At 36.1% G+C, this 72,089-nt stretch overlaps 1 protein-coding gene across 50 annotated transcripts; it reads right to left on the bottom strand.

Annotated features, from left to right (window-relative positions):
* Positions 1 to 36,171: 36,171 nt before the first annotated feature.
* pax2a (paired box 2a) lies at positions 36,172 to 69,587 on the bottom strand. 50 transcript variants are annotated; one of them, XM_073919219.1, is made up of 13 exons: positions 69,026 to 69,587; positions 67,201 to 67,366; positions 66,929 to 66,949; positions 66,325 to 66,522; positions 62,129 to 62,214; positions 61,861 to 61,980; positions 60,964 to 61,008; positions 54,391 to 54,566; positions 52,393 to 52,513; positions 43,149 to 43,358; positions 41,076 to 41,177; positions 38,389 to 38,475; positions 36,172 to 38,089 (listed from the first exon to the last, which is right to left on the bottom strand). In XM_073919219.1, the coding sequence occupies exons 1-13, from the start codon at positions 69,066 to 69,068 to the stop codon at positions 38,013 to 38,015; spliced, it is 1,452 nt and encodes a 483-aa protein (XP_073775320.1). In that variant the 5' UTR covers positions 69,069 to 69,587; the 3' UTR covers positions 36,172 to 38,012. The 50 variants fall into 50 exon arrangements, with proteins under 50 accessions (XP_073775320.1, XP_021336170.1, XP_073775317.1 ...); XM_021480495.3 differs by having other exon boundaries at positions 61,861 to 62,031; positions 67,201 to 67,378; positions 69,026 to 69,113; XM_073919216.1 differs by having other exon boundaries at positions 67,201 to 67,378; positions 69,026 to 69,113.
* Between the last annotated feature and the right edge of the window lie 2,502 nt (positions 69,588 to 72,089).

The following is a 72,089-nucleotide window of genomic DNA, read 5'->3' as shown; positions in this document are numbered from 1 at the left end:
GCGCGCGTGCGTGCGTGCGTGCGCGCGTGCGTGCGTGTGTGTGTGTGCGTACGTGTGTGTGCGTACGTGTGTGTGCGTGCGTGCGTGCGTGTGTGTGTGTGTGTGTGTGTGTGTGTGTGTAAACAGTATAGGTTTATATGCCCAGCATAAATGAGTACGCAGAGCTGTCATTTAAATAAAAAAAAATATATAAAGCATGCTATGCAATAACATATTCATGTATTAGGTTAGTCAGTACCATAGTCAAATCTGGAACTAATTTAACAAAATATGTTAAATTAAAATATAAATAATAGTATATTGTCCAAAAATTAGAACACCCAAGTTTACATGTTGAGGGAAATATTAAATAAGATTTTATTAAAGAGGAAAATCAAGAGAAACATAAAAAAGATTTGAAACTTTGTTGGAATTTTGTAGTTTGTAGTTTTGGGATATCTCATTTGAATTATAATTTATTATCTTTTGATTACTAATGATCTTAGGTGACCAAAATCTTATCTTTATAAATATAGCTGTTTAATAAAACAGTTGTGTTTAAATGCACAAAAATATATTGTCTATATTCACTAAAAATATTATTTATATTTATGCTGTGCACTGTCTATACTTCTGTATATACAGTATGCACTGTACAATACAATCTCACAGCAATTCGTAACTTTTTGATTTAGTGACTAATTTGTATTATTTGTATGATCTTATTTGTACAATGTAGTACGATTTGCTTATCTCTCAATGATGGTGGGTTTAGGGTACCATTTTCATGGGTACTTTTCAATTTCAAACTCCAGTGTACCATTTTCATTTTCATTTTCATTTTCAAACTCGTATGACTGAATTTGTACGAATTAGCCACTAAACTGACAAAACGTAAAACACTTACGTTTTCTTGTGAAATTAGGCTGGTACTGTATGTATATACATATTTTGATTGCTTCTATTCTCCTTCTGTCTAAGTTGCTTTAGGTGTAAGTGTTGTCCGAACGATTAAACATAAGTGTTTATTTATTTTATTTCATGCATATTTACATAATAATAATAATTCGTTACATTTATATAGCGCTTTTCTGGGCACTCAAAGCGCTTTACACAATGGGGGGGGGGGGATCTCCTCATCCACCACCAGTGTGCAGCATCCACCTGGATGACGCAACGGCAGCCATTTTGCGCCAGACCGCACACCACACACCAGCTGATTGGTGGAGAGGAGACAGAGTGATGATATGCCAATCATGATATGGGGAGGGTTAGGAGGCCATGATGGACAGAGGCCAGTGGGCAGATTTGGCCAGGATGCCGGGGTTAAACCCCTACTCTTTTTCGAAGGACATCCTGGGATTTTTAACGACCACAGAGAGTCGGGACCTCGGTTTAACGTCTCATCCGAAAGACGGCGCTCACTGAGCAGTATAGAGTCCCCGTCACTATACTGGGGCATTAGGACCCACACAGACCGCAGGTTGGGCGCCCCCTGCTGGCCTCACTAACACCACTTCCGACAGCAACCTAGCTTTCCCAAGTGGTCTCCCATCCAGGTACTGACCGGGCGCAGCCCTGCTTAGCTTCAGTGGGTGACCATGTGAGAGTTGCAGAGAGCTAGCTGCCGGCTAATCTATGTTTCATTAATTATACATTACCTTCAATTTGAAAAGTCTAAAACCTAAGTCTACATCTTTTTCTATTCATTTCATTTTCACCTTCTAAAAAAGTCTTCTCTATTTGTGTAAAAAAGACAGACTATAAATTGGTCTTATAGTACTAGGGCTACACGGTATTGGAAAAATCTGATATTTTTTATTTTTCTAAATATTGTGATATGATATGTGATGCGTTTCACTAGATAGTTTGAATAACACTATTTGACTGTTTTCTCTAACATCCAGGTGCATCTCAATGCAAAGAAATACCTTTCTTTTTTTCTCGTGTCTAGTTGGAATACCTCTAATTCTAAATCAAGTAAAAATTGTTTTGTTTTCACCTTCAGAAATGAGAAATGAGTCAAAATTTTTTCTTTTTTCCTTAAAACAAGCTAAAATATCTGTCAATGTGGTAAGTAAAATAATCCTTTTTAGCTTTGAAATGCATATTTTTAGACTAGAAATTAGACAAAACTCATTATGTAAAAAAAAATCCATTTCAATAATTAAATACAATGTTTTTTTACGCCTCCATAACAATTTTTGGCACCTAAATGTTTTAAACTGTCTTGAAATGCTCAGTCACAGACCTTAAAAACAAATGCAAATGATAAACTTTATTTATAAACCACATTCACACTCAACATTGCAAGTCTTGCTATGTGACTATTCCAGATGCGCACATTGCAATATCGATGCTGAAACGATATATTGTGCAGCCCTATATAGTACAAACATATATATTTTTTTGTTATTTTGTTTGTAAAATAACAAAGGTTTCATGTTATCAGACATCTTTAGTTTTTTTATTGCTTTTAACTTCAAGAAGCGATAAGAATATTAATATTTGGTGGAATAAACCTAATTTTCAATTACAAAAATTAAAAGCATTTTCTTGCTCAAAATGACAATATTTGTACTTTAAATATTTTTACTTTATATATATATATATATATATATATATAAATATTAACTGGTTTCTCAATTGTTGTTGTTGTGTGTGTGCGCGCGCGCGTGCGTGCGTGCGTGCGCGCGTGCGTGCGTGTGTGTGTGTGCGTACGTGTGTGTGTGTGCGTGCGTGTGTGTGTGTGTGTGTGTGTGTGTGTGTGTAAACAGTATAGGTTTATATGCCCAGCATAAATGAGTACGCAGAGCTGTCATTTAAATAAAAAAAAATATATAAAGCATGCTATGCAATAACATATTCATGTATTAGGTTAGTCAGTACCATAGTCAAATCTGGAACTAATTTAACAAAATATGTTAAATTAAAATATAAATAATAGTATATTGTCCAAAAATTAGAACACCCAAGTTTACATGTTGAGGGAAATATTAAATAAGATTTTATTAAAGAGGAAAATCAAGAGAAACATAAAAAAGATTTGAAACTTTGTTGGAATTTTGTAGTTTGTAGTTTTGGGATATCTCATTTGAATTATAATTTATTATCTTTTGATTACTAATGATCTTAGGTGACCAAAATCTTATCTTTATAAATATAGCTGTTTAATAAAACAGTTGTGTTTAAATGCACAAAAATATATTGTCTATATTCACTAAAAATATTATTTATATTTATGCTGTGCACTGTCTATACTTCTGTATATACAGTATGCACTGTACAATACAATCTCACAGCAATTCGTAACTTTTTGATTTAGTGACTAATTTGTATTATTTGTATGATCTTATTTGTACAATGTAGTACGATTTGCTTATCTCTCAATGATGGTGGGTTTAGGGTACCATTTTCATGGGTACTTTTCAATTTCAAACTCCAGTGTACCATTTTCATTTTCATTTTCATTTTCAAACTCGTATGACTGAATTTGTACGAATTAGCCACTAAACTGACAAAACGTAAAACACTTACGTTTTCTTGTGAAATTAGGCTGGTACTGTATGTATATACATATTTTGATTGCTTCTATTCTCCTTCTGTCTAAGTTGCTTTAGGTGTAAGTGTTGTCCGAACGATTAAACATAAGTGTTTATTTATTTTATTTCATGCATATTTACATAATAATAATAATTCGTTACATTTATATAGCGCTTTTCTGGGCACTCAAAGCGCTTTACACAATGGGGGGGGGGGGATCTCCTCATCCACCACCAGTGTGCAGCATCCACCTGGATGACGCAACGGCAGCCATTTTGCGCCAGACCGCACACCACACACCAGCTGATTGGTGGAGAGGAGACAGAGTGATGATATGCCAATCATGATATGGGGAGGGTTAGGAGGCCATGATGGACAGAGGCCAGTGGGCAGATTTGGCCAGGATGCCGGGGTTAAACCCCTACTCTTTTTCGAAGGACATCCTGGGATTTTTAACGACCACAGAGAGTCGGGACCTCGGTTTAACGTCTCATCCGAAAGACGGCGCTCACTGAGCAGTATAGAGTCCCCGTCACTATACTGGGGCATTAGGACCCACACAGACCGCAGGTTGGGCGCCCCCTGCTGGCCTCACTAACACCACTTCCGACAGCAACCTAGCTTTCCCAAGTGGTCTCCCATCCAGGTACTGACCGGGCGCAGCCCTGCTTAGCTTCAGTGGGTGACCATGTGAGAGTTGCAGAGAGCTAGCTGCCGGCTAATCTATGTTTCATTAATTATACATTACCTTCAATTTGAAAAGTCTAAAACCTAAGTCTACATCTTTTTCTATTCATTTCATTTTCACCTTCTAAAAAGAGCAGCATTTGGTCATTTGACGACATTGTAGTGGACACTGTTTATGACTCCCTGTCCGCTGTCTCTCTCATTCATTCCCCCATTCATTTTCAAATTAACCTCCTAATAGACCTCATCTGTCCACGGAGAGCCTATTAACTAAAGATCTGTTTTCATCTGCTGGACAACTTAGGACAGGAGAGACCCCTGCCACGCAGACCTCCACTCCAATGCAACGTGTGGCGTCAGAAACAAAAATCAAATAAAAAAAAGAGCTAATAAAAGGATTTCATTACATATAGTTAATTACCTCCCAGGCCCGGGCCAAACCTTTCCTGGCGAAAGAATTAGAGAAGCTTAATTGCTTTATCACCCGGGCCTGTGATTTCCAGCAATCAGGCGGCTTTCATTTAATTCGGCTGCCAGGGGACAATGGGGTGCGCTTTGCTCTCTACCTGCCCTGGAGCACAGGTGCACGTGGGGTGGAGAGGGGTGAGCCCCAAACTGGCAAATTTAGTGTCTGTGAATTAATGAAAATCAACAGCGGCGTCTGATGGCTGCCCCTGAGGTGCGTGTTAGTGGAGGACGCTGGGCTTGAGAAGGAGTTGACTAGTCAAAGCCTGGTTTGGTAATAGTGGTGAGAAAGCTGGGATGAAAAAAAAATTGAAAAAAGAATACTGGTTGCCTGAGGATGAACTGAGGAACCAGGGGGATTGAATGGGTAATGATATTTGAACAATTAACACAGACTGTATGAGGAGCAAGAAAGCTGACAGTCTTTCTATGATTAAACGACATATATTAATTAGAGACATGTTGCTTCTTTATATGAAAAGGATTGTCATGTCATGTCTGTGAATCTGTGAATATGTTTTACATTGAGGTCTGATGGGAAATGGGTTTGTACTCTGAGAAGATTTTAATGTCTCTGTTACTGTCACTTGGAAATGGTTTGACAGTTACAAGATTTTTTTTTTGGGGGGGGGGGACAAAAATGGTCACAAATTATGCCGAATTTACTGTTTAACCGAAGCCTTAGCCTTACTTGCTAGTAGTGCTATTGGGTTGCAGGTGTTAGGGAGTGGTTTTTGTTTTATTGTTGCTGTTTTTTTTTTTTTATATCTGTTCATTTCCTACACATTACTAGCTCAAAAAACAAAACAAAAAAAAAATAGAATAAAAACAGGTCCCTGTGTTCGATTAGCTCCGACGGCTTTGTCGATTTAACTTGCTTACTTGAATGATCAACTAGCAATAAAGCTTGTCAAAGTAAACTTACTGTAATTTATTTTTCCTCTTTTTTTCGGGGTAGTCGATTACACCATGTCCAAACTCTACACAATGCAACGCTGCAACATGCAATAAAAGAAACTTTTCCATGTTAAATTAATTATTAGTGTAGTAGTTAAATGCGTCAACAAAATGCAATCATGCTCACGCTTCATCACACTGAAGTGCGATCTGCTCAGTACGACCCAAGTTCGGTTTCTAGCTCAAGTCCTTTGTCAATCCTTTCTTTGCTTCCCATTCGTTTCTGTCTCCCGCTATACTGTACTGTCAAATAAAGGTGAAAAAACTCTAAATATATAGGGCCCTATCATATACCTGGCGCAATAAGGTGCCAGACATGTTTGCCCCGACGTGTTGCTATTTTCAGTCCAGCGCAACCCTAATTTTCCCGTTTCTCACCATGTTGTTTAAATAGCAAATCCATTTCACCACTTTGTGGACTCATGGGTGTTCCGGTCTAGAAAAGAGAAAGAGGTGTGTTAAGGAGCATTGTTGGTATAGTAATGCTAGTTAAGGCCCATTGTTGGCATAGTAATGCTAGTTAAGGTGCATTGCTGGCATAGTAATACTAGTTAGCTGTAGGCCTATGTATTAGGGGGAGATAAAGAAATAATACTTTGTCAATATTGCTACACTAGTAATGCTAGTTAGCTGCATGTATTAGGGAGAGATAAAGAAATAATACTTTTAATATTGTTATGCTAGTAATGCTATTTAACTTGCGATATTATAGAGAGATAATACTGTCAACATTGCTACACTTTTAATGTTAGCTGTATATATTAGAAAGAGATAAAGAAATAATACTTTGTCGATATTGTTATGTTAGTAATACTAGTTAGCTGTATATAATATAGAGAGATAATAATGTCAACATTGCTACACTTTTAATGTTAGCTGTATATATTAGAAAGAGATCAAGAAATAATACTTTGTCAATATTGTTATGTTAGTAATGCTAGTTAGCTGTATATAATATAGAGAGATAATACTGTCAACATTGCTACACTAGTAATGCTAGTTAGCTGCATGCATTAGGTAGATATAAAGAAATATTACTTTGTCAACATTGTTATGCTAGTAATGCTTGTTAGCTGTATATATTATAGAGAGATAATTCTGTCAACATTGTTACACTAGTATTGTTAGTTGACTTTAGCCTGTGTATTAGGGAGAGATAAAGAAATAAAACTGGCAACACTGCTACACTAGTAATGCTAGTTAGCTTTATGTATTAGGGAGATATAAAGAAGCAATACTTTGTAAACATTGTTATTCTAGTAATGCTAGTTATCTGTATGTATTAGGGAGATATAAAGATATAATACTGTCAACATTGTTATGCTAGTAATGCTAGTTAGCTGTAGACATGAGAGAGATAATACTGTCAACATGGCCTTACTAGTAATGCTAGTCAGCTGCATGTATTAGGGAGAGATAAAAAAATACTTTGTCAACATTATTATGCTAGTAATGATAGTTAGTTGGAGGTATTATGGAGAGATAACACATTATTAGCATTGCTACTCTAGTAATTCTATTCAGTTGAAGGTATTAGTGAGAGATGATGCTGTGTGAGCATTATTAGCTACGATTGGTAGTCAGTTTCAAGTAGGATTAGGGAGTGATTTGTTGATTTGTTTGCTACATACTAATAAAGCTATTAAATTGCAGGTATTGATGATTTATTTGCTAATTGTTAACAATACTAGACAGATGTAGATTTTAGAGTTTGTTAAAGACATTTTTAAGTCAAAACACTGATTTCAACTTCATGTCTTGAGAATAAAAAGCTGTTTAATAGCAATTGAAACAATCCAGTGTCTGCTATTCTGCAGTCCTTTGCTTCTCCATTTATTCCTGTGGTGCTAATAAGGTCAAATCTAAATACGAAATTCCTGACAGTACATTTTCTGACACTGCTACCTTTAGGTTCTGCATGGCTGTTTGAATCAAAGAGTGGTTATCTCTTATATTGAGCTGTTCTAACCTCTGTCCAGTCTGATTAAACAAACCGCTCTGAATTTTCTTGTTATTCAAGACCAGGTTTCAGGGTCATTTACTGTCGAAAACAAAAATGCACAGGCCAGTAAAAGACAGTACGCATGGTAAAACAAATATTAGTCCTTACAAAGTTTTGATTCAAGTGTAGGAGTTGGCATTTCTATTACAGTTAGACTTCGAGTTGCCGTTTTGTTTTAATTAGAATGCATTGCAATAACACTCTCATGATGTTCAGCTCAGGGTGAACTTTTCTTACATTTATTAGATTTTCATTTATTTATTTGTGGAAATAGGTACAAGGTTTTCAAGAAGTGCTCTAGTTGTGTGCAGGGGAACTTTTAAAAACAACAGTATTGCAAAAGTTTTGACACAAAAGATGACGCACTGACTTTGTTTCTTTATATAGTATGTGTTAGAGTTGGGGTCAAGTCCATCGAATCCAAGTCAAAACCAAGTCCTTAACCAGTCAAGTCCAAGTCCGAGTCCAAAAAGGGTCGAGTCTGACTTTAGTCCAAGTAAACGCAGTGGATGCCCTTCCAGTCCCAACCATTTACTCTCATTCACACACACACTCACTCTTACACCATGGCCGTTTTAGTTAATTTAGTTCACCTATAGTGCATGTGTTTGGACTGTGGGGGAAACTGGAGCACCCAGAGGAAACCCACATCAACACTGGGAGAACATGCAAACTCCACACAGAAACACTCCTGGCCCAGTCTGGACTCGAACCAGTGACCTTCTTATTTATACTGTCAAAATGTTTATGGTAAAATAACAATTTTAGATATTAGATATTTTATAGATTTTTTTTAACAGTTATTTAAATATATTTTTAAAATGAAGCACTCCAGTCTCCAGTATAGAAGTCAGTCCAATAAATATTTCTTCATAACTATCAATAATAAAAAAATTTTGTTGCTTGATTGTTTTTAGGGCAATTCATTTGGTAGATGTCACGTTAAAAATATGTCTTTTGAACATTTTAATGTATAATGAATAAAATATGTTTTGTTTTATTAGCAAAAAACACTGAATTCAGATTGTTTATCATTTAAAATGTGATTTACATATTATTATTATTATTATTATTTTTTTAATTATTATTCAGTTTGAGTTTCAGCTCAAAACACCCATCAGATTATTTATTTTACCCTTCAAAATTTTTAATTTTCTACTATGAACACAATAGCTGTTTTTGTTGCCTGTACCTTTAATGCTAGTTCTTCCCACCCACTGTTCCTACGTGCCTGTCAGTGTGTGCCACAATCTCTGTCTGCGTGCGTCAGATAAACAACACAGTGACCGACATGAAGGAAGCAGATCTCACAAAATGTTTGTGAGAAATACTACAGTAAGAACTTTCCCAATGATTATTTGATGTATTTGTTGTGGAGTTGCAACGATGAGTCACACACAATGTTGTTACTAAGTTGACGAACACGGACACACACATACAGCATGTGCGTTTAACTTTGCACTGTTTTTGCACAGAAAAAATGACTGGATACATGGTAATATCCACTGCTATATGGATATTCGTTATGTTAATGTACAAAATAAACCTGATTTAATGTCCACAAACCAGGATTAAAGCGTCTTCTTTTATAATTGGACTGACATGCGACTGTAGTGATGAAGTAAAGATGGTAAAGTTGCTTCATTTCATTACAAACATGCACTGTTTTAAAAAAGTTTTAAACTTTTCAAATTCATTCTTGATCACATTTGATGATGATTGATGATCACAGTTTACTTTGTTTACTACGAAGACATGTTAATAGGCGGCTGTCAATCAAATATGTGGGCGGGGAAACCGCACTTACGTCACGTTGCGGTGGGCCTCGAACTGGAAGGGATTTAGATCCTATTTTAACGCCAGGAAATTAAAAAAAAGAAATTTATTGTCTTTATATCATCCCAGTATGACTGTGGAAACACTATACTTACACACAGTTCTTTCCAAACAACTTAAAAAATACCATTTTGATCAAAGGTGCCCATTAAAATATCAATTTAGTTATTTTTATTTAAAAATGTACAGTTATTTAAATATATATTTAAAACGAAGGAGAATTACTCCAGTCTCCAGCATAGACGTCAATGTAATAAATATTTATTTATAGTTATCAATGATAAAAACAACTTTGCTGCTTGATATTTTTCTGCTAATTCATTTGCCAGAGTTTTTTTTTATGTAATAAATGTCATGTTATAATTGTCACTTTTGAATATTTTAATGTAACATGAATTAAATGTTTTATTTTCTTTACAAAAGCACAATAATATTAAAATATGATTGATTTGCATGCTCTTTTTTTATTATTTTATTAAGCCCAGGTTAAGCTGATATTATAGTAATTGGTAAATTTGTAGCCTTTTAATTATTATTATTTGTCTTACAGAATATTGGTAAATATCAGTTTAGTATTTAAGCAGTCCTGAAAAAGAAAATGTGAAAACATACTAATACTATTTCTTAAATGTGGAATTGTAACTATTATATTCTCTGTAGCTTATGCTTTTATTGTTTTAATTTCGATTTAAACAGAACCTATTACACAGTCTCTTCATTTACCATCACCTCCTTTGTCTCAGCACTAGATAACCATAGATTGTCACTCCTTGATTAAAACGTTGACTTTTTACTCAGAATTAACCTGATTATTGTAATTGAATGTAAAAGCGTGTAGCTCAGCACAGGCCATGATCAGCAGAGATGGATTAGGAGAGAAGGCTTTCAAATTGAATACAGTTTTTCTCTCTCAGCCCATTAATTGTGCCGTTTACCACTACCTGAGTAAGTGACCAGTGCTATTTAGTTTCTCTAATGATGATGCACAGTAGGCTTGGGTCGGAGATAATTAAAAAAAAAAAAAAAAAAAAAAGCTCGGCCTTTCTCTCTCAGCCTTTACTTTTGGCCCATTGACAGCTGAGCACAAACGAAATATTGAGCTGTCCTCTTGGCAGCATCCTGAATGCCAGCATCGAGTTCTTCAAATGGTCTCTTGTGCTATTTCACAAGCTAAAAAAAAACTATTGGTTTTTGGTCTTCTGCTCATGACTGACAGATGTTTTTAAATGCACTCTGGTGTTCGGCTGCATGCCTTCCGTTCTTGCTCACTCCAAACTTGTGGCAATCATTTCAAGATTTTAAGCATTTTTTCTTTTACTTTTAAATATTTAAGAGCAGTATTAATCTTTTTATATGGTCCCTTTTATTAACATGACCTATCAGTGAACAATGTAATCAACACTTCATGGAAAAATATGCTATATTTATTGATGGTTTTTGGTTCCATGGAGAACATTTTATATTTAAAGAAAATTTCTATTCAAAATATACATAGTGTTCTTCATAGTGTAATATGGTTCTAAATAATTTTACAAGGTTTTCACACTATTAAAAACTCTTCACTAAAAGATTCTGAGGGGAACCAAATGGGTTGTATTATAAAAATGCTGCAAAACCTCATTTTGGAAACATTATTTTCAAGAGTGATGAAAGAGATTCATTTTCAGCTGATTATGTGGCTTTCACCAACTTGGAACAGTGAAAGCTAATGTTCTGGAAAGTGATTTACTGTGTTTAAATAGTGTTATTTCTAGTTATTTAGCAAAGTTGGGAGTAGCTATGAACAAGTAGCTTGGATACTAGCTTAGCTACATTTTTTAGTAGCTTAAAAGTAGCTTAGCAACTTCTAAAGCAATGTAGCTTTCCCAGGAGAAACTTTTTAGGTAACGTAGCATGACAAGAGTTTTATTCCATTTAGTGAATCTGTCTGAAGCAGCACATCTTTTTAAGATCACCTATACAATTGTGTAGTACAGCTATCTTTTGGTAAAAAACAAATCTCATGGTTTTACAAATCTCTGTATGTTACAATTTTTATATTAATATTTAAAGTATAACTGTTATTTTGCAAATATTTTTTACAGTAACAATGGTTAAAATTTCCTCCATTAAGTATTCTAAGGACTTCAAAAAATGTCTTAGCAAAATGGAGTCAAGTTAATTTTTGAGAGAATGCCACCTTGGGCTGATTATTTTGTAATTGCAGTTTGTAATTTGCCTTTTGAAAGTCTCAAAAATGTGAAAAATATGTGTAAAAAACATTAAGCTTTGACATTTATAGATCTATTGCACTGTTTTAAGTGCCAAAATGTGACTTAATATTAATGTGTATTCACGTTTTTGCAATACATTGTGAAAAAAAGCACCTTCAATGTAACTATTGCTACTTTTTAGGAAGTAACTTGAAGTGTAGCTAGCTACTTTTTAGATGTGTAGTTTGACTGTATCTTTACCACTTTTCCTGATGAGTGTCATAACTTATCAAGCTACACTTTCAGAGTAGTTTCCCCAAAACTGTCATATACTGAACCATCTAACGTTTTTGTAAAGCATGATGCATTTTTGTGAATGTACCATGAGGTGCTGCTATTTTTTGTTTCAGTCTTTTTTTAGGGAAATGTATACAACCTTTCTTATTTGCTAAATTTAATCTATAAAACTGTAATCCAAAAAAAAAAAAAAAAAGTGAAATTCAAATCTGACATTCAAAAATGAAGACTACAATAGTAATGTGATAAAGTAACGCAATCTTGCATTTAACAAGAACAGAGCAGAGGAATCACTTTTCCTTCTGAGATCTCTCTCTCCATCTCTCGCTGTCTCAGCAAGTGTTTTGCTATTCCACACATGACCACAGGCTAAGTGACATCAAGCCTCATTATATTCATCACATGCCACATTTGTAACCTGTTAGGGGAGTAAATTGTGCTAAAATCAGCTGATGCCCCGTCCTTTTTCTTCCCCACTCTCTGGGAGAAGATGTTCTCAGCTCGGAGAAGTGCAGCACAGGGTTAATTGGGTGGCTTTGGCCCTGTTATATTCTCTGCCGTTTCTGCCATGATGCCATATCTTACACATTTCAAAGGCTGACACGAGAATGCATTGCGTCTAGATGAAAACTGCAGTTCGCTGATCTTCTTCGCGGCAAAATGAGGAATATGACATTTATTTGGAGAGGGTGGTCGGAGGTGCTGAACCTCATCTGTAGTAAACAGATAACATGAACGGATGAGTCTGTTTAATGAACTGATTTGGTTTCCAGCAGAAATGACTTTTTAACCTGCATTCTCTAGAGTTATTTTCAGAGAGGGATCCGTCAGCTCAGAGCACATCTCTTTTCTTGTGTTTTTAACCTATAGCACAATGTGATGTTAGTGGTTGTGTCTGAGGAAATAGCGGCTGTAATTAGAGATCTAGATAAAATAGAGTAGTATAATGGCACATAATATTTGTATGTGCTGTACTGTTATTTATCACATTGTGGGGACAAATGTTATTATTTTGTTCCACTGAGGAAAAAAAGCTTATAAATAATACAGAATGAATATTTTGAAAATGTGAAAATGTATAACTGGGGTGCCCAAACTTTTTCGTTTGAAGGGCCAAAAACCAAATATCATAGAAAGCTGTGGGTCGAAGATAAATATACCAAACTATTTTACATTAAAGTTGCCATATGTCATATCCTAATTTATTAAATAATATTTAAAAATAAATAGAAAACATCACTTTGAATCTTATTAACTAACTAACAGTGTAATTTTTTTATTAATGTATTGCATTAAAAACATAAGCACATTTATAAGACAGTGGAGTTCCATGCTACACTAGTCAAGCAGAATTTGCCTTATAACTTTGATTCGCTCACAAAAGTCACCAAATAAAATTTTACATTAAATTTGAAATAACAATCTCTAAACCATCCCCATCATTCCCCCCCCCTCTTCTCAGGTAGGGTGGTAGGCCCAATAAAAGGTTATCAAGGGCCAACTTTAGCCTGTGGGCCTATAATGTTGAATGAGTGTTGAGTTTAGGGGTAGAGTTGGGGTAAAGGGAAAGAATTTACTCTCTGTTCAGTATAAAAATCATTGTCTATGGGAAGTCTATGTTTTAAAACATGAAAACCTGTGTGTGTGTTTGTGTGCATTTTTTTGTTTTACTTCAGTTATATGTGGGCCTTTCTAAAAAAAAAAGAGCAAAAGTTGGCAGTTTTGATATGAATTAAGTAAAATATTAAAAATGCTACATGATGTTTGTCTAAAAGCAGATGCAATATAAAAGTAATTGAAGTCTATAATATTTATATTAGGATGAAAAATATCAAGTTCAAGTATGCTAGTAATATTGGTTTTAATGATTAAAATAGAATAGTATACAATAAGTTGGGTAGATACATCATGTTATACAATGATAATAATGTTCCTTGAGGTTTTACATTATATTATATTATATTATATTATATTATATTATATTATATTATATTATATTATATTATAAGGCGAGGCAGTGGCGCAGTAGGTAGTGCCGTCGCCTCACAGCAAGAAGGTCGCTGGGTCGCTGGTTCGAACCTCGGCTCAGATGGCGTTTCTGTGTGGAGTTTGCATGTTCTCCTTGCCTTTGCGTGGGTTTCCTCCGGGTGCTCCGGTTTCCCCCACAGTCCAAAGACATGCAGTACAGGTGAATTGGGTAGGCTAAATTGTCCATAGTGTATGAGTGTGTGTGTGGATGAGTCCCAGAGATGGGTTGCGGCTGGAAGGGCATCCGCTGCGTAAAAACTTGCTGGATAAGTTGGCGGTTCATTCCGCTGTGGTGACCCCGGATTAATAAAGGGAATAAGGCGACAAGAAAATGAATTTATTATATTATATTATATTATATTATATTATATTATATTATATTATATTATATTATATTATATTATATTATATTATATTGTTATATACTAATATTCACCCTAATATTAATTGTCAAAATTTTACTTATTTTTTATTCGGTATTAGTAATAACAATTGGAATATTAATATAATGTATAATATTATTACACAACCTGAAGAATAGAAAAGAATAGAATAGATCCATCATGCTTTAAAATTCAAGTGCACTAATAAATAACATTAGGGTAAATAATATTCAGTTATTATAATAATGATACTAATAAATATTATATAGTTAATTAAAGTAGAATAGAATAGAATAGAATAGAATAGAATAGAATAGAATAGAATAGAATAGAATAGAACAACAGAACAGGTGCATCATACTTTATTGTTATACAGTGATAATCTCCTTATTCAGGTGTTCTGAAAGCGTGCTGCATCTCAATGAGTACAGGTGGGCAGAAACGAAAACAGAAAGTCTTGTCATCTTGATTTTTAAATATGAAATCTCACTTAAGTTCTCCAGAGGGGAAACATGCTTCACCCATTCTCTGCTACAGCTGAAGAGAGAGAGAGAGCACGAGCGAGAGAAATTTATGCCGCCACCAGTGCTGAGCATATGCTGGAATAATTAGGGGGGAAAATCTTGCGCTTATGCAAACTTCCAATTGCCAAAAAAATAATCTGTCTCAAACAAAGGAAAGACCCCTATGGTGCTGGGGTCTATGGTTTCTGTCATACCTATTCCTGTGGGGTTTCACATGACAAAATGCAGAAAGTTGTTTTGTCCCTCTTCCTGTCATGTTACACCCCTTAACCGGAGTATTTTTTTCTCCCTCTCTCTCTCTTTTTCTCTCTCTCTGTCTCTCATGTTGTCTTGCTGTCTGTGCTGTCAGCCCATAGCCTGGCACCTGCTCTCATGTTCCTAATTAGTCTCATTTAATTAATTATATTCTGCTGCACATCTCCTTATCTTCCTCTCAGTTCAGCTTTTTTTCCATTTACATTAGGCTGAGAAATAAGCTGCTCAGCTTTGTGTAGTGAATTTAAAGAAATCGAGCCTCGTTACACCACTTTAAATGGTAGGAAGTAGTCAGTTTTGACTGTAATCCTCTGATGCATGGTGCGTTGTTAACACATGGGAATAAAATAAATATACAATATATTATCCAAATAATATTTATTTTAAATGTATTTATTTGTAAAAAAAAAATTCAGCAGTGCTGGTTTCTCAGGTATTTACCTATTTGTTTTTCCCATATGAATTATTTTTTAAAATTCCTGTTATAAGTCAAGAACAAAGCCAAGCAGCTAACAAATGAATTACAATATTGAAACAACGTATATGAAAATCAGACAAAAAGACAAAGGTATAATAATGTGTACTCAACAGCTTTTTGGAACAGTGGGTCAGAACTACAATATCAATCTAGCACTGCAAATGACACATTGGAACAGTGAAATATATTTTATATTAAATATTAAGTTTAATATTTAAATATTCATTTAAAATTGTATGTTTATTTACAATATAAGTTCTAATAAGTTCTTAATTGTGTATTATTTAAATGATATACATTCTGTTATTCAGGTTTATTGCAAAATTGGTATATATAGTGGAAGTTGCCCATTAAAAATATTTTTCAAGTAGTAGTTGTGGTTGTTGAAGTAGTAGTAATTTTTGTAGCAGTAGTAGTTGTAGTTGTATCAGTAGTAGTAGTAACCTTTGTTGTTGTTGTTTTGTTGTAGTAGTAGTAGTTGTTGTTGTCGCTGTTGTAGTAGTATCAGTAGTTGTAGACTTAGTAGTAGTAGTAGTAGTAGTAGTAGTATTAGTCGTCGTCGTTGTATTAGTAGTAGTGTTAGTCTTTGTTGTTGTAGCAGTATCAATAGTATTAGACTTTGCAGTACATTTACATTTAGTCATTTAGCAGACGCTTTTATCCAAAGCGACTTACAAATGAGGACAAGGAAGCAATTTACACAACTAAGAGCAACAATGAATAAGTGCTATAGGCAAGTTTTAGGTCTGTAAAGTCTAAGAAGGGAAGTATTAGTAGTATTAGTATTTTTTTTTTTTTTTTTTTTTTTTTTGGGTACAGTTAGTGTGATATTTAGAGAGGCAATTGCAGATTAGGAAGTGAAGTGGAGACTAAATAGTTGATTTTGTAGTCGTTTCTTGAAAATAGCGAGTGACTCTGCTGTTCTGATGCAGTTAGGGAGTTCATTCCACCAACTGGGCAGATTGAGCGTGAGCGTTCGTAAAAGTGATTTCTTCCCTCTTTGGGATGGAACCACGAGGCGACGTTCATTCATAGAACGCAAGTTTCTGGAGGGCACATAGATCTGCAGAAGTGAGAGCAGATAAGAAGGAGCAAGGCCAGAAGTTACTTTGTAGGCAAACATCAGAGCTTTGAATTTGATGCGAGCAGCAACTGGCAGCCAGTGCAAACGGACTAGCAGCGGAGTGACATGTGCTCGTTTAGGTTCATTGAAGACCACTCGTGCTGCTGCGTTCTGGAGCAGTTGAAGAGGCTTGATAGAGTTAGCTGGAAGCCCAGCTAGTAGAGAGTTGCAGTAATCCAGTTTGGAGTGAACAAGAGTAGTAGACGTTGTTGTAGTAGTATCACTAGTAGTATTAGTAGTAATTGTTGTAGTAGATGTTGTTGTAGTAGTATCAGTAGTATTAGTTATCGTCATTGTAGTAGTATTAGTAGTAGTAGACGCTGTAGTAGTATCAGTAGTATTAGTAGTCATTGTTTTAGTAGTATTAGTAGAAGTAGACGTTGTAGTAGTATCGGTAGTATTAGTAGTCATTGTTGTAGTAGTATTAGTAGTAGTAGACATTGTAGTAGTATCAGTAGTATTAGTAGTTGTTGTTGTAGTAGTATTAGTAGAAGTAGATGTTGTTGTAGTAGTATCAGTAGTATTAGTAGTTGTTGTTGTAGTAGTATTAGTAGAAGTAGATGTTGTTGTAGTAGTATCAGTAGTATTAGTAGTCGTTGTTGTAGTAGTATTAGTAGAAGTAGACGTTGTTGTAGTAGTATCAGTAGTATAAGTAGTTGTTGTTGTAGTAGTAGTAGATATTGTAGTAGTATTCGTTGTTATGGCTTCAGTAGTAGCAGCAGCAATTGCTATAGTAGTAGCATTAGAAATTTCTGTAGTTGTAGTAGTAGTTGGTGTAGTACTTGTAATTATTATTGTTGTTGTTGTTGTTGTTGTCGTCAGTTATTACTGTAGTCCTTTTTTACTGTCATTATTACTATCATTACATTACTATCATTGTTGTTACTCCTTACCACTAATTGGTTTCTTTCTATGTTTCATTTATATCTGTTATTTGCTTAATTTTTTGACTGCTATGCAGGTTGTTTATATTAATGTTATATACATTTTTTTTGTTCTCTTATGCATGTACTCTGACCTGTCCACCCAGTTACCTTGTTTTTTTTTCATTTTTTCTTTGTCTTTCTTTATATGTGATCTTAATTTATCTACCTCTGTCATAATCTAATAACAAATAAATAAATAATAAAATAAATAAATAAATAAATAAATAAATAAATAAATAAATAAATAAATAAATAAATAAATAAATAAAATATTTCACAAGTTTGTTTCACAAGATTTATTCAGCACATTTAAAAATATAATAGTTTTAATAACTAATTTCTAATAGCTCATTTCTTTTGTATTTGCCATGGTGTGACAGAACATTATATTTTACTAGTTGGTTTGCAAGATAATTTGAAGGCTTAACTAGGTTATAAGGTTAACTAAGCAAATTAGGATAAAACAAAAGACAAGATGTTGTTGGATAACAGAGGTTTGTTCTGTAGCCAATTGGAAAAAAAAAATCTCTTAAGAGACAAATACAATACCATGATTTTTAAAATTAAAAACTGCTTTTATTCCAGCCAAACCAAAAGAAATAAGAAAGACTTTCCCCAGAAGAAAAAAAACATTGTGGGAAATGCTGTAAAAAAAAGTTTGCACTCTTAAACATCACTTGGGAAACATTTGAAAAAAATAAAAGAATTTCACATTTTCAAATATAGACAACAAATTGTTGTTGTTTTTTATTATTGTTACAGGGTCCATCGTAAAAAAAAAATTCTAATGGCCTAATCAGTCCAGTGGTTGAGATTTTTTTAAATTTTCACTGGCCCCCCCCTCAAAAAAAAGTTAAAATCTATTTCTTAACCACATATTTTAAATAATGCATCAAAAATAAAGTCTGTGAAACTAGAATTTGAATATTTAAAAAATTTTAATAAATGCAAAATGAGCTAAATTCAATGTGTTATGCAAACAAAGAGAGCCGCATGAAAAATGTGCAGGTATTTTATTGCAGTTCTAAATTCTAAATTCACTTCTAAAAGGTTGGCTGATTTGCCAAGCTGACGACAACCTGTGCAAAACATAATTTATTTTTGTCATGTTGTACTCATGTAAATGTCTGCTTCATAATTTGATGTTGCCATCATGTTGCCAACTCTTCTCTTACTGGTTGTTACCAGGTTATGGAAAAAAATAATGTGTTCATTGTTCCTAGCCGATCGGGCCAGTAACGATCCTGTCTACTGTCCCGAGCATCTCTCACGCTGACCCCGGGCCATCGGGCAGTCCTCATTGTTGAGCCCTCCATTATTTTTAAGTTTTTTGTTAACTAAGGGTTTAAAAATTGGTTTAAAAATGTTGCAGCTATGGATAGAGCATACACAGTTATAGAATTATTATGAAATCATAGTGAACTTGATTATGTTATTTGCAGTGCTTCATGAGAGTTGGCCAAGGGAAGATTTGTTGCTCTTTGCTTATTGCAACTCTCTGATTGGTGGAATATTTTGTACTGGTAATATTATGGGTAGGGCTTAGTGTAGCAATCACTGCCAATCTTTTTTAATACAAAATTGACATTGCTTAAAATACTTGAGATTGGTGTTCAACATGCATCAAATGAATATTCATGCTCATCTATGTTACTTCAAAAAATAAAGCAAGCATTATAGCGGTGAATGACATCCAAATAGAATTGTTGTTTAACACAACTCCATACCGAATGCATTGTTTTTCTAGACCAATATCGTTGTTCTTCTCCAAATATCCCGTGCCAGTTTATTCATTCGTCCATTTACCAGTCACTTAAAGTCAATCTGATATGCACCCGTCGTCAGCAATCCCCACACTCAAGGCCTCAGTGCTTCGCATTTAGTTACTGACACACTCATCCGCCGGCTCTTTACCTTACCTAAGAAAACAAGTCAACTTTAAACACGGCAAGTGAGCCGCAGTCAGGAGCGCACTTCAGCAAAGACAGTTTACCTAAGCACCTTCTTTCTTCTCGGTTAGTTTCTCTATTTCATTTGTCAGATTCACTCAGCCCGCATGCCGCTGTTGTCTATCAGCTGTGATAAATAGCTGCTTTTTTTTTCTTCAGCAGAGTGAACTGTAGACGAGCCAGAATTCAACTGGGTCTAATGTGCTGACTTGAGACCCAGATTGGAGAACCTGTGGGTGATCACTCATCATTTGATCTGCGATAAAGGATTTTGGTTAAGTTCCAGTGGAGTAAGAGTTTAGACAGATCTCAGGATCAGATGGAGAACTCTGTTGGAAAAACAATTACTGCGTTAAAACCCAGAAACGAGTTGATTTCGTGCTGTTGCTTTCTCGATAATCTCTACGCTGTAGCGTCTTCTGCATATGGGGAAGATAAACCATAAGACAGTCTCATGTGGTGCTTCCATATTGGACACCTGCAATAAATAGACACCACTGTTTGGCAGATCAGCCTTCATTCTTTTCATCTAAAAGACGGCTATGGAAGACCATCCAAGGTACCTGGGCTTTCATTCTGGCGGTGGAAAAAAAAGCCTCAAATTTCACTTCCTGCTGGTTGAGACGGGGTGTCCCACAGATGCCTGAGTCCCAGTGCCTTCGGCTAGAGAAAGGGCCCCATCAATAATTCAGCCTCCGATTAGACAAACTTTTGGCTTGACGGCAACCACGTCACACTGATAGTATTTCCCATGCTTAGATAGCTTTGCATTGACCATATGGACATCATAATTACCAGTGGGATGAGGCAACAGTCTCTTGATCACCAGGCCAAAAATCACACAACAACCTTAATTAGTTTTGGCTGCTTCAGAGCACATCCTGGACTGATCTGATGCTGTAATGATGCTTTCCGATAGGCAAGATAGCATAGGTACTAATTAATTCTAATCATAAATTGGAGATGAAAATGAAAACATCTGAGTAAAAATTTGAGCTGGATCATCATTTTGTAATCTGCTTTGAATTTTTGTTTCTCTTGCGTTTAGCTTAGTAATTGGCAGTCGACTCATAATTTATTAAGCTATTTCCCATGTCATAACTGATGAATAACTAAATAAATCCAATATTCGACCATTTGTACCAATTATAAAATGTATTTTCAGTACATTTAATGATATGAATGGTGTGTGTGCTAATCTTGAATGGCTTTTTTATGTATGAATGCAGTAGATGACATCTCTCAAGATTTTTTGTTCACTTTTGTGGTTAAAGCTTTGTTCCTTGCCACTGTCGCCACTGGCTTGCTTGCTTTTGGGACTTGTGAAGGTGCGCATCAATGGATAAGCTCTTTAGTATTTGCTCTTTAGTATTTGCTCTTCAGTATTTGTACTTTTAGCAGTCAAAATGGTTACACTTTATTGTGATGGTCCATTTGTTGAATTTGAAGTTGAATTGAAGGTACATTATGTATAATTCTCATTAGATTATAAGTAGAATATAAGGTTGGGGTTAGGGTTAGAATATTTGTAAATTGACATGTACTTGCAACGTTTCTTATAGTCAGTTAAATGTCTGTTGAAGGAGCAGTTTAAACAGATATTAAGCAGACGGTCTACTAATACTCAAGTGGAACATCAAAATAAAGTGTTACCCTGAAAAATTAAACCACACTGCACAATGAACTAAACTGAACTCTGAAAACTGGACTGACACAGTTTCAATTTACTTGAACTTCTATGTTAATCTGCTTTGACACAATCTATACTGTAGAAGTGCTATAGAAATAAAGATGAATATATATATATATATATATATATATATATATATATATATATATATATATATATATATATATATATATATGTATGTATATATATATATGTATATATATATATATATGTATATATATATATATATATATATATATATATATATATATATATATATGTATGTATATATATATATGTATATATATATATATATGTATATATATATATATATGTATATATATATATATATATATATATGTATATATATATATATATATATATATATATATATATATATATATATATATATATATATATATATATATATATATATATATATATGTGTATATATATATATATATGTGTGTATATATATATATATATATGTGTGTATATATATATATATATATATATATATATATATATATATATATATATATATAAATATTTGAAGTCAGAATTTTTAGCCCCCCTTTGAATTTTTTAAATATTTACCAAATGATGTTTAACAGAGCAAGGAAATGTTCACAGTATGTCTGATAAGATTTTGCTTCTGGAGAAGGTCTTATTTGTTTTATTTCGGCTAGAATAAAAGCAGTTTTTAATTTTTTTAATGAATCATTTTAGGGTCAAAATTATTAGCCTCTTTAAGCTATTTTTATTACTGTCTACAGAACAAACCAACATTATACAATAACTTGTATAATTACCCTAACCTGCCTAGTTGACCTTATTAACCTACTTAAGCCTTTAAATGTCACTTAAGGCTGTATAGAAGTGTCTTGAAAAATATCTAGTGAAATATTATTTATTTTACTGTCACTATGGTAAAGATAAAATAAATCAGTTATTACAAATGAGTTATTAAAGTTATTATGTTTAGAAATGTGTTGAAGAAATCTTTTCTCTGTTAAAGAGAAATTGTGGAAAAAATAAACAGGGGTCTAATAATTCTGTCTTCAACTGTGTGTGTGTGTGTGTGTGTGTGTGTGTGTGTGTGTGTGTGTGTGTGTGTGTGCGTGCATATGTAAAGATGAATTTAAAAAAATGTGTATATATATATATCATGGTTTCCACTACATTAATTCTTCCATGGGGGGGGGGGGGGGGGGGCGCCCCGCCAAAATTGATCCCGCCCCGGCTACATTACAGCTTCTCATTCAAAACATTATACTTTTTTAATAGCAGGTAATAATCGCACTAAAACTTATTAAAGTGTAAGTGGATTATAACAGTGCAAACTTTTCTGTAACTGTAGTAGTGCTGTGCATCATTTGTTTAAACCTTCAATGTTACGTGCTGACTGACAGCTGCGTGATGCGTGAGGCCAGCAAACACAATGTATAGCCGTTTCATTTTTCTTCAGGACGCATTAATATCGCTCTGTAGGTATTGGAGACATTCATAAATATTCCTAGCAGATCTTATAAATGCTGGAGACATTCTGGTTGCATAAACACACTAAATCGCACTTCAGCAGTATTTATTTGAGAGCGCACAAGAAGATCTGCGCGCTCTTGAAGTGGCTTTTATTTGAGGGGACATGCAAGAAGTTTTGTGCACGAGCAGAGGAAATCGGTGCGCAAGCAAATAGATCCGCATGCGATCTCGACTTCTAATACTGCACTCAAGACATTTGTCATTTGAAATAACGCCACGGGTAGTTGGTAGATCTGTGTAAAAAAAAAGGCCTGCCGCCACAGCTGGAAAATATTCTAGAGGAAACACTTAAACATTGGCCTGTAGTTGTTCTGAATAGTTTCTGTCATTGTTAGAGATGTAACGATTCACAGAGTTGGTTGAAAATCGATAAAAAAATGTGACGATTTAAACTGGTACAAATGTTGAATAAATCACAATACATGTTTTGAACAGAGGGGGCACTGTTTTACAGATGCAAACTCACTTTACCTGCACATCAGCGTCAGAGAGGTGTGGCGTCAGGCTAAAATGACATTGGTGAAGTGGGCCAGACAAACACAAACTGTCACAATTTATCCGATGTGTGTATATCTACACATTTATATGTTTTGTTTGACACATCCTGTGCAATAGTGAAGTTACTTTGAAGTGATACTGCAGGTCAATGTAATATTTTTTGTATTTACACATACAATAGGGAAGTTGAAAAGTGAGTGTATAGTGCTACTGTTTACTAGAGCTGTTTCAACATAAAGTTAAAACAGTTAGCATGTAGATTAAAAGTTTCCTCCTCTCCTCCCCAATGATTTTTCCAGAACAAACAGAAGTGGCCGCACATGTATACCAAATGAGAGGCTGTTTTCCCCAATAAAAGAGTATTTATAGTTTTGTAAACGATGGGGTGGGCTTCAATTCTATTAACCTGTGCGCAGTGTTAAAGGATCTGTTTATGGAGAGGAAATGACAAGAAATGGGCTTGACAGGCCTGGAGTGAGACAGTTAAATGCCCCTCGCTGCTTTGGATAATTAATAAATAAAGCACCAGGGGAGCCCTGCCATGCCTTTCTCTATGACAGGGGCTGTCTCCAGTGCGCTAAAGCATTAAATGACCAATTTCTGTCAGACTAACTTCCACCACGCACTCTCTCTTTCTTTTCCCCCTCGCTCTTTTTTCCTCCTCCAGCTCTCTCTCCTCTCCAAAGTAAGCTACTTTGCTCTCTTTGCACTGAGTTTTTCAGCGACTGATGGCTCTAGTTCATTTCTGCTGAATTAATTGGTCCCTGAATGAATTCTGTTGACAGGGCAATTCATCATGTGTTTGGCCTGACAGTGACTGGGTGTTGGGGAGGGTGGGGGAGGGGGAGGTTGGGGTTAGAGGAGGGACGATGGGGGTTGGTGCTTCTTCACTTTCTCTCCGTTTTCTGTCTTTCTCCGTCTCTGTCTCTCCACTCAGACACTTAACGGGCGAGATGTGGAGTCTTGAGGACTATAAAGGGGGGATTGTGTGTTGTTTTAGCCTCTCTCTTGGATGTTAAGGGTGCCCTGGGGTTGCAAACACACAAACCCCCTTAGGTAAAGATTTTGTCGGCTTTCTGAAGATCTGTGCTTGATTGGCTGCTCGGGTTCAAGGAAAACTCTTCGCTTGAGGCGCTCTGATTTCTCATTTCCTTATAGACTGGGTGACATAATCACAGATTGTGTTAGTGCTTAATTACATAATATGGCACACAATGGCCATTAGAAGCGATCATTTAGCCGTTCAAAGAAAATGAGATTTGGCTGCCGATGGAAGTGGCCAGATTTGGAGGCAGGGGGTCTCCGATCAGATGAGCTTCTGTTGGATTCCTGGGCTAATAATACAACTAATAAAACCAAAGACTGAACCTGCTAGTGCTCAGTGCGCCACCCACGCGGTGCTTTTTACAAAGCAAAATCAATCAGTGGTTGCTCATTAGGACGCTCACCAACTTATGTAACCGTCTCTTGGATGGGCTCACACAGCTTGGGTAAAAATGACCTCATAATCACAGCGCAGCCATCGAGACGCGTCTGAGAGCCTCAGACACAGATGATGCTGGGAAAGGCTTTTTTCATGCCTGTCATAGCCACTTTTTGGATTTCAGTGTAAAACACGTATTGAAGCATGCTGTGTAGTGTTGACACAATACTGTAGTTTCTAATTTCAATACGATATCTTAAAAAAGTCTCTTTTTAAGTTCAATTCTGTGGCTAGAAGTTTTCCAACTTTACTAGCCACTCACCATTTTCACTAGCCACAAGTTTGTTGTTGGGAAAATATATTTTTTATGCCTAAATTCAACCCCGGCTCATTCTGATAACACACCCCGTATACATTTCTGGAGAGAGCAAAATTCATCCCAGGAGGTACATTTTTTTTGCAACTTTTGTCTTTGCGAATCCACTAGAGACCACGTATGCTTTCCAGATCTGAAACTTCTCTTGCGAGTGCCATTCTCACCTGCTGTTCTCACGTAAATCCACCAGAGGCTGCTGTCGTCTGACTGACTGACCAACCAACCGATCCCCCTACCCTCCCACTTCCCTAAACCCAACCAATAGTGTTTTAAAAAGCATCAATTGACCTGCCCCCCTCCTTCTCTAAACCCAAATTTAACCCAATTGTTTAAAAAAGCTATTCAAAAAAAAGAAAAGATTTTACCACGTTTTCAGATTTTACCACATTCTCACCCTTTTATGTTCTTGTTTAATTATTATTATTTTTTTTAGCTTTTGTCCTACCTGCTTTCTGGAACCGTTATTTACTAGACTCGAACCCCATTCCGGTCAACTCTGCTTTGCGTCTCAAGTTCGCCGATGTACATGTCAAGCTATTGGACAAACTGGTGACACTTATAAAGCTGTCCATTAGGAGGTAAGCTTTCAGCTGGTAAGCAAGAAAAGGAATGACATCACACCGGCCTGTAGCATTTGTTTAAAAGATGAAATGCAGCCATACGTAGCTCTGGCTAAATAATTAGCTATTTCCAGAAATGTACATAGGGCTACATTTTCAGAATGGCCCTATGTTGCATAAATTTGACCTTGGCACGCTAAAATGATTTAATTGAAATGTTGTATTATGTCCACATGCCTCCTCATTTATTTCACTTTTTTGTATGTTGTGTATGACCTTGCTAAATGAGCGTGAGCAAATGGGTTGTGGTTTTATAGCGTAATATTGCAATTAGTTTTTACATGACTTTTCAGGGATCAAGACTGAGGATTTACCAAATTTTTCTCTGGCTAAACCAAACTAATTATTACTTAGCCACAAATTTTAAATAATGTGTCAAAACAAACAGAAATATAGCAGTATTTGTGTAAAGAAACACTCTCTTATGCACCTGACACTTTATTTAGTTCACCTGACACTTTATTTCAATTTACTCCATCTTACTCAATAATGAAAGCGATGTTTACTATAAATGTACCACAATCATGTTGCACTGCTTGCTTCAACTTTAATTAACTCTTGCATAATATTAAACCTTAAATACTTTTTTTTTGCACAATATTCACCTTTAATACCTCTCTTGCAAAATATCCTGCACAACATTGTTCAGTCTCATGTAAAAGTACTTGTATTGCCTGTCTTGTGTGTATAGTTAAGTATCTTATAGTAACGTTAGGTATGCATTGTTTTTTTTTAATAGCTCTAATGTCCGTTTTTTGTTTATATTTTGATTACCTATAATTTATGTAGCATCGTTCTCCTGCAAGACACAAAATTTTGTTCGTCTGTATGTCCACACATGTAGCAGAATGACAGTAAAGCTCGACTTGACTTGACTGGATACATACACTTTTCATACATACATTTCTGTAGCACTGCATAATGGGGATTAATTTCCTCTTTAATTAGATACCTATGGGCTATTGGGCTTACATATTGTCAATTTTTTTATTTTATTTTTTGGTACTTATAAAGCACATGTTAGTGCCTTATTCTGCATGACCATAGTTATATATCCCTTAATCATATCACATACCTAAACTTACCCATTACTAGAACTACCTTACTAACTACTAATAAGCAATAAATTAGGAGTGAATTGAGGTAAAAGTCCTAGTTGTGAATACAGTGTGTGTTCCCCATACTAAAGTGATACCAAAATATCTGTTCATTTTAAATAGTCCCATTTATATATGCTTTTGAATTGCATTGTGGGACTTTGATTTTTCTTCCAACAACTTTTAACCTTAAAAGTGACTTTCATTAACAATTTTTTTTTTAAATTAACGTTAAAGTGATGTATTGCCTGGGTTGTTACAAAATTCTTGTGATAAACTGAGCATACATTTCTGTTGTTTTACAGGCTTGTTATTTTATCATTATTATTATTTTCATTATTTCAAACCACTAAAATTTTGATAAAATAATTAATTCTATTTTTAAATTATTATAAAAATGTTGCTTTATTAAACTGTACAGTTGAACATCAACAGTCGACAGAGCAGAGATCAAGGTACCATAATGCAATTTACAACGTAAGCAATATTAAAAACACTTGTGAATCACAAAATACAGAAAATGTTAATTTACGGAAATTTTTCACAGTGCAGTTCTTTGGGCTGCTTAAGTTGCTATATAGCACCGATACATATAAAGAAACTGTTATGAGCCCAGACTATTTTTTCTGTGGGGTGGTAAAGCTGCTGTATAGCATACAATGAACCTAATTATCCCTGAATACTTTCTCTAACTATCTCTTAACATATTTGTTTAATTGGGGGATTCATTTAAAAACCACAGAAATAAATGCATGGCCCCCACACAAAACTTTTGAACTTCAGGCTGTTGTCCCATTCCCATCAAAGCAAAATAGTTGAGAGTGGAGTAATATTTTCAAAACTACTTATAGTTCAACATAGTTTTATGTGACAAACGAGCTCTATATAGCACCTTTAAAATTGGTGCAGTATAGCATTTTAAGTGGTTTCTTTGATTACAGGCAACAAAAAACAAAAATTTTTGAGTGTGTATAAGTAAGCCACGAAATTATAACACCATTAAACAGCACAACTGAAAGAACAGTGTTTAACCTGTAAAAAATTATGATCAATTAGTCATAATAGCACATGTTTTTAGTTTATTGTAACTTATTAAACTTAATTAAGTTAATTATGTTCTAACTTAATTTTATAAGTTATGCAAGCTGTTTTAAGTCAGTTTAACATAAGTTCATTGTACTCATAGGGTTTATTTGATTCAGCTTAAAAATTTATGGCAACCAGTTTTTTTTTTTTTTTTTACACATTGTAGTAGGTCTAATCATGATTATCTTTTGATGTTTAGCACTGAAAGCAGCAGCTGTATCAGACTGCCATCACTTTTAGACCAAATGCACACTTACACTTGCACCCGGCGCAATGCGGTGCAAGACGTGACTCAAATTATTTGCTAGTTTCAGCTTTACAAAGTGTCATTTTGACGTTCTGCACCATGTTGTTAAATAGCAAATGTATTTGCGCTCATGTGTGCCCATAGGCATTCTGGTCCTAAAAGAAAGTGTGTAAAGGCACATTGCTGACGCGTTGCTATTTTGAGGAACTAAAATTTGTTCGTTCGTTCATTCATTCATTCATTCATTCATTCATTTTCTGCCGCTTTTCTGGGGCCGGTTCACGAGGACAGCAGTCTTAGCAGAGAACCTTAGACACTTTCCTCTCCCAAGACACTTCCTTCAGTTCCTCCGGGGGGATCCCTAGGAGTTCCCAGACCAGCCGAGAGACATAGTCCCTCCAGCGTGTCCTGGGTTTGCCCAAGGCCTCCTCTCGGTTGAACATGCCTGGAACACCTCCCTAGGTAGGCGTCCAGGAGGCATCTGAAACAGATGCCCAAGCCACCTCAGCTGACTTCTCTCGATGTGAAGGAGCAGCGGCTCTACTCCGAGCTCCTCCCGAGTGTCAGAGCTCCTCACCCTATTCATAAGAATGCCCCCTGCCACCCTTTGAAGGAAACTCATTTCAGCCGCTTGTATTCGAGGTCTTGTCTGTTTGGTAATGACCCAAAGCTTATGCCCATAGGTGAGAGGAACGTAGATTAGACAGTAAATCGAAAGCTTTGCCTTTCGGCTCAGCACCTTCTTTACCACAACCTACCAGTACATCGACCGCATTACTGCTGCCGCTGCACTAATCTGCCTGTAAATCTCATGTTCCATCCTTCCCTCGCTCGTGAACAAAACCCCAAGATACTTGAACTCCTCCACCTGGGGTAAGGGCTTTCATCCAACCTGGAGATGGCACACCTCCTTTTTCCGGTGGAGCACCATGGCCTCACACTTAGACGTGTTGATTCTCATCCCAGCCGCGTCACACTCTGCAACAAACAGCCCCAGTGCATGCTGGAGGTCCATGTTCGATTAAGCCAACAGAACAACATTGCTGCAAATAACAGAGATGAAATTCTGTCGACCCCAAACCGAACCCCCTCCAGCCCAAGGCTGTACCTTGAAATTTTGTCCATAAAATTTATAAACAGAATTGCTGACAAGGGGCAGCCCTGCCGGAGTCCAACAAGCACTGGAAACAAGTCTGACTTATTGTCGGCAATGCGAACCAGACTCCTACTCTGTTCATACAGGGACGAGACAGCCCTTAACAGAGCACCTCTGACCTCATACTCCCCGAGCACCCTCCACAGAATGCCACAAAGGAAACGGTCGAATGCCTTCTCCAAGTCCACAAAACACATGTGGACTCGTTGGGCATACTCCCATGAATCTTCGAGCACCCTGGTGAGGGTACAGAGCTGGTCCAGTGTACCACGGCCTGGACGAAAACCACATTGTTCCTCCTTGATCCTAGGTTCAACCTATTAACTAAAATAGACTGCACAATAGACCAGCTGAAAGCAGTTCTAAAGTCCAGCGCAGAGCGCGTCAGTTGTGCGCCTCGCTTAAACATTGCTTCAAACACTAGGATTTAGATCAATACAGAAATATCTTTACAAATGAAAAACAATAAAAGGATAAAAATGCTACAAAAATGATTATTTTCTATAAATATAAAAACCATATCTCCATGCTTTCTTCACCTCGGAGGCTTTTTTCAGGTTGTTAAAGACAACTTGCTTTTGATGTTATTATTATCATTAGTATTATTTATTATATGCATATTCTTATTGTTTTATTAAAAACAAGCTTAGATTTGTCCACCTGTCCATGGGGCATAGGAAGTGTTTTTGAATATAACTCAGTTTTTTAACCACATTCGTTATTATTGGTCATTTATTCATTTGCTGGAAATTAGAACTGAATTTAGAAATAGTTTTGAAACAAATCTTTGCCCTTAACTAACAAAATTATGTAGGCTAATGCATGTCTTCATTGGAGAGCGTACAACACCGTTTCCTTATCCACTAAAGAGAGAAAGTGAAAGTAAAGGCCGACTGGATTAGGCTCATTATTCTCTTGCTGCAGATACTCTATTTAACTGGTTTCTTAACGGTTTTGAAGTGTTCCATTTTCCAACTTACAAAGTCTGCCATGTAAATAGCAACTGACTCTTAAAGGCAATGGGAGATGAGACTCTGAGTGGTTTATTCTCAAAACACACCTATAACTCATTAAGAGAATAAGCTCAACCCTGTTAGACCATGCGCCACGGCGCAAAGCACATTTTCCCGTCCTTAAAAAAGTAAAAGTGCATTCAGACACGCCCTTTATGATTTTGCGTCCTTCGCATCAGACTTTGCACCTAAACTTTTAAAACAAAGCCCTTAATGACAATCAACTTCAATCCTAATCTTCAATTCTCAATATAAGATATTTAATGTCATTTTATCATTGTATTAATAATAATAATAATATTGTTATTATTATTATTATTATTATTATTATTATCATTGTTATTATTATTATTATTATTATTATCATTGTTATTATTATTATTATTATTATTATTATTATTATTATTAATAATAATAATAATAATAATTGTAGTCTTATTCATGTTTCTAAAGTAAAACTAAAATCTGGACAAATTACTACTATTAAAAAAAAGAAAAAAGCTGTTCAGTTTTTATTTCGTGTTGTGTTTTCTCTGATATTTTCAGCTCACCCCTCCGTTCTTTACCAGCATAAAAAAATCACTTGTCATCATCTCACAAACAAAACAGTCTTGACGAAAAACAGTACCCAAGAAAACCTCCATTCCTAGACATTGAAGAAAATTTCATAATTAGCGGAGTCCCTAATGAGGTGTATGTGATTGACAGGCCCAGGTTGGCCTTTCCCCTCAGCAGCATCAAATATGACAGCAGTGATGATGACGAGCGCTGAGTGGCGTCCAGTGCAGATCCTCCTCTCTCCAGTGTGACACCCTTGACAGATGAGGCCGCTTTCTCCACATTCAAGCCTCGCAAAACACACCACCGCTTCCTGTTTCTTATGAATAATGTGTCTACAAATCTTTATTGTTTGTCGCAGATTTACATAGGACTACATGGGCACATTTTCCGTGCGATTACCAATGTGACTAATGCTTGATGAGACGCGGGCAGTGTCACGCTGGCCTTGCTAGTGTGCCTTTCTGTGTCAGCGATCAGGTTGTTCTTGTAAAACCTGCGTAATGTGGTTGTAGGGGAGCTCTGGATATTTGGAATAATGCGTGCATGAGTGTTTGTGTTGGATGCAGGCACTGTAAAAAAATCTTTAAAATTTTGAAATTAAAAAAAATTTTATTGTTTGAATTTATGTTCAGATGCAAAAACCTCCTAGTGCCACCCAAAATTTTTTTGTAAATGAGCATGTTTCTCTGGTTCCTATGTGTAGGTCCACTAATTTTACTTTTACAACATATAATATGTTATATGTATTGCCTTTAAGGTGAAATAACTGAACATAAAATTGGGCAGCTGAGAAAAATGCTGATTTTAGAAGAAATGTTCTGATAGTACTTGAAATTTTTTGCATCTGAACTCCATATATTTAGAATACAGTATTTTTAAAAGGAAATGATACTTTTACTACATGTAATGTAGAATAGAAGAAGAAATGACAATTGGTCAGAGTAACAAATTTGTCAAATACGGTTATTTGACCAAAAATTTATATTATTTTGTCAAAAAATCTATATAAATGTCTGAAAACATGGAATTTTATTTGTTTATGCAAAAACCACAAAAATGGGGAAAAAACTCTCTAAATTGAGTTTTATTTTACATTTGGAGAAATTTAATTAATATTTTACAGTATAACAATTTTGTTTTATTTCAGCGCATAACTTAATGTTGCCATGTACGTATAGATGTTACAAAAGTAATCTAAAACTATCAACTAAATAAGCATATATTTAAAAACAAAATAGATTTAATAATGTATTAAACAGATATATTTATTAAACAATATTTTAGTCACTAAACAATACAATTAAACTCTGGCAAAATATTGGGAAAAAAGTACAACCTACAAAATTTCAACACAAATTTTCATTTTGTTTTTTGTTTCCTTGATGTTTTTTTAATATCAATATATATATATATATATATATATATATATATATATATATATATATATATATATATATATATATATATATATATATATATATATAAATGTGTCTGTACTAGTTTTTCATGTTATTGTAAGTAATTTTGTTAGAAGCTCCAGATTTGGCTTCAGTACTGACTAATCTAATGTATATGTACAAATATAATATTGTATAGCTTCCTAAAAATATATTAATTTGAAAGATTGATTTGTGAGGGTTGTACTTATATATGCTGAGCACTGTATATATATATATATTTTTACTACGAATCCCAAAAGGGCCTAAAAAAGTACCCAGAGTATCCTTATATTGCTCAAAAATGAATGAATATAAATATTTTATAACATTGAAACATCCATGTTATAAAGCAGCTTTTAAACAATATGTTAAAACAAAAGCACACATAACATATGAATGTTAAAAATCTATGAGCTGGAATTGAAAGTTTACTTTCTAAGCAGTAATTTCGAGTTGTCCTGCTCTTGTTTGTCTCTCAGTCTGCAGTAGTTCTGAGCCCGGGCCCCTCGCAGTGTTTGAGGAGCCGAGAGGATGACAGGTGCTTTTTGTAATGCCTTGCTGATGAGAGCCAATCAGCTGATTCCATTCGGCTGCTTTTTTTTCCCTGTCTCCCCTGTTGTCATCTGGCATGCTAAAGTAAAGATGAGCCTGATTGACAGATGCATCCGGGTTCACAGTTTATTGGTTCCAGCAAAAGAAGCAGATATGCCAATTTAGACAGGGGAGTGACAAAAAAGTTTCCATCTAAATGGAATAATTTTACCACTGGGAATTCTCAGCTGGGGAAGAACAGAGGCAGGCCTTTTTTCCTGATTTTAACAAGGGCTGAATGACAAACATATACGACAGTAAGAGGCTGACAGAACAGCAGCTCTTGATGCTTCACAGGGGAGCTATGAAATAAACAATAGGCAGAGAAATTGAATTACAGCAGGGTAGGATTGTGTGCGGGGCAAAAGAAGAGCTGCTGCTGCTCCTGCTTCATTAAATAGTCCACACACTCACTCTTCTTACTCCACTACGCTTTTACTTGCTTACCCTTTCACTCTCCATAAAACTCACTTTCTGTTCATTCTTGTCTAAATTTCGCCTGTTGTTGGCTTCTTACTCTCTCTCCTTCTGTGTGTCCAGAAAATGTCAACTTTATTGTTATTGAACAGTTTTTTTTTGTTTTGTTTTTTTAGAACAAATAAACATACAATAATAAATTTTTAAAATAACAACCATAATAATAGTAATATTTCATGTTGGGTAATGATATGTACTGTATATGTGTGTACATACAACAATTATAGTGTTATGTGATATATTATTTTATTTACATCAACATATAAGCTTGTATTGATTTTGTGTGATGTATGATATGATTATGTTGATATAAATAAAAAGTTAATGTTGGTTTGTTATGCCTAAAAAGTCAAAAATATTAGCCCTCCTGTTACATTTGAATTCTTTTTCAGATATGTTTCAAGTGCTGTTTAATGGAGAGATTTTTTTTCAACACAACTGTATTTTTATAACTAATTTCTCATCTAATTTCTTTTGGATTTGTCAAAATGACAGAACGTAATATTTTACGAAATAAATTTTACGAGTTAACTAGGTTAGTTAGGTTAACTAGGCAAATTATTTACCACCAGACACCGGTGGTTTGTTTCGTAGCCAATCTAAAAAAATAAGCCAGAAGGAAAGATATATATACTATGGAAATACTATGAAAATTTCCTTGGTTTGTTAAACATTACTTGGGAGATATATTAAAAAACAATTAACAATGCTGATAGTTTGTTTAAAATTTGATTGTTACATACATATTTCATACAATTATGCAACATTAAAAAAGCGATTGATTGCTTCCCAAGTAAAAGTTTATGGTATGCATGTGTACTGTGTACATTTATTATGTATTTAAATACAAACATACAAAAATACAGTACATAAATATACTTTGCTCATATATTTAAATAGAATTTGTATACAATATACTATAAATAAACAAGTAGACATTTTCTATCATCTATCTATCTATCTATCTATCTATCTATCTATCTATCTATCTATCTATCTATCTATCTATCTATCTATCTATCTATCTATCTATCTATCTATCTATCTGTCTGGCTGTCTGGCTGTCTGGCTGTCTGTCTGTATGTCTGTATGTCTGTCCATCCATCTGTCCATCCATCTATTTTTTTTATATTTGCCAAATGATACTTAACAGAGAAAGGAATTTTTCACAGTATGTCTGATAATATTTTTTCTTCTGGAGAAAGTTAATGTTTTTTTCGGCTAGAAAAAAGCAGTTTTAAATTTTTTGAAAACCATTTTAAGGTAAAAATTATTAGTCCCCTTTGAGTTATTTTATCTCTGCCATTATGACAGTACATAATATTTGACTACATATTTTTCAAGACACTTCTTTACAGCTTAAAGTGACATTTAAAGGCTTAAAAAAAACATATATATATATAAATATATGTGTGTGTGTATAATATATATATATATATATATATATATATATATATATATATATATATATATATATATATATATATATATATATATATATATATATATATATATTACATTATATTATTATTTTTTTATTTACAAATTTTTTAAGCCTTTAAATGTCACTTTAAGCTGTATAGATGTGTCTTGAAAAATATGTAGTCAAATATTATGTACTGTCATCATGGCAAAGATAAAATAAATCAGTTATTAGAAATAAGTTGTTTACTATTATGTTTAGAAATGTGTTGAAAAAAATCTTTTGTCAGTTAAACAGAAATTAGGGAGAAAAAAAACAGAAGATAGATAGATAGATAGATAGATAGATAGATAGATAGATAGATAGATAGATAGATAGATAGATAGATAGATAGATAGATAGATAGATAGATAGATAGATGGATGGATGGATGGATGGATGGATGGATGGATGGATGGATGGATGGATGGATGGATGGATGGATGGATGGATGTATGCACAGTAGACATTATGTAAATACAAATTATGTGATATGATTAATCACTATTATTGTGATTTTGAATTTGTATAATTTTGTTATTTAATTTTTTAAATATTCATAGAAATTTGAATAAAATTTTTTATGTTTAATATTGATTGTAATGTAAAACTATTCTTAATTCAAAACACATGCATGAATGTACTGTTGTGGTTGTAATTTGACTTATGCTCAATTGAGTTTTTTAAAAAAAGTGTTAAAAATCACCACTATGGTCACAGGCTGACATAGAAAAAATTTATTTCTGATATGCACAAAGAGAGAGAGAACTGGACAGAAGTGGGATAGTGTTGGCTGAGGCCATGTTGCTTTTTGTTACATTTGTTCATCATGGGTTAGTTTTATGATCTTAACAGATACTGTATATTATTGTTATACATATTTTGCAATATTTTAATGAAAGAAGCCTCTGCTTTAACCTCTGCTGCTGTTGACTTGTTTAGGGAGAAAACTGTCTAGTAAATGTTTCGATAGGCATATCTGGATTGCGGTGAGTGCAGGGTTAGAATCTTCCTTCCAAAAGTTTAACTTGGATATAGAAATAAAATTAAAAGTATCCAAATAATAAATATATATGTATATATTTTTGTTTTGTGTGAGTTAGAACTAGTGGTTGTACTGTGTGTACAGTAAATTTAAGTATAGTTATATTACCTGTTGTCATTTTTTTTTCCTTTGCATGCCATACATTTTGTGTCATCTGCAGTAACTTTAACTTAACATTTGAAAAAAAAAAATCTTAACTGTTGTGTTCAACTCTTTAGGGCCAAAGTACAAAAACAATCCACAAACCCAGGCATGTGAAATGTATTTGTTTGCGTCTACAGGATTATCCTCTGTACAGGATTTAGGCATGATTTAAAATGAAGGGTAAAACTGAACGCAGTAATAAAGGAGAATACAGAATACCATTTTACTTGATTTGCATAGAGACTTAAACAGTATGAACAAGTAAAAGTGAACCAAAACAAAACATACAAACAGCCGCACATGTGGTGACAGCATCTGAAACCCACCGAACCACGGCGGTTCCAAACTTTTAGTTGTGCGTCTCTGCAAAAGCACAACACATTAAAGACACAAATGTAATGTCGATCTTTTTTTTTCTTCTTCTTTCAATTCTCATATCTACAAATGGAATCAGTAAATTAGTACGATACTGCAATGGTGAAATGTAGGTGATCTTATATACATCGAAGAATTGTTTTCACATTATACACAAAATCATTCTACAAAGCAGCAGTTTGTTGCAAATGACATACCTTTGAGTAACAGAATTCACCTTTTTTAATGTGTGTACATCGCTGTGTCTTGGGAGGGAGGGGGAGATGGATTGTTTTCCTTTTTCTTCAACATTACCACATACAATCAGTATTGACTACTATTAAAACATAATACTGTTTTATTGACAGATACAGCAAATAAAATATTAAATATCAAACTAAGTCTTTGGCAAACGTGGTATAAAGTACATTCACTTTACATTTCCAGGAGCGTATGTATGAACCGTTTCCATTACTATCCTCGCGTTTTGTTCCAGCACACAGAAGGGTTACATGCATGTCTACCTCTCAGGACCAAAGCCAAACCATAAAAAATTAAATAATAATAAAAAAAGCTGTAAGGCATTTGTTGAACTTGTAAAACTGACTGCTAATGATTACTTTGGTACTGAGCCAGTCGTTCGGTCTCAGTTACAAAAACGCTTTACTGAATGACAGATAAAGGCTAGTTCCTAACATACAGCAAGTGTATTTTTTGTTCAACGTTGCTTTCTCGATTCCTTTTTGCTTAAATATAACATCTGACAAAAGTCGTAATTCAGTTGTATTTATAAATCCAGTAATGCAAAATAGTGCAAACAAGAAAAGAGCGGCACTGATAATGAGTATCCCGAAAATGTATGACACACAAATGCACACACGAACACAAACCATCAGCGAAACCAAAACAATAATTTAATATACGGTTTACTTTTCAGGTCACATACATCAACTGACCTGTTTTAATCTTCTTCTTTTTTTTTGTTCTTCCCCCGTTTTTGATTGTGTATCACAGAAAATGTTGGTAGCTTCATACCACGAGTCAGAGAGATGGCTTCTAAAACAGTTACACTTGTCTGTTTGACAGAAAATGGAGCAATACTGCAGTTTTCTGACACGTCCGTGAGAGGTAAGACACTAGTGAAATGATGTAAAGGCCTCAGGCAACCTTGCGTGTGTGTTGTGTGTGTGTGTGTGTGTGTGTGTTAGCGATGCTAAATACAGTATGTAAAGGAATGTATTTGATTGATTGAGAGAAAATGGGGAAAAAAAAGACGAGAAAAAAAAAAAAAAACAACAGCACATCAATTGTTACTTCGTAGTTCTTCACATGGTTCGTCTTGTTTTATATCTCGTATAATATATATATTTTCGTAGAATCTTTCAAAGTTTTTCAGGAAATAGTTCAGTGATGGTGCCAAAGGGGGGGAATGTAGTGGATGTCCGCTGTTGCTTGACCCTCCGAATTGGATTTCGGCTCCATGAAAGTGAAGATGGCGTATCCATCTTCAATCCCTCTGACCATTCAGACGGGTACGATATGGAGGCCGCGGCCGTGGTCCTGCAGTTTGACTGGGCTGCGATGGTAACTAGTGGCGGTCATAGGCAGTGGCAGCAGTGGGAGGCCCGGAGCCCCGGGATGCGGCACTATAATAATAAGGGGAACCTGGAAGTTAACAGAAGAGCGGAGCGTTTGAAAAAACCACAGCAAGAGCAACACTTACGCCCACTCTTAAATCAAACTATTCTATTACGTACAGAATCGGCGAGAAAAAAAAGGGCTTATGCGCGTCTTAATTTGGAGATGCAGTGTGTTATGACCTCGCTAATCAAAAAGAGAAATAAAAACTGTAGCTAGTTTGGTAAAGCTGTATGCAAATAATGTCATTGTAAAATGTGATTATATTAATCCCACTTTAAAGCGACTAATCCCATAAGGGATAAGCAAAAAGGGTTAATACTCACTTAATAACGCGGGGTTGCTGAACCGCCAAGCTTCATTGTAAGTTGTGTACTGCGGGTGAGAGTAGGGATTTCCTGAAAAGTCGCTTCCTAAAATCAAACACAAGTGACAGGTTAGCAATAAAGCAAACTTATCATTTGCTTGAATTCATGTAATTTCAGGTTGTGCAGCTGTCAACATTTCTGGCAAACTTTGAGAACTTTAGGAATTATAGAAAAATCAAGGCTATGGTGAGTTTCTTTAGTTGAAAGTGAACTGGGACCATTTTATTGTAAAAGCCTTTCATAATTTCATAAAAGGACTTCAGTATATTCTTTTGTTAGAAGCCTGCGTATTATTTGAGCTATAAAACAGTTCATAACAACCTTTAAACACCTTAGAAATGTTAACTTTTTAAAAATGTTTAAAATATTGCACCTCTTTACAGCATTACATTAGGAGATGTTGTTGTTTTTTTTTTTTTTACATTTAAATTAATAATGGTTCACCAAAAATTAAAACAAAAGATTTTATAATTTACTCACCCTCCACTAATTCCAAACATTCTGCTGAACTCAAAAGAAGATATGGTAGCATATAAAAGAAAATGGTAGCCATTGCCTTCCATAGTATTCAATTTCCTACTATGGCTGTCAGTGGCTATGGCTTTTCAACATTATTCAAAATATTTTCATTTGACTTGCGAAGCTCATACCGCTTTAAAATCAAGTAAATATTTAGCAAATGTTAATTTTTGGGTGAACTATTCTTTTAAAAATTGTAATGTTCACATAATTTCCTCCTTTTATAGGGGTCCACTGGGGGGAAACAGTGTAATATTTACTGTAAAACAATTTTTACTGATAGATTTCTCATAATTGAAAAGAAAATGGCACACAGCACAATTCAGAAGTAGAAAGAATAAAAATATCCTGTTTTTTTAGATGCATCCATATGTGCCAAAGAAAAGTGGTGAGGTCAAATGATTCTTTTAATAATTAAGATTAATTCATTTGTTATGAATTAAAGTGATTCTGTACTTAAAATAATATAGCATCACATTAGTCCAGCGCATCAGAACGAAAGGATCTGGCATTGTTTCACGGCCCAAGCTAGCAGATGGCTCGCCCTGTCCTCTTTCCTACGCCCTGGTGCTCGGCCATTTTGGCTGAATTTGTTACATTAATCCCGAGCTGGGTTTTGAACTTTCTTTTCTTTGATTCTGCTGTTGGGCTCTTAAGATTCTCTATTCTTCGGCCACACCAAAGCCCTGGCTTCAAAAAAAAGAAAGAAAAAAAAAAGTCCCCAATGGATTCAGTCTCGCGCGCACACACTCGCCACCTTTTTTTATATGGCCGAATTCGACTTTCAGGAAGCGGCCCTGTCCATGTCAGTGAGCAATGCTGTTGGTCCCCCACGTTTCTTTCTTTTATGAGACAATAAAGGCCGGGTTTTATATGAAGCTGGTGAGGAATGGCTTTTGCTTTAACAGTGTTTGGGGTCTGTCACTAAATCTTAGTCGTTCGAGGGCCAGATGAATGGAAGTGCACACAAAACCCACGGCTCTAGGATTTAAGAGGATTTCTCAGCCTGTGTGACCAATGAAAATGAATCTTTGATGAAAACATATTTGATGTACCTGTAAAGATATGTTTGCCCAACAAATGAATCCTGTCACTGAATTAAATTTGCCCCTGCGAACTATTCATGTTTGTGGCCCGTGGAAGCCCAAGACAGACTTGAATCTATCTGAGGCGCTCAACGGTGACCGAGAGAAGAATCCTTCTCTGTGTCTGATGTAAAATATTTGTTTTCCAATTTTCGCACACCGCGTGTTTGTGCTCGGGTCTGCTGATGTTATCCCCTTGCTCCTGATACAATTGCATTTACACTTCTGCGACTGTCCGTTTGCATGCGAATATTTGTGTGTGTGTGTTTGTGCTGTTTGGGGAGAGGGCATCGGTCTTACTGCCAGACTGCATCCTGTCCTGGCAGTGAAACTCAAGTCGGGTCCCTCTGAGAGATAGTGATTTAAATATTTACAGGCCTTCCCGCCCGCTGTTTTGTGACCCTTAACTGTTTGCTGTGAACCTGAACTGCAGGTTAAGTAGAGGGGAAAAGAGATACGCTCTGAAGCGCTGGAGCAGCGGATGGAGAAGCCTGTGTTTATCGATGGCGGTCGGGGAGAACGAGGGAGGGCCGTAATGAGCGCTGGAACCCGAGTGGAACTGAGAGGAACTGTCCTATATCCCGCACTTATGTCCCTGATCACTTATTGAGAGGCGCTAATTTTCTCCTCAGCAGCCGATAAGCTTGGCTTATTGACGAATCCGGATTGAATTTCACACTGCCCGCCGTTGTCTTCGGTTAGACGGCAGCCGTCCTGCAATTACAGCTCCTCATTAATCTTATCCTCATTAATATTATGCTCCTCATTAATATTAGCCCATTTAATCAACATTAGCATCCCCAGAAATGTCACGGGCAATATGTTCGCAGCATTGGTGTCACTTCTCATTCTTGGAAGTAGACACCAACAGTTTTTAATTCTCTTTAAAACTCCGTTGTTTATCAGTGTACGTGCAAATTCGGGTCTGCTCTGCATGACCTCAGGTTTCTTGAAGATGATCAATTGCAGAGGACTGTTCGCTGAAAAAGTTACGAGCTCTCTTAAAATTAACATCCTCGTAAAAGTAGTAATTACACTTACCAGGGACCATTCCAGCAAGTGTAGAGGTGGGGTAGCTGCCCTGCCCAGTAGGGGGAACGTGAGGTGGATATCCTGGTAGGGTCGTGCTCGCCATCTCTCGACCTGTGAAGTAAAGTGAGCAAATTTGTAATGACAGCTCCACAGCACATTTAGAAAATGAAAAAATAAATTAATTTTTGGGGTTGAATGAGCTTTGTAAGAATCAAAATAATAATAATAAAACTCCAAATAACAAATGATAGCAGCTGCACATATTCTGTTGTATACAGTAATTTACCTGTACATATACTTGTCAGATTTTATATTTGCATTCTCTACTTACTTCTATTTTTAAAATGTATTTATAATCTGTTTTTTTTTTTTTTTGTCCTGTTTAGACCTGTTACACTGTAGAAGCTCTGTCACGAAAACAAACTCCTCGTATGTGTGAACATATCTGGCAACGAAGCTCTTTCTGATTCTGATTCTAAAGTTAAATTGTAGTAAAACTGAAGCAAAAATATAGGCAGTATTTTAAAATAATAAAAACCACATTAAATCTAACATTTATACACAGTTACTGCTTGATATGTTGAAAAATACACATATTAAAATGTATTATTGAAGAATAATGTACAAAAAAAAAAAATCTAAAAACACCATGTCTATCTAAAAAAAAGTTATGCAATCTCTGAAATATCCGAAGACACTGATTATTAACTGTCAGTCAAAAAAAAACAGCTCAGCTGTATCTTTTTTGGTTATGTGCTGTTAAAAATAGGTTCAAAATCCTTACGTTGTCTTAGAAGAACCATTTTTGTTTCCCCAAAGAATACAACCATTTATCATCACGTGAAGGACAATCTATAAAAAGCTATCACTTTAAAAAATGTGAAATGGAAAGTTTCTTTAGATGTTAGTTTCTTAATAGAACCATCAATGCCAATAAAGAAGCTTAAACTAGAAAACCCACATGCAAAACACACACATAAGGTAAGAATCTCCTCACAACTTGAAGAACTGATGACTCCACAGAAGCTAAGAACACCTTGCTGTTTTTACCCCCCCTCTATTCTAGGTCACTCGGCCTTTTAACTGCCTCTGTTACACAGAGTGGCGCTGCTGGCCTGTTTTGACTGGAGTGTTTTAAAGTGCTCGACAGAGAGAAGCACAGAATGCCCTCGGCCTGCTGGTGGCATCACTGCTGCTGAAAAGCCTAGAGCATCACGAGAGTGCAGAGCTCACACTGCCTCCATATTCAGCTCTGTAATTGGAGGTGACGGCTAGCAGTGCTGCTGGATGTGCTGGCTCAGACTTTACAGCACGTAGGCCTTAGTCAGTCCCGAAAGGGCCCTCGTGAGGTCCCGCATCATTGTTTGAAAGAGGACCAGCAAGGGTTGGGGGGCACTGCACTCCCCCAGTTCAGCTACTAACAAGAAGAGTGGCACACTAGGATGGTATGCTACATGCAGGACTATGCTTTAGTGTGATTCAATGCTTTTGGTGTAATTAAAATCAACTAAAGATAAATTAAAAAACAAGATTTGCACTTACAGAGTGTTTTACACACAGATTCTCATTCACACACGAATACAACAGTATTTAGAGTATATCTCAGGACAATACAGGACAGCAGTTGCTCCAAAAGTGCCATAGAAAGTGTCTTATTCTATTTTTACGTACATTTGAGGGATTTTTATTTTTAAAGACTGTAAAATAGTCAAATAAAAGTTAAATAGTTTTTATAATTTAACATATTTAAAATGTTTATTTTTGTAATGTCAAAGCATATCATTACTTCCGTTAATATGATCATTCAAAATACATTCTACTGATCTGATTTGATCCTGGAGAAACATTTTTTAAACTGTTTCATAAAAAAATAATGATACTGACCTCAAATGTTTGAATGGTACATTAAATTGATTTTTTTTTTCTTTAGGGCACCAGATGACCCCAAACTGCCATCGATGCACCCTCAAAAATAGAGCATTATGCCTCTAGCTGTTTCCCCTGTTACCAGCAAAAGGCATGTTTTCTCTACTTCATCTCTCTTTTTTAATTATTTAATTTATTTATTTAGTAGGTCTGTACCTGCTATAATATGCTGGCTTGTATACTGGCAGTAGCTGGGCGCATGATGGGCATAGGCACCGTAGCAGGGGGTGGAGGCGTCTACTGACACGCTGGGCTGGAGGGGCAACAGTTCTGCAAGGCCCGACACTGCCAGTGAGGAAGGGGTGAAAGGAGCCAGGGAAGCCTCATGCGGCTCCTGCTTAACGCACATGGAGGATGAATGTGACTCTGCCAGGTGGAGAAAAACAACAAAAAAAGCCACACACACACAGTCAAACAATGCACAATCACTCGCACTCAGCAAAAGAAAAAAAAAAAGAATCATGACAGATGGAAGTACTGAATGGAAGCAGTAAAAGAAAAGGGGAAATGAAGTTTGGCTGACAGTGTTTCGTGTTGTTGTGATGCTACATTGCGTTTGGGAGGAAAAGAAGGATTTATGTGAAGTTACGAGCGGCGCTGTGCTGTTCTGACTCAGTTCCTCGAGTGTGTTCAGGAGTTTTAACAGTGCCTCCAGAGGCTCGCGCTCACAAAACAACATTTCTACACGCACGAGGGGATTCGGTCATGGCAGGCCAGGAATTGCTCCTGTGCGCGGGTTTTATGTGCGTAGACTGATGCACAAATAATACACTAAAGATTAGTTACTGTAGTGGTAATAGTGAATTTTGCATAATAATATACAACTCAAGCAAACCTATTCCGTACTCTAACTACATATATACCGAGGCGGGCTTAGTTATTTGGGTTCAATAAGCAATTGCTGGTATTGGACCCAAGCACTGAAACTCAAAGCTTTCTCTTTCTCTAGAGATTTTTTTTTTCTTTATAAATTAGTTTTTTATTTGTTTGTTTTTGTTAACAAACTGCATGCTAAAATATTTATTTTAAGTGGAAACTTTATCTTACTAATGTAAAATTAAATACAATAAATTAATAATAATAATAATAATAATAAAACAATTTCACAAACCATCTATATGAACTTAAAAAGCCATTTTAGATTAGATTTGTGGATTTTAATATTTGCATGTGCAGTATAGAAGGAACATCCCACTATTCATGAGGGCCCCTGGTTTTGAAAAGAAGTAATAACATTAAAATATTAATGGGTATATGATAGAAAATTGTTAAAATAGCCATTTGATTAATATAGGCTTTTTGACATTAGTCAGGGGCCCTAAGCCGCTGCTTACCTTGCTTATTGGTTAAGTCTGCCCTTGACTATATAGTAAGTGGAGATTAATTAATACTACACTGTCCTTTTTTTATTATTACACAACAGGGCCACCATAAAATAAAGTTATTTTATCCTAAAACTGTATTTTGCTAAATTTATTCATTTTTTACATTCTTTTTATAATATTTTTTCAGTACAAATTATAACTTTCACATAAAAAAACTCTTTCTATTAGGCTTCAATCACTGCTTTCTTTTTAAAGTACTCAATAAATCTATTCCATTTTACATAGAAATTAGGGCTGGGCGATTAATCGAAAAGTAATCGAAATCGACTTTCAGAACCTATAATCGAATTTTTTTCAGGTAAATTTTTATTTACATTTTTTAAAAGGTTTAAATTTTAAAATTACTTTCCCTACCCTGTTTGGGGTCACGTGACCGTGCTCTCTTAAGGCTGATTTATACTTCTGCGTCTGACGCAAACTGACGCAGTCGCATAATCAAATCTCTCAAAAAATTTAACTACAAGTCGCACATTTGCACTACATTGATGATGATGATTGGAGGCTGCCCCAGAGATGCTTTGAGATGCCATATTTTCCATTACCTCTTCTTCTTTATTTTCTTTTCGGCTTAGTCTCTTTATTAATCTGGGGTCGCCACAGTAGAATGCACGGTCATTTTCCATTCTCTTAAAATGATTATTTACATTAAAATATTTGTTTACTGAAGATTCAAGAAATGCACTGTTTAAAATATACAAGAGTTGATTTATTTAGAAGAGATACTGCTTATTTTCTACTTATAAAATGAAAAACATTGAAAATAACTAATTTTGTTTCCAAAAGTGTGAGTTATTTATTTGAACCTTTTTATAAGAAAGATTGACTGTTGGTTTTCGGCAACGAGTGTTTTAATTTCAGCTGTTCTGCGTTGATGTTAAATAAATAATCAGTAGATAATGTGTGTTTCCTTCACTTATTTTAAAATCAAATAATGCACCCTTAATTCAAAAATCTCTCACTAGTAATATGCTAGCAGATTTACAAAACCGCTCTGAACTATGAGGGCAAAAAAATAAATAAATAAAATAATCGTCCATTAATCGTAATCAAGTTAAAATGTTTAATTAATCGAGATTTTAATTTTAGGCCAAATCGCCCAGACCTAATAGAAATTCTTAGTTTTATTTTTAGGGAAAGTCTTAGGTTCTCAAGTTGCAGGCAAGACATGCCTTTTTTCTGAACGTGGAGCAACGGGAAGGATTTCTCATTTTCAGTTCAGTAAAATCAATCTACGAGCCAAACGAGTTGATTTTTAGATAATTCTGCATCATCACTGACACCAAATATAGCTAAAATAGGCCTGGGGTACATTTGTTTCCCCACCACTTAAACAATGTCGATTTTTCACTTATTTTTTAATGACAAAATAATGATTAATTTCAGTTTTTCAAGACATTTACTGCTGGCAACAAAGATACTTAGAACATCTCTCAGGGAAACTCACTTTGTACATGATGATTATGATCATGTATGGACCATTTTTTGTAGATTTAAACACTGTTAAATTTGCAAAGTACCTGATTTCTGACATTCAGAATGGCACCGTTCAACATTTAAAATGTCACCTTTTTTGTGCTTTGCAATTTTAAAATAGTTTTCTGGTTTTATTTTAATCAAGAGAGAATTAGAAGTAACTAGCCAGGTTAACTTATTAGACAAAATTACATTTTGTTTGCATTTTACTTCCTTGGCGAAAGAGTTTTGGCCCTGCTTACTCACAGAATAGCTTAGATTTGAAATTGATATTTATTTCTTGTGAACAGAACAGAGAAATCTTTGGCTCTATGCACTGTTTGTTAGCAGCTTTTTTCTTTTTCAGAATGGAAAGCTACATATAATTTGCTCCATAACTGAATAGACTTCAACTTTAGATTCATATCAGAAGCTAAATAAAGCTACATTTCATACAAATTGACTGAAATTATTTATCTGTCAAATGAGCTAAAAATGAGCAAATATACGCAGGTAAATCACTCCCAAACAATATCTCCAGCACAGCATCAGCAAACAGCAGCGCGGCTGGCAGATCAATCACATTCAAATACTCTAAATAATTTCCCCAAGGTTCCCAGGTAAGACTCGCATCTTCAAAAAAAGAAAAAAGAAAAGCCTCACAAATGACGACACGGACCCCTCTGCATCGCCAGCATTAATATCATTTGGCATTTTTCATCTTAGCAGGTTTTGCCACCGCAGCTTGAGCAATCAATGTGAGCTCTGTCTTCATCTCTCTGTGCTGTTAACATGGTCTGTAGGGAGGGCTCTCACAGCTTCATGATAGCCTCATTAGCTGTTTCCCAACTATTGTTGTTTTACAACCGAGCTATGTGCGCAGAGTCGCTCATTAAGATAAGGCCTCCTTGTTGTCAGACGCAAACACTGACAAGCCGTTCTGACCTAACGCCAGGAAATCAGGCAACTTAACTGGCCTCTTTCCCACACAAATCAATGGCAGAATTTCCTTTCCGGAGCTGAACTGGGACTAACAGCCGAATCTTCATGCAGCACGATAAACACGCCACGTTTTTTTTAGATTTTAATCGAGAGGCACGAGGCGGTTAGATGGCTATATTTCAAAAGAGGAAGATAATAAATTCTAACTTCAAAAATGAAAGACCTTAGAGGCCAATAAAAGAGAAGAGAGGAGGAAAAGAGAGGCTGTCGGAGGAATTAGGCCTGGCGTTTTCACGGCCTCTGCTTTGCCGCTGTAAAGCAGACAAGGGCGTTCGCTACACTGACCGAAGCCCAGTGTTCAAGATCACTGAACTCTGAAACTAATCAGAGGTGCTGTTGCTTATTGTCCTGGAAACAAGCAAGACCTGCAAAAAGGAAGGCTGTCAACCTCCTGATTACCGAGATGGAAGATAAACGCTGGTCTATGTGGAGGCGCATCACATCTCAACACAAACCACAGCTATAGAGTTCTCCACGTCTGTCTCGTGCTCTCACCAATGCATGCTTTCATATGAGAGCAAAGAGAGAGAGGAAAAGGAATGACTTCCTTTTTTAACCCAATAGCTCCAGCAAAGTCACCTGCCTTAGAGAATGAAAAAAATGCTAAATCTAGACTACAAGGTGGTTAAAGGGATAGTTCACCAATAATGTTAAATTATTTAGTCTTTATGAGTTTCTTTCATTTGTTAAACACTAAAGAATATATTTTAAAGAAGGCTGAAAACCTGTAACCATTAAAAAATAAATGCTATAGCGGTCAATGGTTATGGATTTCCAGCTTACTTTTTCTAGAAAGAAACTCATAAAGTTTTGAAAGAAGTATAGGGTGAGTAAACTATTCCTTTAACTTTTGTAAAGTACCCACTAACATTAACTAATAAAAAAAGAATAGATTTGCTTTATTTATCTTTTGTATTTGATAATATATTAGGGTCAAAAACATGTAGTCTTATTTCAGCGTCCTCATCCAAAATAAGCTTACAAAAGTGATTTTATAATTGTTCTCTGGAATATTTATGGGTTGGGAATAGAGTAAAATGTTAAAATTAGTTTGTATTAAATAAAACACATCTGAAATCATGTTTCTTAAAAAAAAAACTTTTTCAGAAAAAGATAGTTGGTTAGAATATCATATTTTCATTTGTTTTCACTGAAAATCATCGATATTCCACAGAATATTGATTTCCTATCTCTATTAAAAATAAAACATTTGACCATTAAAATGTCATTGAGTCTTTTATCAATTGATTCTTGTGCTACATATGGCAACATTTTTGGAATATAAACTATTGTTACATTGAATGATATTTTTGTTATCTTTGTTTTCTTTAAATTGTGATAAAGTCTATGATAGTCATTATTTTTGACAAAGAAATTACTAGGCAAATTCTAATATTTAAGTCTCAAACATTTTTAAGTCTTAGTTCATTTAAATCATTATTGTAAAACACTTACTTAACCAAATAAGATTTTGTAAGATCACTGAAAAAGTATGTACAAACATTTTTCCTCCAAAAACATTTTTTTCCCCATCCACATATTAAAAACTGCTCCACCCTGATCCATTCCAGCAATACAATGTTTGGGTGGTTAAATAGCTTGAATTCCCAATATAAGTTCCTTAAATCCTTCATTATCAAATGTTCTTCTTTTGTGTTCAACGGATGAAAGAAACTCAGAATAACTCTAGAATAATGATGGATATGGGATTGAGTAAAACGTTACAATTATTATACAAAACAAACCCGATAATGTTTCTTTATTTTTTTCTTTTTCAGAAAAGGACAGTTGGTCGAAATATTATGTTTTCATTTGTTATTACTGAGAATCATATATTGATTTTATCCTATTCTTTAAGTTAAAACAGTTGATCGTTAAAATGTCATTGAGTCTTTCATCAATTGATTCTTGTTCTATGTGACAGAATTTTTGCAATGTAAACTACTGTTACACTGAATTATATATGTCTAATCTTTATTTTCCTTAAATTGTGGTAAAGTCTATAATAGTTATTATTTTTGACAAAAAAGTTACTGGACAAAATCTGACAACATTTAAAACTGTATTACTCTTGGAATGTTTTGTTTGAAATCCCCTATTTGTCTAGTATTTTTAAATGTTAGTTCATTTAAATCATTATTGTAAAACACTTACAAACACTACAAACTTTTGTCCTCCAAAAACATTTTATCCCATCCTCACAGTAAAAACTGCTTCACCCTGATCCATTCCAGCTATGCAATGTTTGGATGGCCAAATAGCTTGAATCCCCAATTTAAGTTCCTTAAGTCGTTCATTATTAAATGTGTTCTTCTTTTGTGTTCAACAGATGAAAGAAACTCAGAAAGGTTTGAAGCAATTAAAGGATAACAGTAAATGACGACAGAATTTTCAATTTTAGGTGAACTATCCCTTTAACAGTTGTTTGCATCCACTAACATTAACTAATAAAAATGAATAGATCTGTTTTATTGTTAATGTTTTTTGCACTGTGCGTTCAACTTTTGTATTTTAGAATATATTAAGGTCAAAAACATGGCAACCCATTTTAGCGTCCTCTTCAAATTTAGTCACAAAAGTAATTTTAGAACTGTTCTCCGGAATAATGATGGGTATCAGATTGAATAAAATGTTACAATTATTGCACAAAACACAGCTGATAATGTTTCTTTTTTTTTTCCTTTTCAGAAAGGGACAGTTGGTCAAAATATAATTTGTTTTGACTGATAATCATCAATATGTTTATTTTGAATCCCTTTCTTTAAGTTAAAACAGTTCATCTTTAGTCTTTCATCAACTAATTCTTGTGCTTAATATGGCAGAATTTTTGGAATATAAACTACTGTTACACTGAATTACAATTTTTATCTTTATTTTCTTTAAGCTGTGGTAAAGTCTATGATAGTTATTATTTCTGACAAAAATATTACTGGATAAAATCTTATATATGACAAAAATTACAACATTTAAATCTGTTTTGTAATATTTTGTTCGAAATCCCTTATTTGTCTAGTATGTTTGTGTTGTGTTGTGTACTTAAGCAAATTATATTTTGTAAAATCACAGAAAAGGTATGTACAAACCTTTTTCCTCCAAAACATTTTATCCCTTGCTCACAGTAAGAACTGCTTCGCCCTGATCCATTCCAGCAATGTAATGTTTGGACAGGCAAATAGCTTCAATCCCCAATATAAGTTCCTAAAGTCATTCATTATCAAATGTGTGCTCAAAGGTTACTGTGCTATTGTGAGGCTGAAATAAACATTAATTTGGGCTCTAGGGCCTGCCGGGGCTTCTGGTGACTCCAGACAGAGGCAGTTTGTCACCGGGCCACACATCAGGTACCTCAGTCTAGCCGGCAGCGTGTTGTTTGCTGCTCACTGGAGAATAGCGGGCCACACTTAAAAAATGGCTCTCTGGCGGATATATTTCAGTCGGAGTTCATCAGCAGCATAAGCCGACACAAAGCAGTCTTTTCTTGTGCTCTCCCTGCGTATGCTGCTTTTCTTTCTTACTTTTCTTGCTTGTTTTTTCTTTCTTTTTTTTAGACATGGAGCTCTGTTGCTTTCAGGCCCGGGTGCTTTTTCCCCCTCCCTCCTTTCCTCCCATCTCTCCGAAGAGATTTGGAACAAGGGGGATCCCTTCAGCACCTGCTCAGGTTTTCAGCGGGTCGGAGGGGTGCCCATTTACACGGTACCATCCTACTGGCACCAGGAAGACTTCCATTATACGGCTCGGCAGGAACGGCGCTTAAGAATCCGCGCTAGTCATTCATTGTGAAGGTATGTGCAAACGGCCTTTTTAAAAAGGCTAGCCATATCTGGACAGGATCCAGACTTTTTACTGCAGTTTGCATAAATCATGCTATTGTTTTTTCCCTTCTACTACAGTTAATATGCAAAAGGATGGATTGTGTATGACTCATACAGATATAGAGTCTGAAGCATGGATCAACTCTATCTGTACTTAATTTATTAATAATTAAATATTATTTACTTAGTTATAAACTAAAAATATTTATATATATGGTTGAATATTTTTTTTCATGCATCATACATTTCAGTCCAAACAGACTGATTTTCAACCGCCTTTTCCTTCAGGACTACTATAGGTAAAGTGCAGCAAGCCCTAAAACTAATTGGGTAAACACTTAACACAAAAAACACGTCCCCTATGCCTTGTAGTGCCCTTAAAATTCCAATTTCTGTTTTGTAATGAAGAGTTCATTAATCATTCATCTTTAATAGATTATGCAAATGGCACGACATAAAATCAACAAGATCAATGGCAGCGTGAATTTTAATTGGCTCAGGAAAACATTGCTGGGAATGAGCATAATCTCCAGCTCTATCCAATGAGAGGGAGTAATTTATTCAGAATTGGCTCTCCGTGTAAATGCGTAGGGTAATTTAGCACCTCCTTTAACTCTGTCCTTATTCTTATTTCCAGTTTATCACATGCGAGTACACCACAACATTACGTTATTGCATCTCTGAACTGCTTTTTCCCCCAATAAATGAGGTTATTACTGCCAAAAGTCATTTAGAATATGACACGCAACAGTTAATATATAAGACTCTCGAGAAATGTCATTTGAGGCTAGACAGCTTTGCAACATAATTACAACTGTGTTTTAGTTTAGTTTTTCTTGAAAGTCTCCTCATCGTGCATGCATAAACCAACGCTGTTGTATAAACATTAACAAGAGTAAAAACTTAAACAACCATTCAGAATCTCTCTCCCAGGGCAGTTTCCTGCTCTCCGCCAGAATCAAGAGGTGGTCTTGACTAAGACCCCCGGTGGGTCCCGTCCCAGGTGCAAGAAAGGCCACCTGCCATGAGGGTGCTCCCTAGACCGAGACTGCTTTCATACAAAGGACAAAAACACACCTTTCTTCTCCAGAGGCCCAACTTTCTGGAGGGAACTCTACCTCCCACATATTACCGAGGGGGGAAAAAAGCCCTTTCTTTTCACATAACATTATCCAGCTATCATTTGAGAAGGGGGCACAGCAATTTTCAATCATCCTGTCCTCCGCCCACACAGAACTCATTGGCTTTGATGGCTCCTGCATAATTATGTGAATTTTATTAAAAGCTCAGCGTATTAATCTCAGGCCGACAGTTGGCTATCAGTAAACTTAACCTTCGCTGAGGTAATAACAGCCGCAACAATGAAACAATATTTCAATTAGCCAGGCTGACATTAACCATGAGAAGAAGAGGGAAAAAACCCAAACACTGCAGCATTAAAGGCCAAACTATGCTCGAGTGCCATATTTCTTTCTGAGAACTGTACGCTGAGGACAACATTTGAGTACACAAAGTGGTATAGCAGTCCGCAGCGATTCTCCATGATCACGTTTGGGCCTTGCATGCTTGTCTGTTTCAATCGTGGCTCTCTTACAGAGCAGGCAGCGCTAATCCATCCACTTTAGATCAACATGTCACATTCCACTCTCACCTGTCCTCTTAACTTACAAAGCTCACTTTACCACATAAAACAGTCTAGAATATGAACGTCCTAATGGCCAGCCGGGACAGTCGATCCAGCGCTCTTACCTGTCACTACTGGGTAGCTCTGTGACACGCTGGAGCCCAAATCTGAGCTGACGCTGGTTGACAGACTGGGCTTGACTTCGTCCAGTCCAGGGTTCAGTGCTGGTAGCGAGTACTCATTAGCCTGCCAATGAGGGGAGGGGACACTTTAAGGAGATGAATCTTGGGATCCAAGCATCTTTTTTTGTTTTTAAGGTGTCCAATTAGAAAGCTTTCCGCCTCTGAGCTGCCAGTGATTTTCTTTTTGGTGAAAATGTTTAACACAAATAACCAGGGATTTAATATAGTAGCGGCTCAGTTCTGCTGGCTTTGTAAATGGGCACCTGAAATCCAGTTCTACATTTTCCTCCCTCAGTCAGAGAGATGTGCATGTGTGTTTTGGTGGTGGAGTTAATGTGAACTGTGTCTGCATACATTAAGGTTGTGAGCGGGACAGAGAGTAGGATTTGGAACAGACTGAAAGGAAGGGGTGTCAGCTGTCTCTTTGTGCTTGACTGCAGTCATTCCCCTGACCAGCCAAGGGAGGAGACGGGTCCGCTTTGTTAGATTACCAACATGGCCTCGTTTCGAGACTATTTGTAATTGTTTTCTTTGGGATGAGAAAATGATGATATGAACGTAAGCCTGAAAATGGCTCTCCATTATGCTAAAACATTGACGCTGGATTAATTTGAGTTTTGCAAATAGATTTTCTTTGTAGCCAATGCAACAAATGAGAATAGATTTCCGGCTACCATTGTTCATGGCGTATTAAAGTGCGAGCATACATATGTCCGCTCGTATACGTGTGTGTGTGTGTGCGTGCGTTTGTGCATCTGCACACCACAATAGGCCGGTGTCCCAATGGGAAACGCCGTGACCCCAGACTTGTCTGTCTCTATTCCAGATAAACTCTAATTGTCTGCTACAAATGTTCAGTTGGCCAGTAGCGGATGTTCCTCTCTATTTGGTCTGGCCTCAGATGCACAACAGCTATTTTATCATGCAGATAGGGGCAAGTTGGGCGTGGGGCAACTGAAGAGCCATCTGAAAAGGATGACCAAATGGCTGGCAGAAGTGTGGGAGGGGTGAGCCCATTGAGTTTAGCATTTCCAAAATGGCTTTTTAATGCCCGGCCTCACACACCCGACATGGCTAATAGGTCCACTCTTTCAAGAGTTAAAAAGGGGGCACAAAAAACGGACCAATAAATGGGAATGTAGTCTGATTAATATTACATTAAATTAAAAGTGATTTTTCTGGACTGTTCCAGGGCTGTTTTTTTCCCCTGCATTTAGCCTCTTTCCTTGCCTTTTTTAATACCTTCTTGGCTTCTCTTTGTGATTGCAAGTCATTTCCAATTCGTTTTGGTATTGATCTTCCAGTAGAAATCAGTTTTGTAATTAGCTGCAAATTAGGCCCTCTACTAGGGGTGAGGGCTGTCCCCCTGATTTATCACCAGTGTAATTCTCTGCGATCGGAGAGAAATTAAAATGAACTCAATTAGGCCACTGCTTTTGCTTTATGGGCCCTTACTTGGAGTTTCAAGGGAAAAATTAATAGTCACTGGTTGTTTGATAGTATAATGAAAGTAAATAAAGCTTATCTCTTGTAATAAGCCCAAGTCTTTAAATAAGAACTTGAATATAGTAGGCCGTTTTGTTGTTGTTGTTGGCTTGTTTTTCGCCGCATACATTTCCATGAGCTTCTTCATTCAGACTAAACATTTGTCAATTATTTTTCAGATTCATATCACTGGATTCGTGTTGATGTGCAATTATTAAAAACTAAATTAATCTGGCTTTAATGCACCTTTGACTATTTAATGCATATATTAGTGATGCTTGGGCAAGATGCATCATTTAACATTTGTCTGGGATTAAATGGTATGGTGACTTGATTTCACTAATTTATCTTAAGGCAAATAAATCTCTAGGCTCTGCTGTCCGCTCACACAAATTAGTACTATTAGTGCTGTAATTAATGTTTTAGTTTGTTAGTATTTTACTCAGTATTACTAACCTGCTCTGGCTTGATGTGTTCTGACGTGGGGAAGACGTCGGGGTATGACGGCCGCTCAAACACCCGATCCAGAGCCTCCAGCTGCTGTTGAGTGAAGGCATCAGCCCTCAGGTGCTTCCGTAAACTCTCCACACTACCCTGAGAATCACTGTTAGGGCCAGAGCCATCTGAACCATCTATGAGAGGAGAGAGGGACAAGGGCACATGCTAGTACCAGTCGTTATGGTCCCGTTTCTCCCCAGGACAGGCACCCCATCCCACCTCCCTCCCCCCAACCCACACATCTAGCGCCGTAGTGCACCTCTCAGCACCACTGGATGAAAGATTGGAGTATATCAGCTCAAATTCAGTCAGCGCTAGCCTCAAACTGATCCTAATAGCTGTGGAAAGATAGAGCACATGAAGCTGGGAGAAGAGAGAGAGCGGGGGGAAGATGTGGACGGTGCAAAGTGGGAGAGAGAAGACCCACGCCACACCTCCCCCCTCCCAGATCAGCATCAGCACCGTCATCATCTGATAGGCCTGCAGTAATTGATGGATTACCTTCAGAGCAAACATATACTTGTCGGCAGCACCATGTGTTTTAGCATGAGCCGCCCTGTTCTCTTTCCCGACAGCGGGCTGCTTGGAAAATGCAGAGCTATTATTTAAAAGGCACAATTTCCTTTAGAATGTAATGCTGCTTTCACTTTCAGATTGCTTTTCCCTGGAAAAATGGGAGAGCAGTCCCGTCTTGAATACAATTACACAGCTTGACTGCCAGCTTATGCATTTCCCTCTCTATAAACAAATGAACAGTTTCCCCTCAGACCGTGACCTCATCACCCAGCCGAAGCAGGTAGCCTTTCTTCCCCAGTGCCTCATTTTTGCTCGTCCCGGAAACCCCTTCGCAAACACTCAGCAAACGTCCGTGCAACCTCGCCTGCCTCCTGCCTCTCGCTCTCTGGTGGTGGAGGGGCTTCTCTCTTTTTTTTTGCTCCCTTACAAATCTGTCATTCTAAATTTGCAGCAGATTATGTTCTCTCCTCGGCGAGAGCGTAGTGATATATGATATGCAAGGCCCCTATTGATTGCCTGATCTGGTGGCAGGAGAGAGGCGAAATGAACTTGAAATGAACATCATGCCTCAACTCATTGTGCGTATAATACTCTACTTAATCCCACATTTTTCTGTGCTATGGAATTCAATTGATCAATCATGTTCCACTGATAGTACCATTTCAGGGGCTTTATTGCCATTCTACCCGCCAGCTTGACCTTTTTTCAATGGCTGAGGCCACAGGATGAACTGACTTTCAGGAGAAATAGATCCACAGAGAGGTGTGATAAGAGGCTGGGAGATATTGCATGTGTGAGAGAGTGTGAATTTAAGCCACACCAAGGCAACATTTTTCTCTTCCTATTAATTCCCGGTGTGGTTGTTTTGTTGTGTTTTTTTTCTCCCTGCATTATCTGAGTCATTCCATATCTGAGCGTAGGCATTTTTTATAGACAGCTCCCTTGGGGGCCTTCTATAAGGCAGCACGTTGTTGCTGTATAAACCTCAATTGTTCTCTTTGGTACAGAAGAAAATAGAGTCATTAATTACTTTCTATCAGCTGGTCTAAGTGCAAACTGCGATCAATAAGCAGGCGTTTGTCATTTGCTTTGGTACAGCATGTTTCCCATACTCAAAAGCCCAAAGCGCGTTGGGGCGCAGGTTGACTTGGGGGAGGACGAACCTGCGGTTTGAGTTGTAGAGGGAGAGAGGGGGGGTTGGGCTTATCTCTGTTATATTACAGTTAGGTTAGTTTAAGGTCATATCAGCTTTTCTGAGTTTTTCGCCGGGATTCACTGTGAATGCGGCGATGTTGTCTCGACTATGTATATGGCTCCACTCCTGTTTACATCAGCGCTCGTGCTATATTGATTTCATTGGAACACTTGAGTGTGTTTGTTTTGACATCCCACTGCATTAGCACTCTGGTGCTATGGGACTAAAGCTCTGTCAGATCAGATAACCAGAGTCCATAAAACAGGCCTCCCTTGGGTTTCCTCCTCTGGAGAGCCTAGTTCAAATAAAACTAAGAACAAGAGACAGTCTTATCATAGTGAACTTGTTATTTTAATAGATGCACTGTACGGTAGTCAATGACTGCATGTTTAAGACTTTTAAAATCATTAAAGATAAAGCATCCTAAATGTGTGATATGAATATATTAGTGTTTTAGGAAGCGTTTTTAGGGTTGACTGGGCAGGTGTGACATTCTTTAGGGGAACAGTGCTGAGTTTCCTGCTTTCATCTCATCAGATAAGGCTGGCTTGGATGAGAGAGCTTTTTGAAAAGCAAATGAGGGTCTCGTGACCTCTATGACCCTTGACCTGATATCACACATCTCTTGTTTTTATGTTTTACTTTTACTCCAATAGGGACAGTTCACCTAAAACGAATCTTCTGTGATTATTTACTCATCCTATGATGTTCTAAACCCCTTTGACTTTTGCTGAAAACAGCATGGGATAATTTGAAAAGCTGTTTTAGTTTTTTATGCAAATCAATGGGTAATATTTTCAATTTTTTTTGATATGCAGTCTTTCACATAAGAAAAGTTTGAAACAAGAAGGCAAGTAAATAAAGATGCATTTTATTTCTGAGTGCACAATACTTTTTTTAACAGATAAGTCACTCAAAAAAATTTATTTCAGATATAATGTATTTAAATTTCACTTGTTCCAAACCAGTTTAAGCGTCTTTCTTCTATTGAACACGAAATAAGATATTTTAAATAACACTGGCTGCCATTGGCTTCCAAAAAAATTGTCAGTTCCTACCAGTTTCCTGCATTCTTCGTAATATCTTATTTTGCTTAGATGGGGGAAAAAAGGTTTGTAACCACTTCAGGGTAAGTAAAAGAAAATGTCATATTTGGGTAGAAATTGAAGTGAGTTTACTGTAATTATATAGGCTGGAGAATCGAGTAGAACAAGAAAACAAAATAGTATTCTTTGAAAAGCTGTTTTAGTTTTTTTATGCAATGAAAAAGTCATTTTTTTATTATTTTGATGTGCAGTGTTTCACCCCTAACCCCCACCCCCCACAAAAAAATTAAAAAGTTAGAAACAAGAAGCCAATTAAGTAATAACATATAAATTTCTGAGTGCACAATTTAGTGCCTTTTAAATAGATAAGTCATGGATATAGTTTATTTGTGTTTCAGTTATTCCAAACCTGTCTGAGCTTCTTTCTTCTGTTGAACATAAAATAACATATTTTTAAAAATGTTGCAAACTGGCTGCCATTAAGTGGCTACCAGTTTCCAGCATTCTTCAAAATATTTTATTGTGTGTTTGAATCGGGAGGAAAAAAGGTTTGGAATAATATCAGGGTTGGTAAAAGAGCATTTTATTTTGGGGTAAACTATCCATCGAGCCAGAGTGTTCTATCTCATTGAAAAATCAGAATATTTTATTTTTTATTCTAATGAAAAAGTGACTTTTCACATTTGTTCAAAAACTAGAAATTGAAGTGAGTCTACTGTAATTATATTGGCTGGAGAATCGAGTAGAAAAAGAGATTTGGCACTCCTGTTTATGAAATATATGGTCCAACAAGACTGCACAGCAAATAACTAAATCACAAGAAAACGAGACAATAGAAGAAAGAACAAGAGAGGGATGGAGGGAGAGAAAGAGCGAGATGGCAGCAGCAGCACAACCGGGGCTGTTAATTTCCTGTTATGTTACAGCGTGTTTAAAGGCTTTATTAATTCAATTTAGCGTCGCTGTGCAGTGTGCAGACTGCCAGTAGGAGCTGCGCTTTCTCTCTTTTTTCCTCTTTTCTCAGGCTACCGCTGTCAGCATGGGTTTCTCCTCTCACCCATAACACACATTCTTTACTGTACTCACACCCAGTCCGTCATTTAGCACATCGGCCTCATGTGACGCAGCGTTCTGGAACGCAATTAATGAATGCGTATCTCTCTTGCTCTCACTCTCTTTCCTTTTAAAATCTGCGTAATGCGGCGCACCATTAATTCTCAGCATCAGTGTTCATAATTGACTTTTCTCTGACATGACTCCTCTCCGAAGCGAACCACCCTGTCCGTATATGTTTTGGTGCTGCAGATTTTCGCGACTGTGCTATCAGGCAAGCTGGGGCGGCGGGTCTGCTTGAATGCAGATGTATCAGCCGAGCGGGGGCATAGACCTTTTGTGTCCTTTGATAAGGAGCCCGGCACCTTCTTCTCTGCCGGTTCCGCTCTGCAGCCTCGCTCAAATCTGGGCTTTCTCTTTCATACAGAGGCCATCATCATGATGAGATTGGTGGGATGTTCTTATTCGATTTAGACTGAGGCCAATCCATTTCTTGGTTTGGATGTATTTCATTTCTATTCTTTTTTTTAAAGTAGAATCCATATTGACACAATAGAATCTCACAAGCCATGAAATGGAAGCATGGGTTCAAGCATTCTAGCTGTGGGCCAAACTATTTTAGCATGGGGATTTGAGGTGTGTCGTCGCTCCCTTTCAAAGCAATACTTTTTTGATGAACAAACAAGCTACAAAGTGAAACTTTTCCATACCGCAGGGGCACGGATTTAACCTCTTTATCGTGCTAAGGCCAAATAAATATGCCTCTAGGCTTTATAAATCAGCCCACTTTAATATCTTCCCTCTGAAAGCACGCTCCCACAGCCGATTCAAGCGTCAATCTGCGTTCTTGCGGCTAATTTATAGCAACTGGCCCACTCCTTATGTAGGCCCTATGTTTGGCTTGGTGATGAACTTGGGTCAAACCAACCTGCTAATCAGCCAACACAAGGACAGGTGAGAACCAAACCCCAAAGAAAATGCACCGCTCATGCCTGTACGCTAGTAATTAACTCAGTTCATTCATTTGTGTCAGTTTGTAACAAAGTATTAACTTTGACAAATGAGAAATCCCAAACAGGCTTAATTTCCCTCTTTTGCCATTAATGCATTTGGCAAGAGAGGCATTCTATTTTCCATAATGAGATACACAAATAAATCTGGCAATGGATTGAAGGGCCTGTGAAAGCAGCAATAAGGTTGAGGCGCATTCTCTGTGCTGGCATAATTGGTATCACTGCTTGCAGACATATAAACCAATCTTTACACAGATAGGGCTGTGTCTCTCTCTTCCCCTTTAGGCTATTTCTTTTGTCTACTCAATAGCTTGCACATCCACGATAGAGGAAGGGGGTGCTAATTTGTGAATTAATAGCTTTTCTCTGCAGAATTGCAAATTCTCTTAAATGTCACTATGTTCAACTTGCGGGGAGCTATTGCCACCAAAGAACTAATCTTGGGAGGCTCTTCCCCTCCCTCCCTTCCTCCGACGGTCCACATCCAACGTCACCCGTAGCCGGCGAGCAACACGCTACTTTTAATTTGCAGTAACACATGAAAATGACAGATTAATGACTCTTATGACACCTGTGTCCCTGAAGCTCCTCTTGCAAAGACCTGGTGTACATAACGCGTGTCACACTACATTATCTCCATATCACTCTTATAATGGGGACCTTTTTTTTTTAAAGGGCACTAGCATCATCGAATATAAAGTCTACGGGAGCCTCTCTTAAATCAAGCACTGAATGAACGCTAATTCATTTCTTTTCCCAGAACTGCCTGGTTGAAATGTTTGAAAGTGCATCTGCACAGCTTTTCCTACAATCGGATTAGCATATTTCTGTTATGTCATCGTCTAATGAAGGGAAGATTGGCTGTGCCCAGCCAAATAGGGCTCTCAGGTAGCCCAAGGCTGCTGGGCTGCTATGAAATTGAAACCATACACTGGCTGTCGCTCTGCCTCCCTGATGTCTCGGTGTGAAATAAGGGCTACGTTTAAATAACGCAAAGCTTTTTAGACATTTGGCACTGTATCAAATTGCCCGCCATGAGCTCTTCATCAGGGACACGGCGTGACATATGCCCTACAAATGTCTCAGTACACCTTGAGAGACCTACATAAGGTCAGAGCACTGAAACACAGTGGCAACAACCGGAATATTTACTCTACTTGTTATAATGAAAGGTAATCCTCACCCAAGCGGTATTAAATTTGATATTGCGCACGCAAGTAAACTCGTGTTTGCCTGCCTAGTGTTTTATGATGCAATTACACTCAAGCCTTTGATCCACTCTTCACGTCGTGTCAGTTCTAATCAAACTAGGAATAACTACCGGCGCTGGCATTCGGCTGGGTAATCCCCTCTCGCTCATGTTATGTCCCTTCTCTGTTTTTAGGAGCAAACGGTCTATGACAGTGACAGAGGAAAAGCCCTACGACGGTCTGGGTAAGAGCATGCCACGCTGGAGCAAATGTGATTTGCCACAGTCGCTTTCTCGCAGTGTTTATATATGATCCAGAGCCCTCTCCATAAAGATATCATTAAGCGTCAGTGCGCTTCATCTCATCCCCCTCCCCTCGACACACAACGCTAGACGTACATGTGCACACACACATACACACACACATAGACACTCATATACACCCTCACAGAGCACTTGATCAGACTCGAGTGGCTTGTGATTGAGCAAGCAAAGAGAAGGTGGGCTAACGGAACTTACAATATCCTATTTTCCTCCCATCCAAGTGGTTGCCACTCCAGAGAACTAAAGAGATGGAAACATAAAAGAAGCAAGTAGCCCTGCTTTGATAAATGTTTTAAGAGATCATTTCCAACCACTTCAACCTCCCTCCCTTTGACTACAGCACTTTCTGTGTTCTCTTTCGGCCCGTTGCCACATGGATGTTTATTCACTAGCATTCAAAAGGCGATTGTATGAACAGCCAATCAGCCATTAGGCCTTAGGCAGTATGTGCCCTCTCATTTAGAAAAGGAGAGAGAATGTTGGCATGAGCAGGTTGGCAGCTCCCTTTTTTCTTTTGTTTTTTTCTTTCTGTTTTTGCTGCTGTTTCAGTTCTCATAAAAGCAAACATACACAACCAGACAAGTGCGAGAGATTAAAACGTCTCAAATAGTTTTTAAGCCAATCATAAATAGAGTCATTTGAGTGCTCTCCCAGTCTGTTCTGAGCACATTTCCTTATGCATCTCTTGCATTTACTTTGCTGATTTCTCGGTCTTCGTTTCCGTTGACCTGTATTATTTACCAAAGCATACAACCGTGACGCGCTACCTAAGCGCTATGCTGTCATGATTCGACCAAATGATAGCATGTAGGCATATTCTTGTTTGCGCAGAGCTACTGTATCATCAAATAAATGTGCTACAGCCGTGCAAACACCATAGTATCAAGCGGCTGAATGAAATAGTCCAATCTGCTTTACTACATAACAAGTCACTTGAGAGCGCTTTTTTCTTTTACAAAATGCTTTGTCCAGTGCTATCAAAATGCCATCTTCATCTCCCCACACAAATTGGAAATTACAGGGGGCTGTAGAGAGGCCTAGAAAAGGAGTGAGAGGGGAATAAAAGCGATGGAGAGAAATCCAGTCTCTTACCATCATCACGTTTTCTCTTTTCGCCGTTGGAGCGAGGGATTCCTAGGATGCCATTAATAGAGTAGGACCCCACGGGGTCATTGGAAGCGCTTGACACAGGTGGGGAGGCTGTGCTGGGCACTGAAAGAGCACAGGAATAGGTTAACGTATATGGAGTGCTCTCAAGATCACCTTAAAAGAGAATGAATTAACATTAGGTCACAGGCGTAATTGATGTCATTATGATTTTTATTCTTGATGTTTATATGCATAATATATGGTGTCTCACCTATAGTGTGTCCCGCTGTGGAAAGAGGTGTTCCTGTGCCGTCGGAGGATGGGTGGAAAGGCTGCTGAACTTTGGTTCGAATTATCCTACGAAATGGGAAAGAACACAATGAGTTGAAGGTGCAGCTGGTTCGCTGGCTTGCAACGGTTAGCTTCTGCATGCCGCCCATTGTGTGTGTGTGTGTGTGTGTGTGTGTGTGTGTGTGTGTGTGTAAAAGTCTAGTGTGTTTTGGGCCCTTCCTACATAGACGCGCTGTTTCTGCCAAAAATAACCAATCTTAGGGTATTAGGGCCAATCATGGAGGCAGAGCGAGAGCTACTGTGGAGAGAGTGGATTCAATCAAATGGGATCCCGTCTTTAGAAATATGATAAAGTCCCACTACCTCCAAGGTGTGATATGGGGGAAAGTCTTCATTGCACTTTGGTCTGAATGATCTTGCAAACAAAGCATGAAATCACATCAATTCACCTCAATGATGAGCTTCACTGCCTCGAACTGGCCTCAGCTTTAATAATCTCTTTCTCTCTCTCCCTCTCTTCTACTTTATCTATCTCAATCTCTCCCTCTATCCTCCTCCTCCTCCTCACTGAAGCAAGTGAAAATTGCTTGTAGAGTGTGGATACTGACTTCCCGGATCCAACATTTTTTTTAGAACAAACATTCAGGGGTGCCAGCGTGGATGAGGCCCTATTGATTGGGACTTGAGGATAAAAAAAAGTTGCGAATTAGAGGCAGAGAAGAACAGATGCAAATGGAGGGCTATAAATTATATGTGACAGGAAAGCAATAGTGTCTCATTGCTTCACCAAAGCCCACTGCAGCATCTGATGTCTTTAATCTGGGACACGCTTTTGAGAAAAGAAGCTGTCGCCTTATTCTAGGAACACATTTATACTCGTTGGCTACACATTTTCACATTTGTAAAAACTGTAAATATTATTACTTATAAAATTCTTATTCTATGTGTGCAAAGAGTCAGTCCTTAATTCAGTAAATTGACAAAATGCTATATATATTTAGGCAAACTGTAACTAACACACACACACACACAAACATATATATTTATAAATGTTTTATATATATATATATATATATATATATATATATATATATATATATATATATATATATATATATATATATATATATATATATATGCATATTTATTACATTTGCATGCGTGTTACTTTGTATTTTAAGTGTCTAAAAACCTATTGCCCTTTAAGTGAGAAATGAAAGGAAGACAGTTTATTTTAAAATTACAGTTAATACATTTTTTATGGTTGCACTGTGCTCTTTAAATGAAGTTGTTTAATGTGATAAAATAAAGAATTCAAATAAATAAAACGATAAATATGAAAGATTTATTGTTGGTATACAAAATTGTGTATACTACTTTTAGTGGTGGTTTCTGTAGAATTCTCACCGAAAAAAAATCAGTAACACATTTTAATGTATAAAACAAAAACTGTTTAAAGCAGTATTATCCCTTTAACTGCATGTTCTACCAAATGGTTGACAATATTTTGACTGTTCTATATAATGACTGTTAAAGAATGGTGTACACTACACATTGTTTACAAGAAAATCAATCAAACACAATTCTGTTGCACTACTACACTTGATTTTGGTTTTATTGTAAAACAAAAAAAAAAACAAGAAAACATGTTAAATGAGAATCTGGTACATTTGATGGCATAATAAAAAATTAAGATAATTTAGTATTTAAAAATGTTTTATTTTGAAGATTTTTTCAAATGAATTGGTCTTACAGATCATATTTACTGGTTTTTCTTAGTATATTGATTACTGTATTTTTATCGTAAACCGACATATCTATCATTTAAAAGAGTGGCTGTGTTGGGATACGATGTGTAAAAAAAAAATGCATTGAGCCTGTTTACTAGTGGCATTAAAGTTAAAAATGCAATCCATTTTTTTCCTTCTTGGTGGGGCAGTTTAAAGGGTTGTTATTATATATTATTACAATTTGATTGTTTTTAAATTTAGCTACTGTAGTAGGATCCATGTTCTCGCTATCGAATGAGCTATTTGGAAGGTGTGAATTAATGACTTGCCAGGGTGCTGAGAAATTCCCTGTAGAAACATTAAAATATGAATCAATGCTATTGAAAGTACGCTTAGGATTCAGGCGATAGAAGGGCTCAGAACTGGTTGTGTGCCAGTGACTTCATGCTGTGAGGAGGACACAGAGAACACCCCAGACAGTGTGTAATCTTCAATAATTCATGCAGAGAAAATGTGCTTAAAGCTGGGACATCTTCTAATGTCAACAGAGCAGAGGTCAACCTCTTAAGCACTCAGTGCATGAGGGTCCTGCCTCTGAAGTCTGCTCACTGCTGAGGGAATACTTCCAGACACCTGTTTGAAATGGCACAAGGCTTGTTTGACTAGACCACCACAGCCAGTGTCAAATCTTATTCTGCCGCAATAACAGGAAATGTTAAAATATTGTGTTTGCAAATTGTTTGTAGTCGAGCACTTCCGCAAGTCTCAACGTTAAAGGATGGATTTCTGGTGCAGTACAGCGAAGTTCACTTAAAAGCAAAGCCCTCACTGTTTACTTTAGCAACTCCAATTTTATTAAACAATACAGGCAGTTTTTGAAATTATTAACTCAGGTTTAAAAAAAGAAAAGAAAAAAAGAAAAGTTTATTCAGGAAAAAAATAAAAAATTATTATATTAAATTATAATAATTAAATTATATTAAATATATATATATATACATGTGTGTGTGTGTGTGTGTGTGTGTGTGTGTGTGTGTGTGTGTGTGTGTGTGTGTGTGTGTGTGTGTGTGTGTGTGTGTGTGTGTGTGTGTGTGTTTATAATGTGTAATATATATGTTATTATTTCCCAATAAACAGATGTCCTAACAATGCCCTCCTCTAAGATGACAACTTGAACATCATCAGAAACTAAGGTTTATTGGCTCTTCTTTCATGTCATTATGCAGATTAAAAATTTACCACATACATGTGTTGAGACCTGTTCAAATTGCCCTTTTTAAGCAGCCATAGTGCATGAAATGAATTTTTTCAGCCTCTCTCTCCTCAGTTTTTTTTTCAAGGAAATGTCTTGTGCGGGTCGGCCCATGATCTCTCTTCAGCTCATTAAAATGTAATGCTGCTGGCCAGCTCTATGGAACAGTGCCTCCTAACCAAAGTTCATTACTCCTGCTTGCAGGTAGGCCTTTTTCACCTTGTTCTTCCACTCTAGCACCCCCTCCCACCACCACTACTCCATCTCACTTGGGATAGTCTCGCTAGCCTTCGTATTTTAATAAGAAATAAGAATGAGAATGGTAACTAATTGTCAAGACTTTATTTTCAGTTAACTGATTCAATGTAAGTACGCATATAAGGACTGCATGTGATTTCCCTTGCATTATTTACGATAACACAAGGACTAAAGAACTTAATAATGATTGGTAAGTTTAACAGCTCACTAAAATTGCTATTGAGAAGCCTTGTTGTGCTGACTATTATTGTTTATTATTAATAGTTATATCGTTAACCATTTTCTATGTATTATAATTAATATTTTTATTAGTAGAAGTATTGGCAAAAGTACTATTATTGTATTGTTAATAATAATATCGTCACAAAATTTTCAAATGTTATAATTTTTCAATAATTAAATCAAATATTCTAAATAAACAACTTTTTTTCAACACAAATGAACTCCCGTTTCCCCCCTTTTGCGTACTATATTTCTTTAGGACAACTGTGATGGGATTCCGTAAGGTAACATGGCAGTGAGGTCTGGTCGCGTATTTCCCAGTGCCATTGGGTCTGGTTACAGAGTATTGATTGGTTTTCATCGAGACAGATGTGATTTTCGCGACCTCAACTATAGATCCTCTGCAGGCTGTGGACAGATTTGGGATTGAATTGCACATTTGAGACCACCCCGAGAGCAAGAATTAAAAACGGAAAAAAAACATCACCCATAAAATACACACCGTTATTTAGAAAGGATAAGTAGTTTTTTTTAAATATATAAGTGCTTAAATGATTTTAGATTTACTGGTAATAATTTAGCCGTCACTGTTTTGATTCGTTGTTTTAATAACAGCAACTGTTTAAGGTCAGTAGAGAATGGATTTTGAAAATAGCATCACTGACAGTGTTTTTCTAATTAATTTAAAATTTGAAAAAAAAAAAAGAATTTTACCTGTTTATAGATGAAACACTTGGTACTGTGTCGTTGTCACAAACGCCTTCGGCCAAGAGTCGGTCTCTGATCTCCCAGGCGAACATTGTAGGATTTTGCCGCTTGTATTCTGCGATTTTTTCCACAACTTTGGGCGTCGCCACTTTTGGTTTGGACCCCCCAATAACTCCAGGTTTAATACTGCCGGTTTCATAATATCTGAGAAAAGATAAACGATAATACGTTATTTAAAATAATTTTGCCAAGCCATGAAAGCTATAATGGCGGGTTTTGTGTTAGCTTGTGGCATTGGGCATATTTATAAATTGTGATATACGGGACATAAATGATAACACAATCTATACATTTAATCACAACTTTATTTCAATTTTTTTCCCAAATCCTACTGACGGAAATGTGTGTCATTTCTATTTTACTACGTATATTTAATAGATTTAGCGTCTTGAAACATTAACATTTGTTGGCTGCGATCTGAAAAATTGCAATCATCCATTTATCAAACGGTTTCCTCAGAGGCTGATGTGTGTCCCATGCACCCCACGATTAATACATGCCACCAACACATATCTCATAATTTCTAAGGAACATTTAAAGTGCAGAATACCTTATAAGATCCTTTTGATAGCTGAAAAATATTTCAAAAAATTCAAAAATCTACAACAGTTTCCTAGAAAACATATCCTTCCTCCTTCACAATGAATAAGGTCAGTAAACTTAACATTAGACCTTTTTTGTTACTAAATTACTAAAAAAGAAAGAAAGAAAAACTACGACACATAACAGCACAACCATGCTTAAGATTTATTTACATTAAACAATAATATTTTAGCATTGTATATTAACGGAAATAATTGTAATATATGTGCTTTTTCTTACCTTCCGAGAATTTTGCTGACACAGCCATGGCTGACCCGTAGTTGTCTTGAAATGTCACAAGGTCTGACTCCTTGGTGTGCGAGCTCCACGATTCTTTGCCTGACCACGTCAGGTAGGGGTCTGCCATTCACAAACACCCCTCCTAGCTGGTTCACACCGCCGTGCCCTATATGGGATACAACAACACAGACACAAAAAGCATAACATTACATACATATAGAAGATATGCTGTGCCGTTAACATGGCTACCACACACAAGCGTTAATTTTCTCATTCTCCCCTCACTCTCTCTTTCTTTTTCCCTTTTAACACTCTCCGCATGGGAGCGCGCACGCACAAACACACACTACCTGTGTGTGCACGTGTGGACGAGGATAAACAATAAGATAGTTAGGCTCTAATGTCTGTATTAATTAAGAAACAAAATAAAAAATGAACCCGTAAAAAGTCTTGACCTCCATGTTTTGTCTTTTTTTAGTCTTTTTGTTCGCATGTTAATCAATTATCGAAATCTTAATGGGCGGTTAATAATGTTTTTTTATTACTTTAGCGCGTTGAAAAACTGTTTTTAATTTGTAGTTAAAGTAAGCGCTTTATGTAGTCTATATAGATACATTTTGTTACCACAATAGTGACTGATAAATATACATAAATATGAATTGTTATATTTTACAGTTGTTATAGTGATAATGATATTGATAACACTAACAATACAAATAATACTGATGATAATAATAATAATAATAATAATAATAATAATAATAATAATAATAATAATAATAATAATAATATGCTGTATTTTTTTTCCATAACCTTCTTTTTTAAGCGCGCTCATGATTGTAAACACTGGTAAAACGTCATGTGCTATTCTAGTCATAAGAGCCGCTGCAGTTAGGTACTATTTTCCTCTACTATTCCATTGCAGCCAAACACATGTCGCATAGATTATGTTTCAACCTGTTTAATTTTCCTTGCACAATTATTGTAAATAATTAAAAAGAGCTTTGATAACTCATATTACAACCATGGAGTAGGCTACTACAAAATAATTAAGAATTAATTATTTAAATTAGACCCAGGCCTTCCGTCATCTTGTTACAATGACGTGCTTTTTAACAAATATCGCATAAATAACTGAATTTAAATTATTATTGCTATTATTATTATGCCTATCAGAAATCCTTTTTCTCTTTCGTTTTTAAATTGTATGCAAGTTTATTTTCATGTACATTTTGCGCTTTACATTTTTAAAGCAGTGCTTTTTAATATAGGTTATTTTAAATATTTTTACATTGCATTTGGAGACATCGGGTCTCAAATGTAATGCTTTTTGCCAATTTCAGATTTTTTATTGTATTATTTTTCAGTAGCTAAATCTATTTTTACCCATGTAGGCAGTAGTCATTTATCCAAACATGATAGTTTAAAAATATGACTTATGTTGTTGCTCATGAAATGCGCGCGAATCACTGATGTTTTACATAAAATTGAGAATTGTAAATTAAATTAAACTAATATTACGCTGTATATAATAATTGACTTTCTCAACTACTTTTTTCATAAACGGCTAAATTGCTGTGAAATGTAACCAGCGGACACGTGTATTTTTAAGCTGAGTACTTTCCGTATTTTACCGTACTATGTAAATAAATTATTAAAACAATCATTAATAAATTTCTTGTAAGACCTTTGAAAAAAATAACGCGCACATGTAAGCCTATGGTTTTACAAAGCCAGCTCAACGTAAAAGCTAAACAATATATATATTTTATTTATGCTAAATTACAGATTTGTTAAGAAGAAAAAAAACTGTTATTTTACTTACGGTGCATCGCCGAGAAGGGGTCTGCTTTGCAGTGAATATCCATGGGATAGCAAAGGAAGGAAAGATAATCGACTGAGGTCGCCGTCTCGCCTTGATTATGTAGCTATAATTGAAATTAATAAAGATCGCTATCCGTTCAAAGCCCGGTGCTTCCAATGCCAGTGTACAGAAGAAGTTGTTCAACGCGCGACGAACTTTATCTCGTGCTGATCAGTCCATTCAACGAAGACACGAGGCTGGTCAGGTGCAGATCATGTCCTGCACTGGTCTCTCAAAAATCTTTCACGCAGGAACGTTAGCGTAATCAGTCGTTGAGTAAAAATTTGTTAGCTACATATTTAAGGGACCGCAAGCATTAGTGGTTGCGTCTGCTCCAGTGTCCTCTGGTGAAACTGCAGTGTAAATTCCTCGATGTGGAGAAGCGTTTCTGGTCTGAACAGTCTGAGGGGTACAGTCAGATTCGTGCGGGAATGACAGGAAAAAACATGGACACGGCGAGTGTCTCTCAGTCCCCCTCTCTTCAAGAATGGGATGTGCCTGTTAGAAGCTTTGGGCTGAGACTGAAACCCCTCTTCTCAGTGTGTCTGTTTCTAAAAGCTGCAGTCCACCGCCCCCCTCCTTCCCAGATCCCCCCTCGCATAGAGATGGATGACATGTCAGACAAAGGCAATAGATTCCAACACTTTGTGATTCGCCAACGCAAAAAGCTGGAGCACCAAATGAGGAGGTCTCTTCATCTGACACTTCGGAAGGGGAGGGATGCAAACAGGGAAATGAGGAGAGATGGGTTAAAAAATCGAGGAAATTAAAAGACAAGTGGAAAGGAAGCGGTACCACCAACGGCCAGCCATCGTGGTATTTCTAAACTGTATGTTGTCAAACTACATAAATGAATCATGTTTGAATCATAAACGTAAAAACTAAATGCATTTTGTGTCGTTAATTAGTAGTAGCCTACAACGTTGTCAAATCGAGGCTTGTTAAATGCAAGAAATTATTTAGTCTTCGTATTATTGTTTGTTTTTATTCTGTGTGTTTTTTTTTTCGTTTATAGGTATTGATGTCGGATGTTTTTATGTTGATTTCCCTCCGAATATGGGTTGTAATTAATTATAACGCGTAAAATAGTTATTATTAAACTGTCAGTCTATTGGCCTTCGTCATTTATTTTTCTGAAAAGGTTATATGCTGTTTTAGGAAATACAAAAATGTTAAAATAGCCTACTACAGAGTGTAATTAAACGCGCGTAGAAATAAACATATAAATATATAGTCTAATCTCAATTTTTGCTTAAGATTTGATTGAGCATTTGACAACTATCTGACAATAGAGACTTTATTGCATTACCGCCGCTTTTGATACTATAAAACAGTGCTACGTAGTTTGCTGACCTGTCGGATGTTATTGTGAAAAGATTGCCTTAAACATTCAGTTTAGGCTGCTGTATTTTAGGTATTTCTGTAGATGGCGCTGCTTAGTTTGCTTTATTTGACTGTAGGAGATTCTTGAAGTTAGTTTGATGGATATCCAGCAAAATACTTGATTGTTGATGACGAGATTAACTTAATGTGTGTTCGAAATGTGCAATTTTTGTTTGCTTTTTCTTACTTTTTCATTTTTTACTAAGCACAGATGTAGGTTTTAAGAAAAAAACATTGAGAACTGAGATCGATGGTTGTTGGTTTTGTCAGTTTGTTTATGCTATGCCTAGTTGATTAGTGACTGAACCTATATTCTTCACTTGACGCTTCGCATTTTCGAACTTTAATCTATCTATCTATCTATCTATCTATCTATCTATCTATCTATCTATCTATCTATCTATCTATCTATCTATCTATCTATCTATCTATCTATCTATCTATCTATCTATCATCTAAGGATATAGCCTATTATAAATCACATTATATTCATATATAATAAATTATCATTTATAAATATTATTTATATGTATAATTTCTTTTTTTAAGTATTTCAAGAAAAATAATCTATAAGTTAAATCAGCTTTTAAATCCTGTTAATCATGTTTGCATTTTGTCACTTCTACAAAATTCTAAAAATTAGTTGTAAAAAAATTAATGTAAAATTAAAATCTTAATTTCCCTCCCTGTAAAATATATTTAAACAGTTAACAGTAATATTTAAACAGTTAATGATGAATTGCAATAGCATGCACTGATTTGTAAGTATTATATGCACTGCAATTATTATCATCACTATTTTTATGATTTTGTTTTTAGTAAACTAAAGCCGAAGTTGAATTAAAGCTGAATTTAAGCAGCATCTAAAACAAAAAACCTTTGATTTAAAATAAAAAAAAATCTGGAGTTGACTAAATCAGTCTCTTACGCTTTTATAAAGTGTTCGCACTGTGACCCTTGTATAGGTTCGGCTAAAAGAACAGGAGGCTATGTTATGTTATGCCTTCCGGCTAAATTTGGGGACGATTCTTCTTTTTGTTAGTATTTTTGGAGGGAGCTTCTGGTACAATATGTAACACCATGGGCTGTAATTTCACACTCGACTACACATTTCCCCTAAAGCTGCTTTTATTTCCCCGCAAGACCCCAGCTTTTTGCCTGCACTCCCCTTTACTATATTAGTTACTTCCTCTGTTAAATGATAGCAAAACTAATTGCAACTGATCACAGTGGCCATTGAATACTAAAAAACGGGTACTTAGGCTTTGTTTTTGCTGCAACATAAGATTATAGTTAATGTGGCACTTGAGTGTTTTTCTTTTTATATGCGATTATAGAGTTTTGACATAAATGAAAAATACGCAGGCTTGTCATTTTAAATAAAATGTCTTGTAATTTGTTTTTAAACTCTTTTCACACTTTGTATTCTTGTCTTTAGATCAACCCTTGATGAACAGGAGGGTTTATTTTTTAGAGAACGATTGGGAGAGAGTGATCGAACGTGTCAAACAGAGGGAGATAGACCAACCAAGAGAGAGAGAGAGAGATGCTATACTGCATGAAAGGTGCAGTGGTATTGTACATCTGTTTTGACAGCCTGTGCTATACGTCACATAAGTTTGTTAGTTCATACGAACATCCA

The sequence above is a fragment of the Danio rerio genome, chromosome 13 (genome assembly GCF_049306965.1).
Source record: "Danio rerio strain Tuebingen ecotype United States chromosome 13, GRCz12tu, whole genome shotgun sequence".
NCBI lineage: Eukaryota > Metazoa > Chordata > Actinopteri > Cypriniformes > Danionidae > Danio > Danio rerio.
This window is presented reverse-complemented; position numbering and strand designations above follow the sequence as displayed.

Bases quoted from the DNA above. Each gene is read 5' to 3' on its own strand.
- pax2a (XM_021480495.3), bottom strand. From the start codon at position 69,068: ATGGATATTCACTGCAAAGCAGACCCCTTCTCGGCGATGCACC. The intron at 52,514-54,390 runs GTTAGTAATACT...CCTCATTGGCAG, and splicing joins AACACATCAAGCCAGAGCAG to GCTAATGAGTACTCGCTACC. The intron at 38,090-38,388 runs GTGAGTATTAAC...GTTAACTTCCAG, and splicing joins CAGCAACCCCGCGTTATTAA to GTTCCCCTTATTATTATAGT.